Genomic DNA, 72,089 nt, shown 5'->3' with positions numbered 1-72,089 from the left:
TCAGTCTTCTTGTGGCAGCTTCTCTTCTCATGTCCATGTCTTTCTTCAATGCTTCCTCTAGATCTTCTTGGTGTGGATCTTCTTCTTGGAAGGAGATGTTCTTCTTCTTTCATGGCTGGGGCCATGAGCTTGTCCGTCAGGTCTTCTTGCTCCATGTGAGCAACATGTTCAAATGTTTTGCTGACAGTTCCTTTGGGTTTTTGATGTTTATTTTGTATCATTATGCAATGCAAACCCAAATTTATACGGGAGGTCTTACCTCTTGCCTTATTCTGGACAAGGGCAGTGTCTGATCCCATTTTTACACTGATGTAATGTGCCCAATACATAATGCATATAGCATTCATCCTTATGCACATTCCCAAATGCAACTCTGGCTGTGAATAATCTTGAATTTGAGTGAGATTTATAGGCATTAACCAAGGGTTAAATGCAAAATGATGATTATCACAAATTTATCAGCATAATTTTACCAGAAATTACATTAATCCACTTGGCCCAGTATTACGTAAAGTAGTATGATATAATTTCTTAGTTTGATATACAAGAGTTTTGTATAACCTTCTTACTCAAGATAAGAATATATTAAGCTTTCTATGTTTTATTAAAATTAATTTATGGAGAGAGGGAGATTTAATGGCCTCAAATACTTCTAGACTTAGTTGTGCTTATAAACAAAAGATGGTTCAATAGAGCAAAAATAGAGTATTGGAGTCGAGCAATTTTTGCATTGAACACCCGTTGATCGGATAAGACAGTTAAATATAATGCACAAAGCATGACATAATATTGCTAGGCAAAGAATAATATTTCATTTAAAAATAGTCAATTAGAAATATAAAAGCAAGGGTGGAATTTATTACCACATCAATTGGTCATTTGAGGGAGCAATATCGAACACAAAAACATGCTGACCAAGAATTCAATGTGCACAGACATAATTCTAGAGAAAGGAATGTAATAGACAATCCAATTAGAAGTAGAAGGGTTTAGTCAGATGCAACCTGGGCTTCTCACCGTTCAGTTGTAGTAGAATGGAATTTAGGTAGTAGGGTGCGGTGATAAGTAGAGGGGGATACCTCTCTATTCTTTGTTAGTTTCCATTCAGAGAAGATATAGGACACATGGCTATGTACCCATTATTTTTTTGTACTCCTACTCTTCACTCCCTAGGATCTCTTAATAACTTTTGTAGTTTCTAAAATGCTCAATTATGGAAACATGAGACAAAAATAGCTTTACGTTAGGTTGTGGAAGCCATTGTTGTAAAGTGGGGCGTGTGTCATTGCTACCATTAGAGGAGCCACCTGAGTTTCTAAGAATTCTATTGCATGGCAATGATTTTGGAAGCAAATTATTCAGAAAGAACATACGGGCTTACAATAGTACCCTAGCTTTTGTATCATTGGGTGCTCATATTGATGAAATGTTTTTAGGAAATAGAGGTATATATAACTTTCGAGTTCATGGCAATGCATATCATCGTGATAGAACTTTCTTGCCTAATAGAGGATGAGAAGAGCACCCACATTTTGCACAACTATATGTGTATGACACAAAGCATGAACTACAAAAAATGTTTGAATGGCACGCCTGGTTTGGATCTTGGTGTTTTAACATTATTTTCGAGGATGATGCATGCATGCAATCCATATGCCCATGCACTGTGCAAGCTATAAGGAAAGTATTGAGAAGCAATTCACATGCAAATTTGAAGATGATAATTTGCAAGAACCGCTCTACTTCTAGACAATACTTGGTGCCCACAACTAGCGAGTTTGCTGCTATTATACCATAGTAAGGAGATGATGCCAATGTTGGCTATTATGATATCCAATTTTTTTTGTGCAATGGGTTTGTGAGAAGAATATCTAATTCACATAAATATCTAACCTTTACCTAGGCCAAGCAATTCACAGAAATATTAGAAAAGTCCATCGGTATCAAAAATAGAAAATGTTACTAAATGTGAAATAGATGTGGATGTGAATGAGATGTGAGTATATGTGAAAGGATGTGATATAAATGAATGTGGATGCGATAGGATGTGATGTGATGTAAATGGATGTGGATGTGGATGTGGATGTGATAGGATGTGATGTGATGTAATAGATGTGGATGTAAAAGGATGGATGTGATATAAATGAATGTGGATGTGATGTGATGTGATGTAAATGGATGTGGATGTGATGTGATGTAAATAGATGTGGATGTGAAAGGATGTGATGTAAATGGATGTGGATGTGAAAGGATGTGATGTGATGTAAATGAATGTGGATGTGGATGTGATAGGATGTGATGTGATGTAAATGGATGTGGATGTGGATGTGAATGAGATGTGATGTGATGTAAAGGGATGTGGATGTGAATGTGATGATATGTGGATGAAATGAGATGTGATGTGAATATGTGGATGTGAATGTGAATGTATGGATGGATGTGGATAGACGTGCATGTAGATGACTAGATGGATGTGGATGAATGAGATGGAATGTGTATGGATGCGATGAGATATGGATGGATATGGATGTGATATAATGTGGATGGAATGAATGAGATATGATGTGGATAGATGTGGATGTGATGTAATGTGGATAGAATGTATGTGATGGGATGGGAATGCAATGAATGTGATGGATGTGAATAGATGAGATGAGATGAGATGTGATGTGATGTGATGTGAATCGAGATAGATGTGAATGGGTGAGATGTGATGTGATGTGATGTGATGTGAATCGGGGTAGATGTGAATGGATGAGATCCACAATGGTATGAAATATCTGAAGCATTGCTTCAAGGGTAGAGTGTGCATGATCGACCAAATCTGACAACCCGTGTCTTTTCTCAAAAACCTAAGGATATAATGAGGTAAATTACAAAGAATAATTTGTTTGGAAAAGGGGCTGGTTATGCTTGTGTGATTGAGTTCCAAAAAGAGAGGTTTTCCACACACAACACATATTATTGATTTTGATAGATGAATTAAGGCAACAGAGATTAGTTCATTATGATTGATTGGTATGTATAGAGCTCCCTGCTGATAGGGAAATGTTTTTTGAGTTGCATGAGATTATTAGATAGTGAAATGTTCACGGCCCATGTGGTGCACTAAATCCCATTGCTCCTTCAAGTTGCATGATTGATGGAAAATGTAGTCGTTGTTATCTGCATGTCCTCTCAATCTACTATGGTGGATAGTGATGGCTATCCTATTTACATGCATTGAGATGATGGTAGGAACATACAAGTGAAAGGAGTTATGGGTATGCTCCATAATCACAGCAGTTAAATATTTGTATAAATATGTGTGTAAGGGTCATGACAGAGCAACAATTAAAATGCAAATGGTAAATCATGCAGAAAGGCAAGGAGAACTACAACATTCAACTAATGGTGTGGTGGATGAGATCAACAAGTACTTGGATGCACATTATGTGTCAGCATCATCACAAGCATGCTGATATACATGATGAAAAGCCAGATGTCCAAAGATTACAAGTTTATCTAATAATGTCATGTTTCGAGATGATGATTTACGGAGTATAATAGATAGAGAAAGCAACAAAAAAACTACCCTTTTACAGAGTGTTTTGTATGTAATGAGTTGCACAATGATGTAAAAGATTTGCTTTCCAGGCGACTTTCCATGACGATGGGTTTGGAACACAAGTATTAAGAAGTGGATAAGAAGAAAGTTAGGCAATACCATTAGTCGTATGTACAACATTTCTCCATCTACTAGTGAGCAATATTTCTTGTATGTTGCTTATTGTTTGCAAAGGTTATAAGTCTTTTGATGATTTGTGCACTTTTGATGAGCAAGTCTATCCTACTTTTAGGGGAGCATGCATAGCTAGAGGTTTATTAGAAAGTGATGAAGAATGGTACTATGCACACACACACACACACACACACACACACACACGTATATATATGCATGTATATATAAATGAACATATACATACACACACACACACGCATGTATATATACATATACATACACACACACACACGCATGTATATATACATATGTATATATAAATAAACATATACATACATACATACATACATACACACACACACACACACACACACACACACACACACACACACACATATATATATATATATATATATATATATATATTGTGTGTGCATACAGTCTCGAAAGTAAAGCATCTAAAACCTGTTGCCAGTTTGGATTGCAAGTAAAAGTAATAAACAAATCAGGCTTGTCCTTAGAATGGATAATTGCCATTTCATATGATATATTTGCTAGGCCCACTAGTAAAACTCGATAATGTTGTAGGCAACAAATTGCTTAAGGTTGTTCTTGTTGCCAGATGAAAAACTTTCTTATATACAACATTAGTAGTACAAATTATCTCTGGGCTACTCACATTGATCTCACAGGGCTGCATCTTAAAGAAATACATTCGATGATCGCATACATGAGAAAGCAACATAAACTAAACACTAGAGTTAGTTACCAAGTATAATCCTAAAAGAAACATTGTTTGGCTTTGTGATTTATTTATTGTCATGCCAAATGCAAGTCGAACAAGGAATTGCCCCGCCTCATATCAAATGGAAGCTGCAATATGTACTTGGAATGAAAGTTATCCTCGGAAATAAAGACCCTATCTCCAATGTTAGTGCCAGTAATAATTTTCGCCTCTTTAACACCTTTGTGTGGAATTCCTTGCATATTAATCGAGTACGATTGCACAATCCCTCTCAGGGATTTAGATTATACAATAAAATTATTGGAGCATTTCTTTTCAAAATCAACTCGATGAGGTGGATAACCACCACCAAGATTAAGACTATTTAGGTACTTTGTTGCATATAAAAAGAACCTTCACCATTAAATGCAAAATAAATAAGTATTAATAAGGCACCATCCTGCAAAGACCTTCGTGCCCATGATGTCTCTTAATGTCGTGTTTGATGCTTCAAATTCATATCGATGGGTCATGGGTGCCTCATCTCATATTTTTAGCTTAGCTAGCTTCATAACATCTGCAAGCTGACTGTTAAGCTTAGCTAGCTTCATAACATCTGCAAGCTGACTGTTAAGCTTTTCTAATAGGTGCTAACTGTATGTAGGTTCAATCAATGGTATTTTAAACTGTGAACGAGTTGTGCGACCATTGCCTAATGCACACGCCAAAGCAACGTGCCCTCCCCGTGCAATCGAGAAAGTAAACAATTATAGAGGAAGATCTTGCTAGACCCTCTTGGACCATCAAGAAAAAACACTTCACCAACACTTGCATACATGCATCCAAAATCTGATTAAAGGAAGGTAGTTGACAATCATTTAGAGTTTTTTTCATTCAATTAGCAATTTGTTCCTGCTGCTCAATATTAAACATTCTCTCTTCTTGTAATAATCCATTTGTAACTGGACACAATTGATCTGTCCACAAGAGGCATTCCCTCAAACTCAACCAAACCTTTGGCCATACTGTTGAAGAATGTGTTATAAATACAATAGAGCCTCATTCTTTGCAACTACTTGATGATCATTTAATTTCTCTATAATTAATTTTAGTGCATGAAATAAATCGTCCAAAAGTTCCAATGAAAATGTTACCCACAGAAGGCCGGGAGAGGTATGCTCACAAAACACCAAAATTGTGACAAAGAGGTGTCTCAATTGCAATAATCCGATTTGATGAAACACCACCTCCTGCATACACACAAATATTGTAATATGATTCATAGAATTAATTTTTTACATGTGACACTATTAAGAAGCTGACTTCTCCTAAGAACAACAAAGTCATTCCAAATAAAGAAGACGTCATTCCTAATATCTTATTCTCATCCCAAATGAAACACCACCTCTTGCATACACACAAATATTGTAATATGATTCATAGAATTAATTTTTTACATGTGACACTATTAAGAAGCTGACTTCTCCTAAGAACAACAAAGTCATTCCAAATAAAGAAGACGTCATTCCTAATATCTTATTCTCATCCCAATGATAATGCCATAGTCTCCATGCATTTAAAGATCTTCCAAGGGGATGGTTGTAGGGCGTGCCATCAAGTAACCACCTAAGTGGCTCTTACGTTCCAAGCAAAACACTGGTAACATTGCAAAGCATTTGAGGTTGCTTCAAGAGATGTGCAACCACATTGAAGATAAGCATGTCGTTAAACACAACATATTTAAACTATCTATGGAGCCAGATCCATGTAATGAGTTCAGATGGTATAAGAACATTGAGAGAGGACATGGAGATGTCCTCCAAAACTCTCATTGCTAGCACTCCTCAAATAGAACATCATGTAAGGGATGGTACGAGGATGTTGAGAGAGGACATGGAAATGTCCTCCAAAACTCTCATTGCCAACACTACTAAAAAAAGAACATCATGTAAGGGACATGTATGGGTACATATAGCATCTTATGTGGGGAAGCAATGAAGGCTCGATCATGTGTAACAAAGGGTGTAGGCTGCAACAAGTCAACACCTTAAAGGAGCAAGTTACCGTATTGCGCACCAAGGTGTTAACTCTTAAAGTCAATTTAAATAAGATAAATGCTACTATGACCAAAATGAGTCGCAAGTTGGATTGTCCTGCAACGCCTCACACATGATATACTATAAAGACTTCTCCATTTTGGCTTTTTGTACCTCTATGTTCTTCGTCGATTTCTATTAAGAGAGGATATAGGACACCCAGCTATGTACCCATTAGTGTTTTGCACTCCTACTCTTCACTCCCTGTGGGATCTCTTAATCACTTTTGTAGTTTTTGCCATGGTCAATTGTGGCCCATTATCACATAAACTAGTATGATATAATTTCTTACTTTGGTATATGAGTTTTGTATAACCTTCTTGCCAGAGAGAAGAATATATTAAGATGTCTATGTTTTATCAAAATTAGTGTGTGTGTGTGTGTGTGTGTGTGTGTGTGTGTGTGTGTGTGTGTGTGAGAGAGAGAGAGAGAGAGAGAGAGAGAGAGAGAGAGAGAGAGAGAGAGAGAGAGATTTTATGACCTTAAATACTTTCGGACTTAGTTGCGCTTAAAGCAAAAATAGAGAGGGAGAGAGAGAGAGAGAGATTTTATGACCTCAAATACTTTCGGACTTAGTTGTGTTTATAAACAGAAGATGGTTAGACAAAGCAAAAATAGATTCTTGGAGTCGAGCAATGTTTTGCATTTAGCACATGTTGATTAGTTAAGATAGTTGAATATAACGCACAAAGCATGACATATTTCATCAAAAAACAACCAATTAGAAATATTTCATGACATATTTCAACAACCAATTAGAAATATAGAAGCAAGGGTGAAATGTATTAGCACATCATTTGGTCATTTAAGGGAGCAATATCAAACACAAGAACGTGCTGACCAAGAATGTAATGTGCATTGAGATGGTGAAAGCTTGTGCTGGACTTCAACCCTCAAACTAGGTACCACTGCTTCCAACCCGTACACCAATAAGAAAGGAGTCATCCCTGTTGTGACCTTGAAAGCAGTTCTAAAAGCCCACAAAGCTGAATCCATCTTCTTATCCCAATCATCCCTGTTCTCAGCAACTATCTTCTTCAAAATACAGATCAAAATCTTATTTGAACTCTCTACTTGCCCATTAGCCTGAGGATGATATGGAGTTGATTTCTTATGTAAAATTAAATGCTTGGTGGTTAATTCCTCAATCACATCATTTAGAAAATAAGATCCCTGATCACTAACTAAAGGAATGTAATAGACACTCCAATTAGAAGTAGAAGGGTTCAGTTAGATGCAACCATGGCTTCTCACCATTCAGTTGTAGTAGAATGGACTTTCAACAGGGGTGCGGTGATAAGTAGAGGGAGATACCTCTCTTTTCTTTGTTAATTTTTGTTAAGAGAGGATATACCCCCATTAGTGTTTTGTACTCCTACTCTTCACTCCCTGGGATCTCTTGATCACTTTTGTAGAGGGGCGTGGTGATAAGTAGAGGAGGATGGTTGGCATGTATACATCCTCTATGCTAGTGTTCCTGCCCATGCATCACTACATGAGATTCAGAGTACAAAACATGTTACTCAAAGATAGTATTATGCATACCGATTGGCAAATCAGACCCAATACCAATGCTTGCCTTCTACATGAGGGTAGATTATTGTAACTATACATTGTTGATGCATATAGTAGCATGGAGGAATTGAGGCTAGTATGGAGATGTAATAATCACGTGCAGAAGTGTATCAAGGATTATTAGTCATGGTTAATGTAGCTGATGGTGCAAAGACTATACTAGGCAACACTAGGGCATAGAGTTGTGCTACTATCTTCTTTTACAAGAGGCCCATGGTATATGTATCAGTTATACCAGGATGCAATGGTAATTGTAAGGAAGAAACATAAGCCAAATTTGTTCATTACATTCACTTGCAGTCCATAATGGTCTGAAATATCTAAAGAATTGCTTCAAGGGCAGAGTGCACATGATCAACCGGATTTGACAACCCACGTGTTTTATAAAAAGCATAAGGATATAAAAAGGCCAATTACAAAGGATATTTTGTTTAGAAAAATGGGCATGTTTGTGTGATTAAGTTCTAAAAGAGATATTTGGTGCGCTCATGCATATTATTTATCTTGGAAGATGAATTTAAGGCAATTGAGATTAGTCATTACGATTTATTAATATGCACAGAGCTGCCTGATGGGAATTGTTTTTTGAGTTGCATGACCTTATTCAATCTGCTATGGTGGATAATGATGGCTATCCTATTTACATGTGTCGAGATGATAGCAGGAATATACAAGTAAAAAGGGGTTGTGGTAGACAATAGTGCCATTTAATCATTTCATCTCCATGAAATACAAGGCACACATCAATGTTGAAGTATGTGTGAGGGAAAAAGGACGAAAGGACCAGATGTACAAGGTATCATAGCAAAACAACATAGCATGAAATATGTGAGTGAGTCTATGGACATATGTACAAGAGCCCTTTGATGTGAGGTGACTCTGAGTAGAAAGACTAGTGCAGAAGTAGAGATGATGTCAGAGCTAAAGCACGGTCGATGATGAAGGCTCGCGTCAATGTGAGGCAAAGCACTCCGAGAGGTAGTCGGTGTCAAAGGCTTGCATCGTCAGTGAAAACAGAGGCACTCTGAGGTGGTAGTGGCAGTGGAAGATGAGGTGATGCAGGCTCTGGTGACAAGGGTGTGCTGTTATATCTGAGGTGGTAGATGAAGAGCAGAGAGGGTTGGCGTGATGAGTGGTGGTGAGTGGTGGTGAGTGGTGGTGATGCAAGCTCTGATGAGACAAGGGTTCTACGAGACCTAAAGGGTGTAGGCTCTGGTGACAAGGGTGTTTTGTACTCGAGGGGTCCAAGCTCTGGTGACAAGGGTGCTACATACCTAAGGGGTGGTGAGGGGAAAAGAGGGCTGCCGTCCCGAGTGGTGCAAGCTTTGGTGACACGGGTGCTGCATACCTCAAGTGGTGGACATGATGGTGAAGATAAGTGGAGAGTAGGCTACCATCCCAATGGTGTGATGTAGCAGAGAGTGGGCTGCTGTCCCGATGGGGAGAGCTGAGGAAAAATGCTAAAGTGCTCTATGTAGCAGAGGGGGTTGCTGTCCTATGAATTGTGATGAAACGCTAATGATAAGCTAATGTAAGCGCTAATGAATGGTGATGATGTGCTGATGAATGCTGATGTAAACGCTGATGTAAGCACTGAATGTAGAATAGAGGGATGTTGTCCCATGTTGTGGCCTATAGCAGATGGGGGTTGCTGTCCTATGAATTGTGATGAAACGCTAATGATAAGCTAATGTAAGCGCTAATGAATGGTGATGATGTGCTGATGAATGCTGATGTAAATGTTGATGTAAGCACTGAATGTAGAAGAGAGGGATGTTGTCCCATGTTGTGGCCTATAGCAGAGAGTGGGCTGTTGTCTCGTGATGTGGCCAAATGAGAAAACGTTGAGATGCTATCTTCTCATGCGAGGATGAAGAAGCTATGTGATGTAGAGCCCGGCATCAGCAGCAGTAGCATATGAAGTGGTACTGGGTATGATCAATGATATAGTACCCAATGATGAGACTAATAAGGAAACGCTATATATACTATGGGGGACTATTGGGTGGCTGATAGCCTGCAGCAACAGCAAAGACACAAAATCCCCAAAATACAAAAAAAAAAACTCCTTTTAGGGCTAGAAAAATTATTGTTTTCACACTGTATGCTCCACAATCACATCAGCAGTTAAGTATTTGTATTAATTTGTGTACAAGGGTCATGAACAAATCAACAATCAAAATGCAAATAGTAAATCATGCAGAAGGGCAAGGGTCAATGTTGAAGTATGCACCACAATCACAGCAATTAAGTATTTGTATTAATATGTGTACAAGGATCATGATAGATCAACAATCAGAATGCAAATAGTAATCATGTAAAAAGGCGAGGAGAACCACAACATTCAATTGATGGTATGGTGGATGAGATTAGCAGGTACTTGGATGCACATTATGTGTTAACATTAGAAGCATGATGGCAAATTTATGAATATGATATGCATGATGAAAAGCCTGAAGTCCAAAGATTACAAGTTGTATAATAATTTCCTGTATCGAGAGGATGATGATTTATAGAGTATAATAGATAGAGAAAGCCAAAAAAAACCAACCCTTACAGAGGAGTTTGCATGTAATAAGTTGGTGTTGCATGTAATGAGTTGCACAATGATGCAAAAGATTTGCTTTACATCAACTTTCCATGCCGATGGGTTTGGAACACAAGTATTAAGAAGTGGATTAGAAGAAAGGTAGGCAATAGCATTGTTCACATGTACAATGTTTCTCCATCTATTGGTGAGTAATGTTTCTTGCCTATGTTGCTTATTGTTTGCAAAGATTGTAAGTCTTTTGATGACTTGCACACTTTTGATGGGCAAGTCTATCCTACTTTCAAGGGAGCATGCATAGCTAGATGACTATCGGAAAGTGATGAAGAATGGTTTTACATGTATGCAAGAGGCCGCGTTTCATCAAACTGGATCGCAAATTGAGACATTTGTTTGTCACAATTTTGGTGTTTTGTGAGCCTACCACTCTTGGCTTCAGTGGGCAACATTTTCATTGGAACTTTTGGATGATTTATTTCATACATTATAATTGATTATAGAGTAATTAAATGATCATCGAGTAGTGGAAAGTGATGAAGAATGGTTTTACGTGTATGCAAGAGGCCGTGTTTCATCAAACTGGATTGCAATTGAGACATTTGTTTGTCACAATTTTGGTGTTTTGTGAGCCTACCACTCTTGGCTTCAGTGGGCAACATTTTCATTGGAACTTTTGGATGATTTATTTCATACATTATAATTGATTATAGAGTAATTAAATGATCATCGAGTAGTGGAAAGTGATGAAGAATGGTTTTACGTGTATGCAAGAGGCCGCGTTTTCATCAAACTGGATCGCAATTGAGACATTTGTTTGTCACAATTTTGGTGTTTTGTGAGCCTAACACTCTTGGCTTCAGTGGGCAACATTTTCATTTGAACTTTTGGATGATTTATTTCATACATTATAATTGATTAGAGTAATTAAATGATCATCGAGTAGTGGAAAAGAATGAGGCTCTATTGTATTTAAAGCACATTCTTCAACAACATGGCCGACGTTAGTTAAGTTTGAGGGAATGCCTCGTATGGACAGATCAATCATGCCCATAGTTACAAATGGATTATTATAAGAAGAGAGAATGTTTAATGTTGAGCAACATGCACAAATTGCCAATCGAATGAAAAAAACTATAAATGATTGTTAACTAGCTGTCTTTAATCAGATTTTGGAGGTAGTATATGGTGGTGTTTTTTCTTGATCGTCTAGGAGGGTATGGCAAGACCTTTCCCTATAATTGTTTGTTTTCTCGATTGCATGAGGATGCACACATTGCTTTGGCGTGTGCATTAGGCAATTGTTACATAGGTTATTCATGGTTTAAAATACCATTGGACCTACATGAGGCTTGCACTTATTAGATAAAGGTTAATAGTCATCTAGCATAGCTCATTCATGGTTTAAAATACCATTGGACCTACATGCGGCTAGCACCTATTAGATAAAGGTTAATAGTCAGCTTGCAGATGTTGTGAAAGCTAGCTAAGCTAATAATGTGAGATGAGGCACCCATGACCCATCGATATAAATTTGAAGCATTAGACATAACATTAAGAGACATCATGGGCAATGATTGTCTTTTTGGTGAAAAGGTCATATTGTTTGGTCGAGATTTTAAGCAGATCTTATCGGTTGTTCCAAATGGAGGACGAGAGAACATTGTTAATGCCGCATTATGTCACTCACAAATATGGAGGAACACTAAAGTATTGAAGCTTACACGGAACATGCAGGTACTTTAAAATGGTAATAATGCACCCATGACCCATCGATATAAATTTGAAGCATAAGACATAACATTAAGAGACGTCATGGGCAATGATTGTCTTTTTGGTGAAAAGGTCATATTGTTTGGTTGAGATTTTAAGCAGATCTTACCGGTTGTTCCAAATGGAGGACGAGAGAACATTGTTAATGCCGCATTATGTCACTCACAAATATGGAGGAACACTAAAGTATTGAAGCTTACACGGAACATGCAGGTACTTTAAAATGGTAATAACTTAACAGAGGATGAATTCAAGTAATCCAAATTGGCAAGAGGTTTTAGATGCTTTACTTCCGAGACAGTGTGCATGTGATTGACCTGATTTGATAGCTACAGCTTTTTAAAACCAAAACCCCTCAATTATGGTCTCAATCTTGGGGGAGGATATCCACGTCATTACTTGCCTTACAACAAGTAACATTGTTCATAAGAAGATATTAGATACTTCTAGGTAATAATTTCAGGTATCGTATTGAAGTTATGTGTTCTAATTTTCTGTATGTGTCTTTTTTGTGTGTATGTGTATCTTTCCTATTAAGCACATTCCTTTTCCCTTCCACATGACAAGAGGAGGATGCATGCCAAAAGGAGTTTCCATGGCTCTTTGTGCTTTCTTTTATGTCTATATTCTAAAAAGTTTTGTTTTGTTTTAGGGACAAGCATGTATGGCATCATATTCCCTTTCGATATGTTGGAGTCGAGGGTTGAAGGTTAACAATTTTATACCCATTTTTTGCTATTTATTCATGGTTTTTTTAATGCATGACATTATATAACTTACTTTATTTACAAAGCCACCTCTTTGGTGTGCACCCCTTCCTTATCAACATGTTGCTGGGATTATGCTAGACAGTCACAAGGGTGGGTGTGTAAATTACAAGAAATTACTATAAGATTTGCATGTTTCATTATATGGCTTCTTAATTTCTTATATCTTAGGATTCTACCTATGGTGGACTTTTTCATGGTCAAAGTTGTGGATGAGGGCATTGAGAGAGATGGGATTAGTGTTCCCAATGAGGAGTTAGGAGTATACTTATTTACAAAAAAGAGTATGTTTGTGACACTGTCTATGACACAGAGAGATGTGTTACCTCTTTTGAGGGATACTCTATACTAGAGGCTTGGACCTTATTCACTACATATAGAAGTTTCTCCTTTCGATAAGAGTTTTTTTTTTTTTTGGGTGCGGCACCTGGCAAAGCTTTATTTCAATCTTGGTTTGTGTCTAATAAGATTAACTATAACTGTAATAGATTTTTAGTAATTTTTAAATTGATGTTTTATCAATAATTATCTCTTTTATGTGTAGAACCACGAGCGAAGAAGACATCCACACTTGATGGTCAATGTAGTGGAGATGCGTCGGTTGGATACCATGTTAGGCGACGTCATCATGCATTGCCCATGGTTAATGGCTCTAGGAAGTGAAAGCTTCACTTTTCTACTAAATCACTAGATCGATTGACTGATTCTTGCTACACAGAGGAGAGGAGGGACACATGGTAGGACAAGGAAAGAGAGCACTATGTGCAGTCATGTAAGCTAGAGAGAGAGAGAGAGAGAGAGAGAGAGAGAGAGAGAGAGAGAGAGAGAGAGAGAGAGAGAGAGAGAGAGAGAGAGAGAGAGAGAGAGAGAGAGAGAGAGAGGGAGGTAGGCTCTTGTTACTCTAGGATTTGAAAAATATTGGGCTAGGAATCCTACCTTTTAGAAGGTAGGGGGAGAGGTGGTAGAAGGCAAAGAGGTTGAGGTGGAGGTAACTTTAGAAGATAAAATGCTCCAGGAAGCCAAGGCTAGTCTAACCAGTAAGGGGTTGGTTGTCATCGTCAACAAATAGATTTGGGATAGGCTCATAAAATCCACCTTGACATGTGTAACCATGATCTAGGAGACTAAGGCATAGTTAAGGCATGCAAGGAGCTAGTCCACATGGTTAAATGTTCCTCGTTGAATAGTTGGCAATGAGGGCAACAAGTATAGCTTAAGTTTAGTACCCTCATGACTATTGTATGGTCTTAGAGATGATAATGCTACAATATATTGCTACTATTGGTTTGTCTAGACCTGTACCATGTAGGATGGTCTAGCAATGTAGCATACTTCAAAAATGGAAATGGTGGTGGGTCCACATGCTTTCTATTTTTGCTTTCTTTCTATCTATGTTAGCCTCCATTACTTTCTATTTTTAAAGGTTGATGTCCTCCTTAATGTTTCTTTTTTTGGGCTCATGATGTCCTCCATAATCTTTCTTTTTTTGGGCTCATGATTTTCTTTAGAAAGGAGAGAGAGCTCATTCTTTTTCACTTTGAGGGGAAAGGTAGGGTGAGAGGGACACCCTAAGGTATAGGGTATGTGATAATTAAAGATTTGAAAATTTTGTAACCATAAACTTTAAAAGGTTTGTAACCTTATAAAGTATAAGGTTTGAGTGAATATGCACCACCAAAAATTAATTAATTAATAGAAGAAAGCGTGAAATAGAGTGTGACGTGTAGCGCATGCAAGAGAGTAGTGGGTTAGTGGCACTTTTAATCCACACAAACGATTACATGTCCCTCGTACATTGACGGGTGATCGACTACTCGGGCCTTGCATGGCGCAGCCATGTAGTGGATAGCATCAAGGTGAGGAAGAGGGAGTAAATGGATGGGGGGGACTGGGATTCGGAGGCTGAGGTGGAGATGACGCGTCAAGGGGATGACGTTGAGGTGGAGTGTTCCAAGAGGAAGTGCGTGTCGGATTGGTTGAATGAGAGACTCTGTGAACAAGTGAAAAACAAGGTATGTTTGAAGCTTAACCAGGACTTCGTCCTCAGAAGCCAAATAGGTCTATTTTGATGTGCAGTGCATTCATCTTTTGTCCAAGTAAGCCTCCTTTGAAGGGTAAATTAGGAAGATGGCTCCAAGAGAGTATTCTACATGACTATGCAGTTTCTAAGATCTTTTACTTGGGAAAAGGCTTCTTCAATGTTCTGTTTATTAAGGGCCAATCAGTCTCTGAATTATTTGCTAAAGGGCCTTTGTTCTTTGGGCAACGTCTGGTGCATGTCTATCCCTTTGATCCATTATTCGATGTTAATAAAAGCCTGCAGAATGCTTGTCATGTATGGGTAGAAGTAGTTGGTGTCCCCCCTTGGCTTAGGCCTGCGCTGCATGATATAGCTCAAACCCTAGGTTCCGTGTTATATGTCCCTGGTGATGAGGTTGGAGGGAGGCAGGGTAATAGCGTGTGTATTACTTGGAATTCATCCATTGAGACCCCAAAATCAATAGACGTGGACCTAGGTCAATTGGGAACTCTGGAATTAGGCCTTAAATTTGGAGCTTTCCCTGGTGCATGCTTCAGGTGTGGTGCATTTGGTCATATTGCCAAAGACTGTCCTGAATTGGTCGCTATTAGGGAAGATGTAAAGGATGATAATGTGGGAGGAAGTGACAAAGAGAAAACCCCCCGGAAAATCAGAAGAAAGAGGAAAAAGGAAAGGACGTAGTGATGGAAGCAGGGAAAAATATGGTGGAAGGGGGATGTGTTAAGGTAAAAGGAAAACCCAGTGTTCCATTCAGCCCACTGAATGATAGAGATAGCTATCCTTCGTCAAACCAAAATTTTTGATCTATTAGCGGGTGAAACTAGGAAAGGATCTCGAATTGATTAGAGTAACCCGAGGAATGAGAGGAAGTTGAGATGGTTCTGGAAATTGCCTTATCATGAAGAATCCTTTAGAGTTTACAGGGTGCACGTGGAACGTTAAGGGTATTAAGGACGAAAAGAAAAATGCTCTGTTTTGGGGATTAGTTAAATCTTGGGGCTTGTCAGTTTTTGCTGTACAAGAGCATAATCTTTTTGGAAAAAATTCTAGATTAAATAGATTTAGCGATTGGAAAATATTTAATGGTGGAGTAAACTTAGGGTATAGTGGTCATGACTCTAGTTAGGAGAGACCTTAATCCCAATGTTATAGCTAATCACCCTGAGGGAAGAATTTTAGTGGTTGAGATCTTAGTAGATGGGGAGAGAATATGGGTTATTAATGTATATGGGGCACACAATCATAAAGTTAGGAGCGATATGTGGAATTGGATTACCAGTTTAAATGAAGAAGTTCCTTGTATTGTTCTTGGGGATTTCAACATGGTGGAAAAAGTGGTTGATAGATGTGGTGGTAGCTCTGTTCTTATATGGAAGGAAAAAGGGAAATGGGAGGAGCTTAGAAGGGGGTTGGGGCTCAAGGATAGTTGGTATTTGGGTGACTGGAGAGACAAGTCAGGGCATACTTATTTCAACCTTCGATATCTTTCTTCTTCTTCCAAAATTGATCGAATCTTCTTTAGCCAGCAAGCCTCGTGGGTGCCCCACACCTTGAGAGTTTTAGTTGATTGTTTCTCCACACTCTTTGATCACCTTCCTTTGAAGTGGAGCTAGGCCATTAATGATGGGGATGACATAGATCTTTCTCATTTCCCAACAACAAGGAAATTGAGAGTGAATAATTTGCTCTTGAAGGACCCACTCTTTGTGGAATATACAGAAGAAGCAATTAGAAAACTTAAAAAGAGAAAGGGGGCTGATGGTTCTTAGAGGCAGTTTGCTAATGAAATGCAAGGGATTATCAAGGCTATGGGTAAATTGAGGGCTGAGGAAAGAAGAGGAGAGAGAAGGAAGTGGGCTACATTGTTATAGAAACTTATGGTGAAGAGACAAACCATAGGGTTGGATGCTGCTGATACAGCTTTGTATTTTAAGTTCCAGGCTAGTTTAAGGAAGAGGAGGATATATTTTAGAGAACATGAGAATTGGGCCAAATGGAATCAATTTAATAACAAAAGAAAACCAGACAATAGGCTATTTAAACTACTTCCAAAGAAGAAGAGTGATATAGTGAGATTGTGGGAAGCATTCTGGATGAAGATGGTACCCCCTTTGAGTGATATGAACACACTGGTGGGTGAAATTTATGGGATCTACACTTAGTCTGAAGGAGGATTGTTCTTTGAGGAGGTTTCAAGCTGAAGATAGGCTGTTGGGTCTACTGAAACAAATGGTGGACTCAGATAAAGCTAGATGATTAAAAAGAGACATTGAGGTGGATGAATGCTGGTGTGCCTTACTTAAGTTGGGGAGGGAGAAAGCCCTGGGTTGGGATGGCCAATCTACAGAGTTCTTTATAGCCTTTTGCCTTCCTTGAAAGAGGTGGTGGGTGATATTTGTAAGAAAGCCTTCAATTCAGGGCTTTGGGATAAGGTTTTTAAAGAAGGGCTTGTAAAGCTCATCCCAAAACAAACTGCTTGCACGTGTTTGGTCATTGGAGGCCTGTTACCTTGTTAACAGTGATGTACAAAACTATGGCCAAAGTGATTGCTCTTGGAATCACCCCTATGCTGCAAGATGTTGTTTCCAAAAAACAACATGGTTTTATTAAAGGAAGGTCAATTTATGATAACATTTTTGCAACTTTGTTTTGGGAAGGGATGTGGCTATTAAAACTCAGCAGAAATGTATCATGTTGCAATTGGATTTAGAGAAAGCTTATGATAGGATTCATTGGTCATTTGTAACTAGAGTGATGGAAAAACTGGGTTTTGGGACCAAAATGGCAACATGCATTTACACTTTATCCTGGGGAGGATACTCTAAAGTGTTGCTTAATGGAAGAGTGGTAGGGGGGTTTGAGATTAACAGATCAGTCAGACAAGGCTGTCCATTAGCACCCTTGCTGTTTACTATTGCCTCCATAACTTCTCTAGAATTAGCATGCATTGAAGGGAATATTACTGGGTTAAAGCTCAAGTATAGTGAACAATTAGTTATGCAATGTTTTGTTGATGATTCTTTATTATTTCTAAGGGCTGAGAACAATAATGTGAGATTGGCCTTAGAGATAGTGCAGGAGTTTGCCAATGCCTCTGGTTCTAAATGCAGCATTCTGAAATCCGTAATTATAAGCCTGACTGAGGATAATGATTTTGACATGCAAAGGTGGGCCTGCGAGGTGGTGCAGAAGGGCCAAATTGTCAGATTGCTTGGTATACCTTTTGGTGTTGGGATTACTAATAAACAACTGGTAATGTGGGCTATAAATAGGTTTTTGGACAAATTGAAAAAGTGGGAGGGCATCTGAGTCCCCTTTCATAGATATTTGCAACACAATACTGAATGCCTATGTTATGTTTTTGTGCCATGTGTTGAATATTGGGAAGTGCCACTAGAAGAAAATCATAGGCCCTATTAGAGATTTTCTTTGGAGAAATGGTAATGGGGAAAAAAAAGTCTCTGCTTGGCTTGCATGGGACAAACTTTCAGTTCCTAAAAAGGAAGGGGGCATTGGTATTATTCATATGCCCACTCACTGTATTGCGAGAAATACTCTGATGCTCCCTAAATGTTTATCTCATAACATTACTTGGGCACTAGTGATGAGGGAACTGGTGGAGCTCGCGATGTTATGACTAAAGGTAAACGGGGGAATCTAAATTGGAAGGATAAACTCTTTTCATGTGCTCCTTTGAAGATCACCGGCTCAGCTCTTTGCAAAATGCTATGCAAATGTTGGAAGGACAGTTTGGGTATCATGGGCTAGGATGGAGGAGGCAGAGTTACAGGCAATTCTATGCTTAGTTTGGGTATATGGTGGACTCAAATTTAATCCCCTTTTAGCCCTACTTGATATATCTGTTGCAAAGAGTCTCAATAATAAAGGCATTAGGCATCTAGTTAACTGCTGGGATTGGGATTTGAAAGGGTGGAAAGATGTGGATCAGTTATCTTTGGAATATCAGCTAGTTAGGAGGGAAAGAGATTAGATGGCTCAGGTTTTGGAGGTGCTTCAAAGGGAGCTATACTCTACAGCTACTGATACCTCAGTTTGGATTAAAGATTGGACTTGGCTCAATGGTGTCAAACTTAAGGATGGCAAAACCATAGATATATAATCATTAATGAGAAATGGGGATGCCAATGTGTTATATTGCAATAAAATATGGAATGTAAATTGGAGCCCCTCCAATTGGAAAAAGAGATGGAACCTGCTGTGGGATTGCCAGATCCCTAAGAAGTTTCGAGTCTTTTTGTGGAAGGTTTGCATGTGGGCATTACCTATTGGCTCTAAACTCCAAAGGATAAATATTTCTAGTGGCATATGTCCCAAGTGTAGGTCATCACTTGAAGATGGTAAACATGTGTTTTGGGAATGCCTAGCAATCGGGGGTACTTGGTCCAAAATGTCTAAATGGATAGAGGAGAGCTTGGGTATGCAAACATATTGGTGGGACTGGATCTTGGGTAAATGGTCAGTTTTAGTATAATGAATATATTGGTCTGGTTTTTAATATCATCAGAGCTTGCATCTTGTTGGAAATATGGTCTAGCAGGAATGCAATTGTACTTATGAGAGGGCAGTATGTACAGGCTTGTAAGACTCAGATTTGATGCATAAATGTGTTTACATGTGTTGGTCTGTGTGTAATGTGAATAAAATAAGATGCTCTGAGATTGATTTGTTGATTCAGAGTCTGCAAAGGAATATGATCTGAATTCTGCCCTAGTGCTTGTGAGCTTCAAACATACTAGGGATAAACCCCTAGCTCTGGTTTGTATGGTGCAGGTGAGATGTTGGGAAGGGAAGAAAAGGCCTCCCAAGTTTGGTCCAAAAACTCTAAGGTGGTATCGTAAAGAAAAACAAGTTGATCATACATTTGTTGCTTTCATAGAAAACCCGGTTGGAACCAGACCCACTGTTAAAGTCTGGTCCAAGAAAGGGGGAATGCTGGAAAAATAGTCCCCTCGTGGTTGCACTACAGAAGCTACGATGGAGGCTTGCATACTTTTGGGGTATGAGATATCTTGGGAATAGTCTTGCTTTTTGATAGAAGATGAGAGATGGGAATTTTTGTGTAAAATTTTGAATGAGTTTGAGGAGTAGTAGTAAATATGGAAATTGTAACCGTGACTTGGTTGTATTGCAGCTTTTGAACAGCTTCAGTTAATATAAATAATTATTATTGATCTCAAAAAAATAAAATTAATTAATTGGTTTGAGTGAATATGCAGCACCATATATATCGGACACGACACACCGATGACACTACACAAGGTTACTAACTTTTGTGTTTTTGGCCCCCCAAAAAAAAACCACCAAGGCGAACTTAAGCCTATAACCTATGCTTTGACACAAAGCTTGGGTTCTTGAGAATCAATGATGGCCGTCCGATAGCCGAGATCGACGGCGTTAGAGAGGGGAAAGAAAATTGGGCGGGAAACATGCAGTGGTGGAAAAATATATAAACAATTAAAATGTATATGATGCTATGCGGAAACCGCAGAATACAACAAAAATTGAGGGCAAAAATTTTGCCTTCTTCTTTGCCGATCTGCCAGCGCGGGCTGAACTTTGAAGCGATCTGTCCTGTGTTAGCCCAAATTTACAAGCACGGCAAGTGTTACCTTGTGCGCTGCTTGCTCTCTCAGATGTCCACGAGGGTTTTCATAACTCTGATTTTCTGCGCTTTTTATCTGCAGGCTATCCTGTTGTCTTGGCATCACCTGTGCTAAACTGTTAGGGTTTCATCTCTGCAGCAGCAGCAGCCGCTTTTTACCGATCCTTCCCGTTCATAGCGCTCTTGGTTGCTTGCAGCATTTCCATATCTGGAAAGCTTGGTAGGGTTTGCTCTTGTAGAAATCCTTTGCTTCTTCATTTCTGCCCTGTATCAGGGTTTTACTTTTCTAGGGTTTTCCTTTTGTTTGGATTGGTTTTTCGGTCCACACATGCATAGCGTTATCTTTCGTTTGGGCAGGGTTAGGGATTTCCGCTCACATGTATTTTTATCTTTTAGAGCTTGTTTTCTTCCAGGGTTTTCCTTTGCATCCGATCTTCATTTTTTTAAAAGACAGTTCCGCACCTCGAGCTTCCTAGCCATGGCTCGGGGTCGGCGTTCCCCCTCTTACGAAGACGAAGAGCCACTTGCTTCTGATGCTGCCGAGGAGGAAACCAGTGCCGACCAGGAGGAGCAAGAGGAACTGGACGCAGAAGAGTTAGAAGCTATAGAAGCTGCAGGTGCTGAGGAAGAGGAAGCACCTGCTGCAGAATCTCCTGCCAGTGGTGAAGATATGGGTGAAGATGACGATGCCGACACCGATGCCGAGGATGATGCTGAGACTGATGATGAGGTGTTCCTTTCAGAAAGGCTTTTTTATATATGTAATCAGTAGAGTATACGGTCTCACTGGAAGCTTTTGGCTTCTACATTATGCATGCTTAGTCGCATATTGGAAATCAGTCTAAGCTTGAAGTCAGTGAGAGAAGAATGATAAGCTTGTTGTGTGCGTGGATATGGTTTGGGAAAATTGCTAAAGAATGTCCTTGCTCGTTCTAGAAGTTAGGTAATGTATTTACACACACACACACACACACACAACACACACACACACACACACACACACACACACACATGCACGCATGTACGCACAATGACAACAGATAGGCAAGGCAATCAAGGCTTTCATGGCAGGAGTACACTTGGATTATGCCTCAAGATTGGGCAGACATGGTGTGCACCAAGCCAGTTTCTCAAGTGTTTTGATATGTTTTTACAGAATCTCAAGTCTCCTTCCAAACGTGCAATTGCACGAAGAGAGAAACAACGTCTCAAGGAGATAAAAAAGAAGAAGAAAGATGAGCTTGACAAGTTTTACAAGGAACAAAATGCATCTGTGAATGCTGACATGGTAGTCTCTTGCTCTTTTTCACTGTCTTTTCTATTTGGCGAAAGGTTAATTCTTTGACTCTTTGGCATCTCTTTATGGTCAAGGAATGTGTTTAATGTTTGCAGAATAGCAAAGCCAAGGGTCGCTTAAAGTTTCTTTTGAAGCAGACTGAGATATTTGCTCATTTCGCTCAAGGTGCCCAAGCAGCTTCAGGTTCCAAAGCACCAAAGGGCAGGTAGACATTTTATTTCATTGCATTTTTCATTAGAATATTTAATGATTTGGTCACCTTTGACCTTTCTAGCATTTTGGCTATCTTTGTTTGAGCGGGCATTTGATATCATGGAAATCATCTCAATTCCAAAACTTGAATTCAATATTTCACAAAATATAAAGATACAGGCTAGCTTCTCAACCCCAGATCTCTACTCTAATGTTGGCTTTTGAGCCAAGAAGAGTGATGACAATGAGTGCTAAGAAATTGAGCAAAGGTATTTGAAGATTTGAGTTTGATGTAAGATGATTAAGGATATATGTTTGTTTCTAAGTGAGGGAGTTTTCTTTGCGAGAATTTATCAAGTTGGGTGTGCTCTCTCAAGTACATTGCCTAGTCAGTCTATCGTGTAGTTGACACATGGACAAAAAAGTTGATGCCATAGAACCTGTGCGCCAGAGAAAGATTTGTTTTATTTCAAAGCAAGTTTTGATGTAAGAGTGGATTACTAAGAGTCTAATTGCTTGCATTTGCCTTTTGCACGGATTCAAAGTATTATTCTCAAAGTAGTTGCATGTGTATTTGATGACCTTGTAAAGCCATACTCATTGTTAATACTTGTTTTATGCTCCTAGAAAACTTACCATGTCTATTTGAAGTTGTGTTTAGCTTGTCTAAATCAAACCTTTCTACAAATGAGTATTTGGATCCAAGCTACACTCTTATTTGGGCCATGTTAGGTACTCTGCGTAGATAGTTGGTAACACGGTTCAATTTCAAGTTTCTCTCTTTCTTTTAGTTTTGAAGAGTTTCTTTGAAAGGTGATTCAGGAAAGCTAATTTACATTCTCAAGACTTCAATTATTTTACGTGCAGACAACTTAGCCTATTGTTATAGGCTTGTGAGTAAAATGTCCCAATAATAGTATCATCCACTCGCTTATCTAGTAATTGTAGTACCATCCTTTGAAATGGAGAGCTGGAGCCCCACCGAGTGTCCCTAGCCTTGAACAATGGTTGCTTGGATTCTCTTCTCTTCCACACACATGCATCGTGCCCCTTTTGACTAAATCGATGACTTGAAAGAAGTCGCCACCATTTATGTGAAAGCCATGATGTTTGATATTTTTTTAAAAGTGTTTTAACAAAGCATGAAGGCTCAACACTTTAGCCTTATAAAGGGCCTTATACTCACCTCTCAACCATGTATAAGACAAAACAGCCCGTCCAACACAACTACATGGACATGCATTAAACCCAAATAAAAAGGTTCGTCACCTTCACGAGGCAGAAAACGGTTGCATCATTGCGACTCTTCTTATGACAACAATTCACATTTTTTTTTTCTTGAACGATCAGTGTCCTGTGCTTGTACTTAGCTGGTGGCCACTCTGTGTCATGTGTGCCTCAGCTTACATAAGTTGTTTCTCTTGGCACGACCAATGCCCTATTATTGGAGCATAATAATTCAATTGTGTCCTTCTTTTGCAGCACATCTGACGGGCTCTTTGCTACAACACTTAGCAATTGTTAGGTGTGATTGTTTCATCAAAACTTTTATAGTTCACACATGATAAAAAAAGAGGACTATTTATGTAAAGAAAACCCATCAATTTATTTTTCTATTTGCACATCACATTTTCGGAGCCAATCTCACTTTTACAGAGATAAGACCAGCCCCATTATCTCTTGAGTATCACTTGGACCTATCTAACTATGGCTCAGTGAAAAAAAAGAAAAAAAGGAAAAAAGATGGAGTATCACTTCCTAGGTTCCCATACCTTTCTATGGATGAGGCACCCTATGACCCGAGTTATCTTCAAGAAATTGCTCCTTGAGCACTCTTCCCTGCTCTTATACTTGTTTTAGTTTTCCGAACACTTTTTGCATTTAGATAGCCACACCCACTTTTCGTTGATGAGAAATACGTGTGGGTATTTGGGGTTCGGACCTCGGAACAGGATTCACCCCATTCTAGCTTTCTCTTGAAATGTCATCCTTATCTTGATGTTTCTATCCCAAAGGCATCTCTTATATTCCACGAGATCAATATATATTTGAAGCAAGCTCTCCTCGCATTCAATGTTCGACTCTCGTCACCAATCTATACTCTTTGAACACTTACTCTCTCGCCACTTGCAACCTTAGTTCCTTAACCACCTAACTTGATCGCCCTTGGTACATTAGGTGGTGGTTAGTGTCTCCTCCCCTAATAGGCTTGCCACAACCATATTCCAGCATGGCTCAATCTTGCTTTTCCAAAGATGGTTCTTACTAGGGCACAAAGGCGCCTTCGGGAGCTCTAGCAGCAACAGACTAACAATACCAACCCAATCACCATGGAAGAAGAATATATTTTGGAAGATAAACCAGTTCTCTTTCCATGGCAGTAAAACATTCAAACCTAAATGGAGACTATGCCAATTGACATTGGCAATGCTCACAACGCAGATGCAACAGCTTCAATGAGGATTCTTCTAATCAACTAGCTCGTGTGCTTTCGTCAACACACCAGCTCCAGTTCTTGATGACATACTAGCAAAGGTAGATGACATTGAACTTAAAGAGTCCTTTATCGTTTACGTCAAGCAAATCATTCTAAGGAATTTGTCATGTGCACAGTGTGTGTATCGTGTGCTACACGCACGTAAGACTAGCTTCGAGGTTTGGGAAAGCTTGGAGCTAGGCAGACTGATTGACGAGCTGAGTTAGGGATATACTAACGGACGGGCATCCAAGTATGGACGAGCGGGCGCCCAAGTGTGGACGCCCGATGACCGGCCAAGAGTCTATAAAAGGGTGGCTAAGGTTTAGTTATTGGATATAGAGAGTCTCGCGAGTTTGTGAGAGCTCTATGGTCTTGGAGCCTGGATCTAGTGCAGACGTGCATCTGCTTTATGCAGCCAAGGTCGGCAACAATCTCAAGGCCCACGAGGGTAGCTTCGTGGCGGTATGGGACGTCACGAGGAGGAGATTGGTCGGTACGTCATCCTAGTTAGCTCAGCTTGTGGCTCGGTGGAGACAGCCAAGAATGTGGACTTGTCCACGGTTGTCATGGTTGGGAGGTGAGTCAGGCTTGCATCCCCTTGTTGTTTGTTCGTTTGTTTGCAGGATTCGAGTCTCGAACCAAGAACGATCATGAGGAGATTCGTGGGGATTTGACAGTGGTAATTAGAGCATACCTTGTGAACGAGCAAGTCGGTAGGTAGAGAAGATGAGATCGAAGAAAGATGTGTTAAAAAGCTTGCTGTTTTTTTTGTATATACTGTTGTTTTTAGATTCAGTATGTGTTTTTTCTTCATCAAAGAGATCCATGTTGATGGGGATGGTAGATGGTAGGGTTGTTTGCTTTGCAAAGAAGAGAAGAGATTTGTTTGTGCAGTCGCATGAATTGTAGCGAGAAACAGAAAAGAAAAAGCACGTTTGCTTTTCGTTGAACGATTGAGAGAGAGAGCGTTGTGAGAAGGAGGCGCTGGCGGGTTTGTGCGTTGGCGGATTTGTGTGCTGGCGGGTGTTGTAGGCGATGGGCTATCGACGGCTACAGGCGCTCAAGGCTTGAAGGCGCCTAAGGCTTGCCAAGCCAGGCGGCCAGGCAGCCAGGTCTACGTAGGCGCCTAGGCCAGGCGGGCTGGTGCCCAGGCGGGCTGGTGCCCAGGCTAGGCCCACGTAGGCGCCTAGGCTAGGCGGGCAGGTGCCCATGCCAGGCAAGGCAGGTCCACACCGGTCGGCGCTCAGGCCAGGCAAGGCAGGTTCACAGAGACTGGCGCTGTCGTAGGCGCAGGATGGCGAGAAGGCACAAGAAGGTAGCAACTGTCGACAGGCGAGCAAGCGTCGCCAGAAAGCTAGCGCTGGCAGCACTCGACGTCAGCAGACAACACGTCGGCTAATCTAGGAGGGATGAGAAAAAAAGAAAAAACAAGGTAAGCACTCGTTTTTTTTAATGGGCTTTCGTTTTTTATTTTAAAAGGTTAAAAAAAAACCCCTCCAGGGTTCAAAAGTGTTTATTTTTTTAAAGAGTCTAGAATATATATATACATATATGTATGTATATATATACATATATGTATGTATATATATACATATATGTATGTATATATATACATATATGTATACATATATGTACATATGTATACATATGTACATATATGTATACATATATGTATATGTATATGTATATGTATACATGTATACATGTATACATATATGTATACATGTATACATACACATATACATATATGTATACATATATACATATATGTATATATGTATGTATACATGTATACATATATGTATATATGTATGTATACATATATACATATATACATACATATATACATATATGTATATATATGTATGTATACATGTATGTATACATATATGTATATATGTATGTATGTATGTATACATATATACATATATACATACATATATGTATATATGTATGTATGTATACATACATGTATACATACATGTATACATGTATGTATACATGTATACATACATGTATACATGTATGTATACATGTATGTATACATATGTATACATGTATACATATGTATACATACATACATGTATACATGTATGTATACATACATGTATACATACATGTATACAATGTATACATACATGTATACATGTATGTATACATGTATACATGTATGTATACATGTATGTATACATGTATACATGTATACATACATGTATACATACATGTATACATGTATGTATACATTGTATACATACATGTATACATGTATGTATACATTGTATACATGTATGTATACATATATGTATATATGTATGTATACATATATGTATATATGTATACATATATACATATATGTATACATATATACATACATGTATACATATATGTATATATGTATGTATACATATATACATATATGTATACATATATACATACATGTATACATATATGTATATATGTATATACATACATATATACATATATGTATACATGTATTATATGTATACATATATGTATATATGTATATACATACATATATACATATATGTATACATGTATGTATATATGTATATACATACATATATACATATATGTATACATGTATGTATATATGTATATACATACATATATACATATATGTATACATATATACATATATGTATACATGTATACATACATATATATATGTATACATGTATGTATGTACATGTATGTATACATGTATGTATATGTATACATACATGTATGTATGTACATATATGTATGTACATACATATACATACATGTATGTATGTACATATATGTATGTACATATATATACATACATGTATACATATATGTATGTACATATATATACATATATGTATATGTACATACATGTATATATATGTATACGTATATGTATATGTATACATATATGTATGTATGTACATACATACATATATGTATACATATACATATACGTATACATATATGTACATGTATGTACATGTATGTACATATATGTATGTACATACATACATATACATATATGTATGTACATACATACATACATATATGTATACATATACATATACGTATACATATATGTACATATATGTATGTATGTACATACATACATATATGTATACATATACATATACGTATACATATATGTACATGTATGCATACATGTACATATATGTACATGTATGTACATACATATATGTATACATATATGTACATGTACATCATGTATGTACATACATATATGTATACATATATGTATGTACATACATGATGTACATGTACATGTACATCATGTATGTACATACATATATGTACATATATGTACATGTACATACATATATGTACATGTACATCATGTATGTACATACATATATGTATACATATATGTATGTACATACATGATGTACATGTATGTATGTATGTACATACATACATGTACATCATGTATGTACATACATATATGTATACATATATGTATGTACATACATGATGTACATGTACATATATGTATACATATATGTATATGTACATACATGTACACATGTACATATATGTATACATATATGTATATGTACATACATGTACATATATGTATACATACATGTATGTACATATATGTATGTACATATATGTACATGTATGTACATACATATATGTACATGTATGTACATACATATATGTATACATATATGTATGTGTATACATATATGTATATGTATATGTATATATATGTATACTGATATATATATACATATATGTATATATATACATATATATATATATGTATATGTATATATATATATATACAGATACATATACATACATGTATGTATGTATACATATACATATATGTATGTATATACATATGTATGTATATGTATACATACATACATATATGTATATGTATACATACATACATGTATGTATATGTATACATACATATACATATACATATACATACATATGTATATATATGTATACATACATACATATATGTATATGTATACATATATATACATATATGTATACATATACATATACATATACATATACATATACATATATGTATATGTATATGTATACATATACATATATGTATATGTATATGTATACATATATATATATGTATATGTATACATATATATATATGTATATGTATACATATATATAACACAAAAGCAAAAGTCAAAGATAGCTTTTGGGGACTTTTAGTTTTTTATAGAAATCTTTATAAACTTCCTTAAGTGGGTTTCTTATTACACATCTCTTAAGCTTTTAAGCTCTCAAGCTCTCAAGTTTACTCGCACTTTTATTGTGTAAAGATTGAATTTTCTCTTCACGTACTCTCTTTATGATGTCGATTCAAGAATCAGAGTTGGAGTTTCTTGTGGATCGCGGAGGCTTGTCGGCTACGGAAGGTATCGATGTTGATCTTTTTGATGATTTTATGTCAAAATGAGATTTTTGAGAGTTCAAAGTAGCTCTCGAAGCTTCTTCGTCGGAATGTCAAGCACAAATCGCAACCCAGATGTAAGCTTTGTAGAACTCCATCGCTCTATTGATCACTATTCTCTTTACTTTCTCGAATATGGATATCTTGGTTTCAGCTTTAGGTCCCAACATTACTTCAAAACCGTTCGGGGGCGAGCAAAAGCAGCGCACCAAGGAGATCGTAGACATGTGGCTATATAAGTGACAAGTTCACTTTCAGTTTCATCCATATGATGATGGAAAGAAGATACAGTTAGGAGCAGGTTTCTTGTCTGGCAAAGCTTTGCTTTGGTGAAAGGAACTCAATCTTAAGCCAACGACTTGGGCACAATTCGAAGATGTCTTCAAGAAAGAATTCCTCAAGAAGAAGATGATTATGATGTTGTTGTTCGGTTTTCAGCTTTGACCATGACTTCGTAGCACCTCACTTATGAGGTCTACCTTTAGAAGTTTTGTGACTTGTAGATGAAAGTTACAAAGATAGATCCCACTACTCTTTTGGAATTTTTCGTAGTTGGTTTATCAGACTCATGCCGATTATAGATTAAAAATAACAAATATAAAACATTAGACGAGGCCATTCATTCAGCTCGTATCTATGATGATACAATGGTCTCTTTCAAGTCGAAACCCGTTATCGAGCAAGAGAACAAGCATAAAAGAAAGTTCTTCGCACCTATGGCTAATACGACAGAAGGAAAGTCTTTGGATCAATCTTCAAAAAATTCAAGTTCGACACCAGCCAAGAAGAAACGACTCCTTAGGGCTTTAAAGCTTAAGAAGGAAGGATGTTGTTTTATCTGCGAAGAAAAAGAACACATGCGTAACGAGTGTCCAAAGTAAAAGGGTACCAAGACAAACGTAAGACCCAAGCCAAAGACAGCTAACTAGTTGTCTTTGACAGGTACGTCAATTACTATACTTTCTCGTCCCAGTACTTGTTCTGATTGTCTGTTTAATTCTAAAGTATTTGGCTTTTGGCTTGCATGATCTTCTCCGAGTTTATGGAGAAGTGAATGGCCATAAGATTCACATTCTTTTAGACCCTGGCAGTTCACATAACTTTGTTAACTACAAACTTGTGCAGAAATTGAGTCTTGATACGACACTCAGCGATCATACCTATGAGGTACGCCTATCTACAGGAAGGTAAGTTTGGGATCGTAAGGTGGAGATGCTTTCAATTTAGATTCAGGACTACAAAGATACTCTGGAATACTATGCAATGCATCTAGAAAATGTAGACTTGTTATTAGGGATTGATTGGTTTAAGACTCTTCAAGTCCAGATAGATTGGTCTAGTCATATTTTTTCTTTTCAGCATAAGGACACCAAGTATAGTATTTTAGGTGATTGTATTCATCCCTCTGAGGGATCTCTTGTAAATACAAATGATTTTGAAAATATAATGAATTCTTCTTTGTATATCGCTTTCCATTGTGTATTGATTTCACTTTCTTCTTTTCTCATTCTTTTCATGGATATAAATGAATTAAGTGTGTTTGAAAGTAAAGAATTACAGAAGATACTTGATTCGTTTCAAGATGTATTTTCTAAGGAACTGTCATCGAGTTTACCACCTGAACAGGCAGTAGATCATCGTATTGACTTGATTCTTGGTGCTCATCCTGTCAGTATTTCACCTTATAGGATGAGCCAAGCTGAGGAAGATGAGTTGGCTAAACAACTCGAAGTTATTTGAGGATGGACCAGATCCGTCCAAGTAAATCACCTTGGGGTGCATCTATGTTGCTTAGGAGGAAGAAGGACAATACTTGGAGAATGTGTATAGATTACAAGAGATTGAACAAGCTGACCATTAAGAATCGTTATCCTCTCCCTAGATCAGATAACTTGATTGATTGATTAGCAAGAGCGAAATATTTCACGAAGATAGATTTACGTATTGACTATCAGCAAATACGTATTCATGAAAGGCATGTAGAAAGAACTATCTTTCGAACTAGGTATGGCCATTACGAGTTTCTCGTATTACCTTTTGGGTTAACCAATGCTCCAGTCACTTTTTAACAAATGATAAACGATCTTTTTCGTGAATATTTGGGAAAATTTGTGGTGGTATTCTTGGATGATATTTTGATATATAGTCGTACTCTTGAGGATCATGTTAGACATCTCACGATTATCTTATCTATTTTAAGACAGAATCGACTATATACTAAATTAAGTAAATGTGAGTTCTTTATGACAGAAATCATTTACTTGGGACATAAGATCACTCGAGATGAATTGAGCATTGACTATGACCGAGTTCAGAAGGTTCTGGACTGGCCTATACCGCGAACAGTAAAACAACTTCGTTCTTTTCTCGATTTTGTTGTTTTTCTTCGGGAATCTGTACACGAGTACTCTCAGCTCACACTATCGATGTGATCGACTTATTGAAAGGTCGTGGACGTAAGTTAAATCAGCCTATCACTTGGAATAACGATTTGGATATGGCTTTCAGACTTTTGAAAGATAAAGTCAAGGAAGCACCTATCTTAGTATTACCCGATCCTAGTCGGCCTTATATTCTTGAAACTGATGCCAGTGACTATGCTATCGGGACTGCTCTATTTCAAGATGGTAGATCGGTTGCTTTTGAAAGTAAAAAGCTAGATGACACTCAATCTCGTTGGCCAACCCTTGAGAAGGAGCTTTATGTTGTGGTTCATGCTCTCAAGGTTTGGAGATATTATTTATATGGCTCCAAGTTTGTGGTATTGACTAATCATCAGTCAATCAAGTATGTGTGTGATGCGAATGATTGAGTGGAAGGAAAGCTCGTTGGGCAGAGTTAATGCAAGATTTTGATTTTGAGATCCGTTATCAGAAAGGGTCCATGAATAGTGTTGCAGATGCGCTTAGTCGAATTAGAGAGGTGAATACTTTGTCGTTCATCGAGATTTCTATTGACTTATTTCAGTCATTGAGAGGGCTTTGTGGGATTGATAGTTATTTTGGTTCATTTTGGCAAAAGATCCAAGACGGGAGCTCATTGATTGGCCAAGACTCGATGATTAAGCAGTCTACTATTCAAGTTGCAGGAGGCCAGTGGATGATTCGGAATGGTTTACTATTCCGTAATGATAAAATTTGTATACCACAGATCCCGGGCATTAGGTCCAAGATTCTTAAGGAGTGTCACGACGTCCCTTCTGCTGGACACCGTGGGGTACACATGACACTATCATTAGTGAAACACACTTTTTATTGGCCAGAGATGAAAGGATATGTAGAAGATTATGTTATCAAGTGTCAAATTTGTCAGGCAAATAAAGCTGAATGCTTTAGACATGTTGGGTTATTGCATCCTTTGCAAATCCCAAGTAATAAATGAAAAAGTATTTTCATGGATTTTATTATCGGATTGCCAAGAACACATCAAGGCCACGATTCTATTTGGGTTGTGGTAGATCGCTTGATAAAATTGACTAGATTTTTATCGACCCGAAAGACTATTACAGCTACACAATTAGCACGGTAGTTTATCGAGCAATTGTTTAGACTGTAGGGGTTACCCCAGGACATAGTCAGTGATAGGGACTCTAAGTTTACGAGTGATTTTTGGAAACTTGTTTTTGAGAAGTTGGAAACAACTTTGAATTTAAGTTTCTCCGATTATTCTCAATTTGATGGCCAGACTGAAAGAGTGAATCAGATTTTGGAGGATATGCTTCGAGCATGTGTATCCAAAAGACAGAGTTCATGGGAGGATTATCTTCGTATGTTAGAATTTGCATATAACAGTACTAAGCATACGAGTACAGGTTTTAGTCCTTTCATGCTTATGTATGGTTTTCAACCTAGATCACTTGTCACAGTTGGATTCTCACGACTTCAACATGATGCAGCATGTAATTTTTTAGCAAATATGCAGGAAATGTTACAAGTTGCGAAGAAATCTATTAGAAGTGCTCAAGACCGAGACAGGTTTTATTCTAATCAACATCGCTCACCTAGAGAGTTCTCTGACGGAATGATGATGTATTTGCGAGTTCCGAAAGATTTCGAGACTTTACGGACAAGTCGATCTTTGAAATTATTCCCTAGATACTGTGGACCATTTCGTGTTACACGACGGATTGGTTCAGTTGTATATGAATTGGATTTGTCTTCTCATGTGAAAGTTCATCCTGTATTTCATGTCAATAGACTTAAGGAAGTATTGGGTGGAGCAGATCAGTTAGTTACTTCTCAAGAAATTATAGATGTCGAGGACATAACATTTGTTCCGTACGAACCTGAAAGGATTCTTGGATTTCGTGAAAGAAGATTACGTAATACGCTTATCACGAAATACAAGATCAAGTGGAAGGATCGTGTTGAGGACGCTACATGGGAGACATTGATTACTCTTCAGAGAGATTACCTTGGCTTTTTAGTGAGCTCAGGAGTGAGCTCTTAGAGGAAGGGGAGTATGTCATGTGCACAGTGTGTATCTACCGTGTGCTACACGCACGCAAGACTAGCTTCGAGGTTTGGGAAAGCTTGGAGCTAGGCAGGTTGATTGACGAGCTGAGTTAGGGATATACTAACGGGCGGGCATCCAAGTATGGACGGGCGGGCGCCTAAGTGTGGACGCTCGATGACCGGCCAAGAGCCTATAAAAGGGTGGCCAAGGTTAGTTATTGGATATAGAGAGTCTCGCGAGTTTGTGAGAGCTCTATGGTCTTGGAGCTTAGATCTAGTGCAGACGTGCACCTGCTTTATGCAGTCGAGGCTGGCAGCAATCTCGAGGTCCGCGAGGGCAGCTTCGTGGCGGTATGGGACGTCACGAGGAGGAGATTGGTCGGTACGTCATCCTAGTTAGCTCAGCTCGTGGCTCGGTGGGGATAGCCAAGACTGCGAACTTGCCCACGGTTGTCATGGTTGAGAGGTGAGTCAGGCTTGCACCCCTTTGTTGTTTGTTCGTTTGTTTGTAGGATTCGAGTCTCGAACCAAGAACGATCACGAGGAGATCCGTTGGGGACTTGATAAAATTGGACATAAAATCCCTTGAAGCGTTCAAAGATCAACACAATAAATGCATTTTAGATTAGTGACTAAATTAACTTCATCTATATCTTGAGATCTTTAATCTCTTCGACCAAAAGAAAGTGACTTTTGTCGCCTCCTTACTGAAAGATATTGTCTTTTTATGGTGGCTACGGTGGTTGATTGATGACAAGTTCATCATGACTTGGGATAAGTTCGAGTGTGTTGTCTGTAAGCAATTTATACTTGCCAATGTGGATTTCTATGTACGATCTCGTTGATGCCATTTGATCCAATCCGGTTCATTGGCCTCACATCTCAGAGTTCACTAGTTTTGACACTAGAGATCTCTTCAATAATCCTTAAAGACTGGCTACATGTCTTTGTGGAGAGTTTTAATCCCAATCTTCGTGCATACATATAAAAGTATAACCTTGTTAATCTTACCTCGGAAATTGTATATGTGGAACGCTTAGCAAACCTTACTAACCTCTATCGAAGACCACCTTCTCAACTAGGTTGTCCAACCTTTTCAACTACACGAAAAAGTCCTTGCCACAATAGTGGCAATATCTCTTCCTCTAGCGGTATTCCAAATCGATCCAATTCTTTGATAATTTTTTCAAAACCCTCACTGTCAAGATGATTTCTCCTTCGATCGCTCATGGTGACCACAATCCTCTCAACCATGATAATAAGATCGTGGACGTGACCAACCTCACCATTCTAAGTAACTCAAAATTCTTCTCAAGGTCAATTAAAGTTGGAATTATGTACCGTGTGTTTACGAAACCATCGTTGGTTAGAGTGTCCTAAACGTCTCAATGATTGACAAAACCCCAATGTGGAATCTTCCAATATCACGTGCACTTTGTATTGGGGTACACAATGACACACTAGTGCAACATTTGTACAGAAGTAATACCTTTTTCTAGGAATATTTGTCGTACGTCGTGATCCCTTTGTGAGCCCTCAGTCCACGGACAGTCAGGCACGAGCTACGTAGGTCAGTCTCTGAGCCATAGAAGTTAGTCTAGAGTCAATTCTCTTAATCCACGTAGAGAATACATCAAATAAAGTGCATGTAGCAGTCAGCCATAGCTTAGGTCTACATGTAGAAGCATCATTAACATGTGGGCATGTATGGGTTGGAATACAAGGTTGTACTCAAAGCAAGGTATGTGTTGTGAGCAATCCTAGGGCATTAGGTAGCAAGTCAACGGTAGCATATGTGCTAAAGGGATGCAAAGGTTTGTCCGACTTGTTTGGAGGCCTGGCTGATTGGTTAAAGAAGAGGTTTTCCTCTTGCACTTATATTCCAAAGCAAGCCGACCAACACCAAAGTGATTGACTAGCATTTTTGAAATATTTTGCATGTTGTCTAAATAGACCTAGCCGACTGTCCTCTTGGTTGACCAACAGTCTTGAATCATATATAAGTAGTTGCATAACTCGTTCAATACTCAACAAAGCATTCAATCGTAAAGTCAACATTCAATATCCTTTTCTCTCGAGGCTATCAATGAAGCTCCTCTTCAACATTCTTGGCTAGCATATGTGCAGTCCTACAACTATTCGGACTTGCATAAGTGGCTCGAAGAGTCTTCTCCAGTGCCTTGGATTTGTGGATATTAGTCGATGTATGGTCTTTCTCGTCCTTGGGTTGGGGCAGTCATATCGCTTGTTCTCAAGCATTGTACAACATTCTTGAACGAAGTAATGTAAACAAATCCTCTTGCTTGTAGGCATAGTTGCAAAAAAATGCGTTTTTTAGACAGAAAAAAAAACGTGTACGTTTCAAAACGTCCTAATTTTTGGAATGCATTTTTTTATTTAAACAAATTTAATTTAAAAAAAATTATTTTTTTTGGAAACATGTTTTTTTAAAAACGTGTTTTTTTAAAAACAAGAATGCTCAATGTTGGTAAATCAATATTAAAGTTGGCATTGTCGCCACTAGGTCCATGGGGGCTTGGGACCATGTGAATGTATTATCATTATGATTTAATGAATTATGATAGCCATAGGCTTCAAATTGTTCACTCTTGAGTTTTTATGCACAAGTTTAACTTTTATACATGAAATCTGTGGTTCCTAGGGTTAAAAACTATATATATAGGCCATAATTATAGCTTAAAAATTTAATGAAGAAAAAACTTATTTTAAAAACTTTTTCAAAAATAAGTTTTTAAAAGTATTAAACTCGTATAATACTTCCCATTTTAAAAACGTTTGGCAACTATGCTTGTAGGGGAGCCCTTTAGTGGGTAATTGGGACCCAATATTGTGTCGTCTACTTCTCTTCTCTCTCTACTCTGTGAATTGGATGCTAAAGATCTCACCACATAAAGGTATAAAGGTCTTGTTGTGCGTTACTACGATGAACCTTAGTGCTTGTAAAATTGGTATCAAAGCTTCAGGTTGGTGACTCGACTTGGCTACCTAAAGAAGTGAGATCATTTGGTGGATGATAACACTATGGTTTGGAAGAAACACCCAGGCCTGCAAGACTTCACATCAAGAAGAAAGCCAACAAGAAGTTATGAAGGCACTAGATAATGCAATCATATAACAAGGGAGACCGGTCCTATTGAAATGTCATTTAAATTTCAGCAATGCTCTCTCATTTGGTTTTGTGCTATTTCATCTCGTTTAATAGTGTTAATAGTTTTAAGTTTCAATAGTGCTCTCTCATTTGGTTTTGTGCTATTTTATCTTGTTTAATAGTGTTAATAGTTAAAGTGTATCAAGATCGTGCTTAACTCTTTTTTGGACAAATTACAGTTTGAATTTACACTTTGAGTTTCATCCTTTATCGGACGTTATAGATGGTGAGGGGTCTCCTAAAGGGGAAGGCTCTTACTTGGTAGAGAGTAATTAGGTACTACTTGGTGGATTTTGAGGTGCACTTTCAAGATGAGATTCTCCAGGCGGAGGATGAGTTTGATGTGGTGTTCGAGTTTGTAGACTTGAATATATAGAGATTTAGAGAGCTGCAATCTCGAGCAGGGCACTTTATTAGGATTCCTTATTCGTGAACTTGTTCGAGATCACAAACTTGAGGTGAGGAACAATCATAACATCATGCTTGAGAATGCCATCTAGTATGCTTGGATTTATGAAGAGACCATGGCTAGCCAAACTCAAAAACAAGTCTCTCTGAAATTTCAAACTCAAAGTAGTTTCGAACATGGTTCCCAATGTAAATGGAAGTTTATGTTGGGGAAGGCTTTTCATAATAAAATTAAACCCAAGCTTCGAATGATTTCAATCTAAAGAAAGAGAAGAAAACCCACTAAGGTCTTTGGACTTTTTGAGACGGTGGATGTTTCATTTGTGCTTTGGAAGTTTTCCAATGGAATTGGATGTATGGGTCAGTATTAGAAAAGATAGTCTCAAGAAGCTTTGGAGTAGTTCGATTGTGCGTTTGAACTCTTTGCGATTAAACTTTTTTGATGATTGGATTGGACAAAGATTGGACTCTAGCATTTGTTTCCCTTGGTGCGCTATGATGCGCATAAATTCTTGGAACATGGAATTTGTATCACCTTTGGCAACTTGGCTTCTTGATGCAGTTGTTGTAAAAAGAAAGTTTCTTGAGGGGTCGGGTGTGCTCTCTCATCGCCAAATTTTGCCATAGTGGAAGTGGTCAAGTTTTTCCGTGACCACAATAAAACCATCCACTATGTGTGGGGGAGATGTTTTCGGTTGCTTTCAGAGGCTATATATAAATCAACCGTCCTTCGAGGGACATGAGTCACACCGGAAAGGGAGTGCTACTGGCGTCTGAAAACCAACCACACAATGAGTATTATTATTATTTTTGCTTGGTTGAATCTCTTCACCAAAAGACAAAGCTTTGATACCACTGTAACATGTGAAAGCTTACAAACATAATTATACTTTCTATAAGGAATATTTAACACCTTGGTTCTTGATGATTGTTTGTTGAGAGAATTAAGACAGATTTTGTCGATGTCTTCCTTGTTGAATTGCCTTATGATTTGCTGCTCAGTAGGTCGGTAGATCATAAGATTGATTTGCTTCTGGGGTCCCCACCTGTGAGCATCGCACCTTACAAGATGAGCTAGTTGGAAGAGGACGAGATTGTCCGTTGACAGTTGTCTGAATATCTCAAGATTCGATAGAGATACGGAGAAGTAAATCTCCTTGGGGAGTGTTGGGATTATTTGAGTCTCAGTGGAATAGGTTGTTTTGGTGTGAACATCCTTAGTTGTGAACATCCCTTATTAAGGGTTAGGTCAAAGATAAAGGCCTTAGTGCCTACAATAACTTTGTACAAAGTGTGAGTATTATCATTCATAATACAATCATTGTATTCGTGTGCAATCTCTCACTCGAGCTCTATCTTATCCCTCTCTCTCTCTCTCTCTCTCTCTCTCTCTCTCTCTCTCTCTATCCCTAGTCACCATCACCATGGCTTGAGCTTCCATCTCTATCTCCACCATAGTAACATGAAACGTTTCGTTCGTTTCGTCGTTTCGAAGCTTTCGCTTCGTTTTGTCTGTTTTGGACGAAACGCAAAGGTTTTGAAATGACGCTTCTTATATACACATACCAAATTTATTATATAGCCAACAGAAAGATGAGGATACATTTTTTGGGAGTAGTGGGTATGAAATTCATGATTTTGGGAGTACGTTTTTTGGTATTTCAAAATTTGGGCAAGAAAAAAAGAGAAAGAGAAGAGAAAAGAAAAAAGTTGGAAGGGAAGAGGGAGGTGAGAAGAAAAGGAGAGAAAGTTGGAAGACAAGAAAAGGAGAGAAAGGAGGAGGAGGGAAGAGGAGGGGTGGACCGTGGAGGAGAAGAGAGAAAGAGGAAAAGGGAAGAGGAAGAGGAGGCGTGGAGGAGGAGAAGTGAAGGAGCGAAAAGGAGGAGTGGATGAGGAGAACAGGCAGAGTAACAGGTTGCGGCCGAGAAGGAACGTCGGTTGCGTGAAGTGGCAAATGGGCAACAAACAAGGACTGAAACGATGGCAAAAATCGCATTTGCAAAACAAACCTTTCGCCCTTTTCTTTTACCTCATTTACATTTGGGCGAAACACCGTTTCGACGGGCAGGTTTCGTTTCGTTTCGAAACGTTTCAAGACGGCAAAACAGGTTTTCATGTTACTATGATCTCCACTCACCTCATGTGATCGTGGCACCATGATATCCAACATGGTATCAGAGTTGGATTAACTCTTCTTCCAAAATCCTTCCTCTTTCACAACCATCATGTGTTTCCATGTTAAGCTTGGGTGAACACTTACTCTATGTTTTTATCTCGAGCTGTGGCCATCATCTTGTGTTTTTAAGCCATGTGAGCCACTATCATCATCATCAATAAACCTATTGTGATGTGTTGCACAGCCCACCTTCTGACGTTGTGGTTCTGGTTCCTTTTGCGTGCTTGCGTTCATCTCTATTGCAAGGCACATCTCCAATTTGCCACCTCTACATCTAAGGTTTGCACAAATGTCATTGTTGCTTTGAAGTGCCGTTGTTTGTTGTCTGTGCCACCAACTATAGGCGGTCCCACGTTCTTTGGAACACCCCAACGTCTATAGCTTGGCTCTCCGAACGTTGCCTGTTGGCTGCCTCGTCCCTTGTGTCCCAACTCTCTGGACTCCACTAGAGGTTGCATTTTTGAGCCCCTCTTGTCTGTGTTGTGATTGTTGCCCTTGTGTCTACTCCGGCTATTGCCCTTTGCAAATAGCCTTGGTTGGGTGGCCGCTCCACCTTCTAGCCTCGACATTCTTAAGGTTTCAAATCTTGGGAGTCTTCTAAGGTTTCAAATCTTCATGTTTAAGCATTATAAGGAGTGTCAAATTCATATTATATATTTTAAGGTCTCTTTGTTGTGCTTGTTTGCTCTCCAATTGATTTCTACAACAATTAGCACATGTGCACCAAGCTAAAAATTTATCATATCATTATCTTTTTGAGATAAAGCATCATGGATGACTACATCCATTCACATCGGTCTTCTGCACTGGCCACCGTTGTGCCAAAAATGACTTCAATCATCAGCATCATTAGGAAGCAATTGCTCATTGCAAGTACAGGTTTCACACTTGACATTCAAGTGTCGGAATCTTGGAAACAACGTCAAAAGGGATCTTCATCGGCATCGAGGGGGGATTCTTCCTCAACTTCTAGATCTTATCTATGTATGAATCAAGGGTTCTTTGCTCGGGTTGTCTCCCAAAATCTAAAAAATTTGGATGTTTTTTTGGAGTTGTTCTAATGCCTTGATGCTATAAAAGGCAAAGATGTATTCTTATCCGAGTTAGGAGTTGGGGGATGACTTAGCAATAATCTCAGCTTCGGTCATAAGCTGATTTAGGGAAAGTTATGGCACGAGAGGTCCACATGGCTAGGTCGCCTCTTTGCAGTGATGTGATGGGGTAGGAGGTTGGTTTCTTTTGCGTTCGGATCTCACCACCTTTGCTCCTAGGGGGGGGTTTTGGAATTATCCGAGCCTCCGTGGTGTAGGCTATGTCTAGGTTGTTTTGGTGTGAAAGTCCTCTTAGGTATGAATGCCTCTTATTAAAGATTAGGTCAAAAGATAAAAGGCCATAGTGCCTATAAATACATTGCGCATGGTGTGAGTATTATCATTCATAATACAATCATTGTGTTCACATGTGCAGACTCTCTCACTTGAGCTTTGTTGCATCTCTCTCTCTCTCTCTCTCTCTCTAGTCCTAGTCACCATCACCATGGCTTGAGCGTCCATCTCCATCTCCACTCTCACCTCATGTGATCGTGGCACCATGATATCCAACAGGGAGCTCCAGTGCTTTTAAAGCACAAGGACGTTACTTGGCGGATGTGTGTAAGCTAATAAAGTTACGGTTAAGAATAGGTATCCTCTTTCCAAAGCAGATGATTCGATAGGTAGGTTGCAGGGTCTTGCCTATTTTATGAAGATAGATTTTCGTACCAGTTATCACCAAATACGTATATCCAAGGCCTTTCATTGTCCCATCGTTGTGCAAAACATGTATCTACAGTATTTCACATACAAACTCTCTTTGGGGCTCCAAAACCTTGCAAAGAACCAACGTAGTTGAACAAGAACAGACTAGGGAAAATTTGTCCATCAACGCAACATAACTAGATGAATTGGGCTTATTGGAAAGAATTGAGGGCAGTATGGTCTCAACAACTGAGTAGATGGGGCATGCTTGTGTCGGATCACACTATATTGTGGGTCTCAGGTCAAGTGTATATCAAAGAAGATTTTTATGAATAGATTGCTTTGATTTGAGTAATTATGATCTTGCTAAGTTGATCTTAGTTGATAGTTAATTATTTCAATAATTCAATCAAGGTTTTGTGCATTTGCTTTGATTTATCCTAGATAAGCTAGATTTTCAAGTGGCTACAAGATCGACTATCGACGTTCTTACGTGTAAATGTTGCATGCTTTTGAAATGCCTCTGTAGAAATCTTCATGGTCCAAAGACATTGGTTTTTGGTAAAGATTATCATAATCCTTTTCTTGCAAGACATACTGTCTAGGTTCTCACAAGGCTTGTATAACTGTTGCTTTCTTGCACACACAATTCCTCAACAACTAGCCATACATTTTCAAGCAACACCTGAACGGTTTGCACATCTCCATCTTATGCATGGTATGTTTTCATCTTTTCATGTCTTTGCAATTCTTTAGTTTAATTATTTCAGTAATATTTTAACATTAGTTATCAAACTTATATGCTTCAAAGGTACACATTATATGACTAGTTACTTGCACAGCTAAACCTTTTGCTAATGTCATGAGCTTTCTAGTCCCAAATCATTGTGTTTATATGTTTTGGAGTTTAGCTATTGTAACTTACACAATGTGTAGTTAGTGATTTGCCTTTTGGGCATTTTTTTCTCTTGATTGATTTCTTAAATTTAAATGATACAACTACTATAAAGTGTGGATTATCAATCTTCTTTCTTATTCTCTCTCTTTTCAAGCTCTAGATGTAGTGTTATCGGGTGTAATTTTCTCTTTTTCCTATTTCTTCTCATCAATTGGTGAAGGCTATGCTTTTACAATATACATTCTTATTGTCTTTTTTGTTAGGGATCCATGGGACAAAATTAGGGCCCAAGGATTCTCATCAGACAAAATTCTTTCAAGATCACCTAAACACAAGACAAGCACAAGATTACTCTAGATGTAGTGTTGTCGGGTGTAATTTTCCCTTTTTCCTATTTCTTCTCATCAATTGGTGAAGGCTATGCTTTTACAATATACATTCTTATTGTCTTTTTGTTAGGGATCCATGGGACAAAATTAGGGCCAGGGATTCTCACGAGACAATTCTTTCAAGATAACCTAAACACAAGACAAGCACAAGATTACTCGAGATCAAGGTTCCTCGGGCTAGCGCGCCACCCAACCATAGATCCCACCGCCCAACCATAAATCCCATACAATGCAAGATCTCCCTTGAGCATATGGGCTAAGACTCTGTCCATACAGTCTACACTAGTCAGCCTTGGCGTACCATACTGCCAGGACTTGCTTGAAGAGACCATCGGTGGATCGTGTGCCTTGAGGATGGACAATTGGGAGTGGATTGCATCCATGATCTAGGCACATATCATCTTGTCACATGACGATACAAATTAAGACAATCTACTCATCATATAACACTCACTTATATAGCTTTTTGTAAATAAAAGCTATACTAATGAGTTTTTAAACTTATAAGTCTCAATATTAACTTGTAAGCCTTAGCTCATATAACAAGTCCCCAGATTGTCACCGTTTGGCCGCCTAGGTAGTGGTACTAGAATGACCTCTGTTCTAGCAGTCTTTGAGCTCTGTATTTGGGCACTTGGGCTTTGGACTAGCCACCTCTAGTGACTAGAACTTATGTTTTGAGCTTGGACCATGGAAACCACATTTTCGACTGGCTAGAATGGTTATTGGATACAAGCTATGTGAATGGGAGATTGTCTACTGCATCACATGTTTTGTGTGCTTGGCAAATGTTTTCGCGTGATTGTTTAGTTTGTTGCTTAGCTTGTGTCTAGTTAACGCTTGCTCGTGAACTGTGCGTGTGAAAGTGTCTGCTATAAAGTGACTTTGTAGGTTCACATCCACTTATAAGTGGATGGATTCTTCATACAAGAGGTTGGACTTATATTAATGTTTGGTCGGCCAAAGGACAAGGAAGAATCCATCCACTTATAAGTGGATGGATTCTTCATACAAGAGGTTGGACTTTATTAATGTTTGGTCGGCCAAAGGACAAGGAAGGGTGTCTCTCTCTCTGCTATTTGGGCATGATGTGGTGCCCACACATTTTCGGCAAGTAAGTGCCTAGCTCGCCATGTTGCAAAGGTTAGGTGCATGGCCAACCAAAGGGGACTCTCTCTCTCTCTCTCTCTCTCTCTCTCTCTCTCTCTCTCTTCCATGATGAGTTTCCATGGACAGTTTTGTATCACCCCAGTGAGATAGCTATGTTTATGTTTTCTTTTTGTTTTATTTTCCATTCCATGATGAGATATGCCATGGACATTATTGTATCACTTTGGTCTCATAGGCCCATTGGGTCTTTAGTAGACGCTCTCTCTCTCTCTCTCTCTCTCTCCATTGCAAAAAGAAAAACACATGTGTAAGTACCAAGAGGAGGGGTAGTAGCATTCGAGACATGGCTCCATGTGCAGAGTCCTTGGCGTCCCATGCCACCAATACACACCGATCAGATGTAAGCACAAAGTAGCCTAACACCCTAGTCTCTGCACGATCTCAATTTTAAGGAAAAGTTCCTCTCAAATTTTGTACATTGAAACCTAACCTTTTTCAGTAAGGTTTAAGGCTCTATGTTAGAAGGTTACTCATTGCCCAAGGTTTAAGGCTCTAAACTTTGTGAGCTACCATGGTGATATACAAGAAGTATCACTTTTTTCATCAACTTGTCGCAATGTTAACTCTCTCCATGTCTTGTCAAGGATTTGGTTCAATGATTCTAGATTCAACATTATGATCTGTAAGGGTTTAGTATGACACATACTGAAATAATGTGCTTATGAACTACACAAATATCGTGTATTTGTGAAGCCATCTTTTTTGGGTTTTTTTTTTGTTGGGGGAGTGGAAATTAGTTTTTTGCAGTTTATGTTTGGATAATGTCAGCCTCATTTGTTTTTATGCAGGGGAAGGCACAGCTCAAAGCACACAGAGGAGGAAGAGGATGAGGAGTATTTGAAGGAGGAAGAAGATGCTCTTCGCAGCAATGTAGGAGGTGGTGGTACACGACTATTAGTGCAACCATCTTGTGAGTAATGGAGTTACTTAAGCTCAGCTCTAGCTTTCTTTTTGTACTGGCTTTCACTTCCCAGCAAGATATTAGTGTACTATATTCTGTAAGCTGCCTCACCAGTTACGTCGGTGTAGTGTATCAAGATGAAGATTTCCTGAATTGTATTTCGCTTATTAGGCTAATGGAAGATTTATAATTGATAAGTTGGAACCAGCACTTGAGGATATTTCAATTCAGTTGCTTTGAGACAATGTATGAAGAATATTGATGTGGATCTTTCTATTTGTGTTTCTTGTCCGTGGTCTAAGTGCAAGGTTAGTCTGTATTATGCTTTGGGAATTTCATGAGAGGATTCTTATTAGAGATAACACAATCAATATTTGTCGTGAAGCCCGTGATTAATCCTTCCCTTTTCAAAAGTGTTGATTAGAATGACAAGTCTTCATCTGTAAACATTGCTGAGTGTTAGAATTCAATGCTTCATCTTTGGGGTGGTAAAGTGTGTATCGGATGGTTGTGTCAGAAATGCTCACATAGTCCCCCAGTGTTACACAACGGTATTTGTGCTTAGGGCTTCACTCAGGTGCAAGAGCAGGAAGAAGAATTTGTGTTTGGTGTCTGCTAATATAGCTAATTGTTTTGAATTGACTGCTAGAGTTTTTCGACAACTGACTGATGTGTATCTAAGTATTGTGTGGCTTTTGGATCATTATATCTTTGGTCTCCATGCTTGCATGACACCCTTCAGACTTGCTTTACGTTAGCATTTGAAGCCTCGGGCAATTGATATTGCTCCACTTGCATGGGGCTCCTTGGTGGCACTTCTCTTGAGTTGATTGCTTCTGTGCATGCGCTTTTTTCATGAGAAACTCTGGACACACAGTGTTCCTAAATTTCTTTTCAAGAAATTCACGTCCTATATGTAGTAATATTCTTTGCTGTACCTTGGGCATGTCAATTAGCCTCTTATGAATGTGCGCGCGTGGGTGCCGGGGGGCGGGGGGGGGTGTATGTGTGGGAGCATATATTGATACCAAGTTCTACACCCACTATAGGCACTGATGATGTTAGTGGGGATGTCGTAGTATCTAGTCCATACTATGCATGATGGAGTTGATGGTTTATTGGCTTGTGGATGACTACCATGAGGTTATAAATTGCACTTTCTTATAAGATGAATTTGGGCATGTTCTTGGATTCATCTAGGTATATATGTCGATTAGCCTTCATTATCTCATTTATTTTGCTAGGTCTTGCTTTTTCTGTAACCTTGAAGAACTAGCGTCCACACTATTATTATTATTTTTTTGTAATGACTTGCCCTTGGTGTTGAGGTTCTTGGCTTCTGTGATATCTTCACTTTGGCTTTGCTCATCAAGTTCTTTGGGGCCTCCAACCAAAACTATATTAATTGATGGATTATCCTACAGTGGGTGATCTGCTTGCACTTGCACTTGCACTTGCTCGCAATGGCTTTCACCTCATCTCTATGAGGATTGTTGTGGGTGTTAATGCTTGCCATGTTCGCAACTATGTGCCATGTTGAGTACATGTATTATTTTCTTCATCATTAAAAATTTATCAAACTTATTCGTCGCCAAGTGGCAATTTGTGGGAACAATTGTATGCATTTGATTTTCTCCTTATAACCTTTTATTTGGATGAGTGGTCCTGATGCGAGTTTTCACTACCCCTCACATTGTGGAACCTGGGTTGCACACCATGCTGGTATCCTGGACGTGAATGCTGAATGCAGTGCATGCTAAACGGGATGATAATGCACAGGCATGGGTTGTATACTTACGAATTAATGCTTGTGCATTTCACTTCTATCATGCTGGCGGCAACAGGGCATGCTAAACGGGATGATAATTCACAGGCATGGGTTGTATACTTACGAATTAATGCTTGTGCACTTCACTTCTATCATGCTGATTATTGAGCGGCAACAGGACATCACATGTTTCAACCTCTTGATTGTGAGAAAAACTGGCCATATTAAAGATGGTTAGGGCTTGATCTTTTGAAAATTCCGGCTGCTCTTTTGGAACTGATGTTATTTTCTATTCACAGGTATCCAAGGAAAGATGAGGGACTATCAGCTTGCTGGTTTGAACTGGATGATCAAGCTTTACGAGAATGGCATCAATGGTATTCTTGCTGATGAAATGGTATAGGAAGAGCTTTCAGCATGCTTCTCCCCCCCGCCCCCTGTTTTCTTTTGAAAATGGAGGCTCACTTTGATTTGATAAGTCAACATGCAGCCTAACATTGTGGGCCATTGAGTTTGTAGGGTCTTGGCAAAACATTACAAACTATCTCTTTGCTGGGCTATTTGAATGAGTTTCGTGGGATTAAGGGCCCGCACATGGTGGTTACACCGAAGTCAACATTGGGCAATTGGATGAATGAGATTCGCAGATTCTGTCCGATTCTTAGAGCTGTAAAATTTCATGGAAATCAACAGGAACGGGTAAGATGTTTCCTAAGCTTTGGGAGAAGTTGAGTTGTGGCCTTCTGTTAATCTTTCTGACAGACTGTTGCATTTAATTTTGACCTCTCAATGCAACTCTCTGGTGAAAATGATTGTTGTCTTATTTTTAATCTAGTCTCTGAGTGACAGGCCATTTGAATACATTTTGGCCTTAGTTTTGAAAATGTTGTGTACAAGAGTTTTATTTTGAGTTAGCTTGAAGTTATTTTGGGGTTGTAAGTAGTAGCAGCTTAAGTGGGTGGTCCCTCCTCTATTTGTCTCTTTCTCTTCTTATGGAAACAAAATATCATGTCTGGGCTGATGGGAAATTTTTCTCTTGTTTTTTAAATTTGAGTAACTATTGTGGATTGTGTAGAAGTACCTCAACTTTCTAATCTCACGTGCTGTGCACTTTTGAAGCAAGTGGTGCTGCTTCTATTTTGATGTGAAAGATTTTCATTTACCTTTCATGGATTTTATTCCCTTTCGAAAACCCTCCTTAGCCCATAGGGAGTTTGTGTGCTCTATAGCTAAGGTTGGTGTTCAAATGGTCTGCTTTATGAGACGGTCAAAAGTAGAGATTGAAGGCCTAACAACACTGCTGGATGAGCCAGACAAGGCTATCTTATTAGATACCCAAAGGGTAATTAAGGCAGCACAAGCTATGTAGAGTCTCAGGGCTTTGCCAATAAGCAACCATGAAAGTGGCCTGTGATATCAATGGATCTTCTTGTTTGATGGGTGGATTTCCCCCTTGGATCATATCAGATTCTCAGTTATGATAGGTTTCATCATTGTTGTAGCCTTTGTAAATATTTATGGTAGAAGATCTCAATGTTTTGCACTCAACTGGATTTGCTGGACACGGGTTTGTGAATAGACTTCAACACTCGCCATTACTTCTGCAATTTGTGAAAATTTGATAAATTGTTTTCGGCCTCTCTATGGGTGCAGACTTTTCAAAAAGACAATCTTTTAGTACCCGGGAAATTTGATATCTGTGTTACAAGTTATGAAATGGCCATCAAAGAGAAGGGAGCTCTGAAGAAGTTCAGCTGGAGGTACATCATTATTGATGAGGCACATCGGATAAAGAACGAAAACTCATTGCTTTCCAAAACAATGCGGATCTTCTCTACAAATTATCGGATGCTCATCACTGGAACTCCTTTACAGGTTTTCTATGGCTATTCTACATGTTTGTAGTTACATTGGCGTGGTGATATGCTCATTAAATTATCATTATGCTGTTTTCCAACTTTTCACTCTTTTTTCAGAATAATCTGCATGAACTCTGGGCACTTTTGAACTTCTTACTGCCAGAGATCTTTAGCTCTGCAGAAACCTTTGATGAATGGTTTCAAATAACAGGTGAAAACGACCAACATGAAGTTGTCCAACAGCTTCACAAGGTTACAGTCCTACTAACTTGCCCTCAATCCTGTTTGTTGTTTGTTTCTTTATCAGCAATCAATTCTTCATCTGTGCTTTCCATTGGCTTTTCTTAGGTTTTACAGCCAGCAAATCTTTCACCTGCCCTGCTTATTGGTTTGTCTCAGGTTCTGCGGCCATTTCTTCTACGAAGGTTGAAGTCCGATGTTGAAAGGGGGCTACCTCCCAAGAAGGAAACAATTCTAAAGGTGGGGATGTCACAAATGCAAAAACATTACTATCGGGCTTTGCTTCAGAAAGACTTAGATGCTATTAATACTGGTGGAGAACGAAAAAGACTGCTGAACATAGCCATGCAATTACGCAAGTGCTGTAATCATCCTTACCTGTTTCAAGGTGCTGAGCCTGGCCCCCCCTACACGACTGGGGATCATCTCATTGAAAATGCAGGTTTGAAGGATTCTTGCTAATTTGTGTTCAAAGACTGTTTGGTAGGCCCTCACATGAAGGATAGAGTGCTTGAGATATTTTACAGGATTGTCCTTTTTCCTGTACTAAGAGGTGGAGTGGAGCTCATTTGCAGGGAAGATGGTTCTACTAGATAAGCTCTTACCCAAGTTGAAAGAACGGGATTCACGCGTTCTAATCTTCTCACAGGTATTCTTGGGACACTATCTGCACTAGCACACTTTCGAGGTTGGCTTTTGTCCAGTGTATTCTAAGATGTGCTTTCCTTTGAAATAGATGACAAGGCTGCTGGATATTTTGGAGGATTATTGTGTCTATCGTGGATACCAATATTGCCGTATTGATGGGGACACTGGTGGTGACGAAAGGGAGAGTTTTATTGAGGCTTTCAATAAGCCAGGAAGTGACAAGTTTATCTTCCTGCTCTCCACAAGAGCTGGAGGTTTGGGAATCAATTTGGCGACTGCAGATATTGTCATTCTTTATGACAGTGATTGGTGAGGACAGGCTTCGTAAGCTCTGTAAAAAATGCATCTTTCCAAGATTTGATTGTATCTCTCAAGCTGAGCGTTTCTTTATATGATGTTACCTGCATTCCCTTTTCTTCCACAGGAATCCTCAGGTGGATTTGCAGGCGCAAGATCGGGCTCATCGTATTGGACAGAAAAAAGAAGTTCAAGTGTTCCGTTTTTGTACAGAGGTATGTATATGTGGATGCAAAAACTAAAGTAATTTGGTGTAGATTTGACATTGGCATCATTCTGATGAAAATTTTGGCCACAGTTGACAATTGAGGAGAAAGTAATTGAGCGTGCATACAAGAAACTTGCCTTAGATGCACTAGTGATTCAGCAAGGTCGGCTTGCCGAACAGAAAGGTATGTTTCTCTTATGATCCAGCCATGGTTGTGTCACCAAAATTTTAAGCAGTTAATTCGGTGTTGATGCACAGGTATATGGATATAAGATCATAGAAAGCCGTAGGTATTAATGTCCAAGAGTCCATAAAACCAGCAGAGGTGCTGTTTATTAGATCAGTGTAGCTGGAAGATGGTGCAAATTCTCTGCATTTCCACATACCACTTCAACATGTCAAATGTGCAGCTTACCCTGGCACAAACCATGGCTTGCAAGTTTCAAGTGTACGCTAGCCCACTGTGATATGCACCATGCCTTCGCAGAACTAAAACTTTAGCCAGGTTTGCATCATCTGTAGGAAGCATTCTGGGTGAGAAATTCTCTGGTTCTTACCTATCGTGTGCCTCACCACTGCCTCTGATCTGGTCTGTCTAAATATGCCTCTATAGCCGCATAGATCTCAGGGTTAAGGGCATCACAATACCTTACCGGATAATTGGTAGTACATTTTGGATTCTCAATTTAACTTGTGCACTATCTGGATGTGCAGCTGTGAACAAAGATGAGTTGCTACAAATGGTGCGGTTTGGAGCTGAAATGGTTTTCAGCTCCAAAGACAGCACTATTACCGATGAGGATATTGACCGCATTATTGCAAAAGGGGAGGAGGCAACAGCCGAGCTTGATGCAAAGATGAAGAAGTTTACAGAGGATGCAATCAAATTCAAGATGGATGACAGTCAGTACTTTTATGTCTTATTTCAAGTGTAACCTTTAAGTTAATCGAAGCCATGAGCGTAGTAGAATTCACTTGTTTATAGATCCACAGTGGTCTTAGCTTTTGTCACTTCAAATGGGCCTTTTTAAAAGTGCTTGTGACATCTCACAATGGGCCTTTCTTTTTGTACCAGCTGCTGGGCTCTATGATTTTGATAATGAAGAAAAGGTATCTGCATTTTAAGCTTCATTGCATGCTCTCGTCTAGCCCCTCTTCGTATCCCCTGTAGTTTTTGAAGCAACTTTTTGACACTGGATTATGCTCTTCGATACTATGCTAGGATGAGGGAAAGCTTGATTTGAAGAAAGTAATTACAGAGAATTGGATTGAGCCACCTAAGCGGGAGCGTAAGCGGAAGTAAGTTGATCCATACGCTTTGTCGTTATTTATTATCAACATTATGCCTTATGGTTATGCTAATACTAGTAAGATTGACTAATGCTAGTTTTGATGAATTATGGATGGATCAGTTATTCTGACTCGGATTATTTCAAGCAAGCTCTCCGACAAGGAGGCCCTACAAAGCCAAGGGAACCTCGCATTCCAAGAATGCCACAGCTGTATACACCTTAACATTTGGCACTTAGAGTCTTCAAGACTTTACAGAGGATTATGTCGGTCAATGCATTTTTAATGTGAATTTGTTGTAGGCACGATTTTCAATTTTTCAACACACAGCGGCTAACGGAGCTTTATGAGAAAGAAGTCCGGTTTCGCCTGGTAAGGTTTACTATTTTTTCCCATATTAAGGTCCAGTATTAAAGTATAGGCACGTGCCTGTCAGATCTAATTGCTACCTAGATTTGTTCTGTAAGTGCTTGGTTGATTTCTTTTTAGGCAGTTTGAGTGTCTTATTGTGATCTAAACACTGTTATTAGCGAAGGAGACTCCATGCTAGAGCCTTTCTCTTGCTAATATTAGACCTGGGATTGTGGAAGTATGTCGAACAGACTATCTAGTGATGTAGTACAGGCAACCATCTCTTTTGACAATCTTCCTTTGAAAGCTACACATTACTCGAAGCCTTGTCCTTCAGTATCTATAAGGTGATGGTGTTTCCAGAAAGAAGCCAACCCTTATATGGGCGTGCCTCTGGAGATGACTTTCTAAGGTATTTAGTACTTGAGTAGGGAACTGGTCCAGCATGCATGATTTGGTTGGACCTTGGAGGCTTTGTGAGAAGACCCTTGTGGTGGCTTCCTTTTTTGAGCAAGGGATCATGAAATCTAATGAAGAAAATAACTGTATGGATGTAGAAATGTGAAGTTTTATAGCTCTGCCTTGGTTCAATTGCATGTTTGCTGACATTTCTATGTGGTTTGTTGCAGTCTCAGAAGAATCAGGCCAAAGATGCTTTTGGAGAAGGTGATGATGTGGAAGGTAGGCTTGGATGCTTACTAGTGATAAGGACCTTTAAAATCTCAGCTCATCTAACCCAGATTTTGTGTGTGTGTATGAAGAGGTTGGAGAAGCATTTACACCAGAAGAGCAGGAAGAAAAAGAACAGCTGCTGGAAGAGGTGAGAATGTGCAATTTAGAACAGCTGCTGGAAGATATTGTTCAAGGCAAAAGGTGTTTTAAATTTCTATATTTTTGGATTTGGCAGGGATTTGCTAATTGGACTAGGCGGGATTTCAATACCTTTGTAAGAGCTTGTGAGAAGTATGGGAGGAATGACATTCGGAGCATTGCAAGTGAAATGGAAGGAAAAACGGAAGAGGAGGTTGAGAGATATGCGGAAGTGTTCCGGGAGCGATACAAGGAATTGAATGGTATCTAAAAAGCTTGCATGTTTATAGCAATATGGGGCGGCGAGGGGGGCTGTGTCGGGTGGATGGGGGCATTTTTCATTTACAAACTATGATTTAGACTTGTTCCTTCATTATAGATTTTGGAGCAATCGAGTGGCTTGAGAAATTCCCTTTGCTTTGGCAGATTATGATAGAATAATTAAAAATATTGAAAGAGGGGAAGCCAGAATTTCACGCAAGGATGAGATCATGAGGGCAATTGGAAAGAAGCTGGAGCGATACAAGAACCCTTGGCTAGACTTGAAGATTCAGTATGGCCAGAACAAGGGCAAACTGTACAATGAAGAATGCGACAGGTTTATGGTATGCTTTTTCACAGAAGCATAAGTTTGTCCACATAATCATAAAGAAATCACATCATCCAGTCCATGTATGTTTGGGGTGTGCAGAGTTGTAGCTGCATGACAGGATACCTGATTTCATTGATCTGCAATTTTGCTCTGCTATTTGTTGCAGATCTGCATGGTGAATAAACTTGGGTACGGTAACTGGGATGAACTGAAGGCAGCGTTTCGAATGTCTCCTCAGTTTCGATTTGATTGGTTTGTCAAGTCACGAACTGCAGCTGAACTTGCAAGACGCTGTGATGCTCTTATCCGGCTGATAGAGAAGGAGATGCAGGAGTTGGATGAGAGGGAACGGCAAGCTCGGAAGGATCAGAGTAAAATGAACAAGGTAAAGTTCAACATTCTGCTTGATTATGGCTGTAGATAATATTTCTCTTAAAGGAGGCCTCGCAGGAATCTGTAGCCCATCCTCCTTTCACTAACCTGCCCACTCCCCCTTTTCCTCTTTGCAACCTGCATTGCCCAGCCCATTGCCCACTGTCTGCTACATAGAGGTGGAGACGGGGGAGCATTACATATGCCGTTGCCCAGTATACCATGCGATCCGCGGGAGGTTTCACTGTCTGTTTTGTGAGGGATTCGGTCCACTCCAGAATCATTGGCTTCCTGGACCAGTGTTGCCTAGGCCTCTTCTTGCTTGAGGTCCGCAGACACAGGGACACTTTCTTGAGAGAGCTTCGGCCCTGGCCACCTCGCTCCCTCCCTCACCAACCAACCATCACCAGTTTCTTCTAGACCTAGGAGGTGGAAACGGATACAGTGGATCTTGTGGACCCACCTCGAGCTGCTCCGGATCCACCTCGCCCGAGAGGAGTTACCTCGATCCGGGACTCCGCACTCCAGCGTGCCTGACGCCCCCAGCCCCCCGGTCGTCGGCCACGATCCCCTCATCAGCTTCAGATCGAGGACATGCTCCACTGCCATGGAACTACCTTTCCATGTGACATCGTTGAGGGAGACCTCTCGGCCATACTCGTTAGCCCCATGCTTGATATTTTGGAGAGTGGTATACCATCTATTGGGGGCTGATGATGCTCTCCTGTTTCTATGTTCCTAGCATTCCATGATGAGTTTCCATGGACAGTTTTGTATCACCCTAGTGAGATAGATATGTTTATGTTTTGTTTTTGTTTTATTTTCCATTCCATGATGAGATGCCATGGGCACTATTGTATCACTTTGGTCTCATAGGCCCATTGATCAATCTCTCTCTCTTGCATAGCTTGCTTGCCCGCCATGGCCTAGTGCCGTTGCCTAGCCCCCGTTGTGCGCCCAGGTGGCTGTTGCATTGTACCTGTTGCCTAGCCCCCAATTGTGTGCCCCTTCCTCCCGCTCGATTGTGTGCAGGTGGCCGCTTCCGCCTCTCCCGTGTCTCTGTTCGATCTGTCCCCCGCCCTACTGTGCCCTACTCCACGCAGGTGGCCCAGCTTTTGGCCTCTCCCTTCTGGTCAAGCTGAGCCTCTGATCACAATCAGTGGCCCATCTACAACACACCGTCCATGGGCTGACCTGTTTACACAAAAGGGGGAAATACATCAATCACAGTAGAGCAGCAAAATTGACAAACACCATGATTGTCAAATCACTTTTGACGGCTCTCAGCAATGCATTAAAAGGAATGGAGCTACTCCTAGTACTCGGGAAGGAGACCAATGCACTAGGAGCTCATGCAAAGGAAGGCCTCCGGTGCATACGTGACATTGGTGATACAAGAAGAAAGCCATGCCAAAGAATACGAAGCTGAGCATCAACATAATGAAGAGATGATCAACAAGCTCATCTCAATGGAAAAGGAGATGGAGGGAAAGGACGCCATGATCCAACAACTTCAAGCCTAAGTGGAGACTCTCAAGAATGACATGTCATCACCATGGAGGATCTCAAGAATGTCATGCCGGAGGAAGGAGAATTGCCCTGTCTAGAGGAGTTAGCTCGGGATATGGAAGCCAAGATTGAAGCGACCAAGCACACTTTCTCCATGGAATGGAAGGACGTGGTCAAGAAAAGCATCAAAGAGGAGGCCGAGAAGGAATGGAAGGTGGACACAAGCAAGTCCAAGGGACTTAACGGGGTGGAGATTGTAAATGCAACCATCCAAGAAGAGAAGATGAGATAGGCAAGAAGACTTAATGTGAGAGTAACCGGCATAGTGGAGAAAGAGGGTACCACACCCCAAGAGGACGGAAACAACTATGCCACAAATTGGGATATAAGGATGAAGACCCAACTCCCTTTCTCAAGGCATGGCGAGCAAGGATGACCTTTCAAGCCCACAGGGACATATCCTCCAGTTTGAGAACGAAGTGAAGAGGATTGATTTCTTCAAGAAGAAGGTCATTCTCTGAGGTTTGGAGGACAACCCCATCTACCTAGATGAGGACCTCACACATGCCCATGTGGAATATCGAAAACAACTCATGTCAAAAGTATGGGCAGCTTGAGCGAAAGGGAAGAAAGCCATCTATAGAGATGGCCATGTCATCATTGATGGCAAGGTGATCGCATAGGGATACATGGCTTGTGAGATAGGGATATAGCCTGCAATCTGGAACTGTAATGGAGCACTATGGTCTGACCCAAGTCGGATGGATGATGTGATCAAGAACAGGGACATTATTTTCTTTACAAAGACACACCAAAGCCCTCATAGAGGTCTGCCACATGTAACAGGATTCAAGTGGGAATCAGCTTTTCGAGGGAGCACACGGAGAGTAGGCAGAGCAAGAGGATCAAGAGGAGTGGCTATTCTATTCAGAACAGAGCTTCAGTCGAGGATCAACATTATCAACAGAGACCCACATGCACATTTTATGTGGTTGAGATTTCAACTAACAGAGGCCAAGAGTATGTACATCACTAAGCGTTACTTTCCACCACACACCTCATGTTATGCCACGGATACGAAGGAGATAGGGGAGGAGATAGAGTACGTGGAGGAGAGGGAGGAGACCGGAGGAGCTACATCACCATACAATGTGCTCTCAGATGAGATTATAGAGTACCTCAGACTAGGAGAGGTCTTACTAGTGGGAGACTTCAATGCCAAGACGAGGAGCAGACAATGCACTGCATATGATTTTGAGGGAGATCCCATACAACTACCTACTCTAGAGGACGAGGACTCTGGATCATGGAGAGTGTCTGTAGATACTAAGCCAATCACATACTATGGACGGGAGCTTTTGGAGCTAGGATCATGCCACCGTCTCCTCATCTATAACGGGATGGAGAGATGGGCACAGTCAGGAGGACTTACATGCTTTCACATGGAGGTGGAAGTAGCACAGTGGATTACATCCTAGGCTCTTGGGAGACAGCTTAGCTCATACATGATTTCTTAGTATCCCCCATACCCATTGGAGCTGATCACACATACTTATCTTTCACCATGATAGCCACCCCCCCTTCCTCGCCTCAGCACCCACCTCCATCCATCACACCACTGTCCACTTCAATCATGACTGTGATCACATATATCAGGATACCCTTGACCGTGGTCTACTTGCCATGGATCCCACGCCACCTTTAGAGATACTCACATCACGGTTTACTGATCTACTCCACTCCTTTGCCATTGCTAGCTCCCTCATACCACCCATATCTCGTCTAAAGCTATAATGGTTGGTACGACGACGAGTGTCGTGAGACTCATGCTCGTCTCAAACGATAGAAAGAACTAGGGGAGATCTCTGAGCATGAAGCTCAAAGATTAAATCGAGCTTTGACTCGTCGGAAGAGGAGGAAGCACGGAATCGAACAATATTGAGAGTTGTATCAACTATTCTTGAGCATTAACTCGAAAGAGGCTTGGAGGTAGTTTCGTGAGCCACGACCACCCACACCCAACCACCTGGCATGATTATACAAAGTCTCTCTACCATGTACTAGATCAGCCCCCGGTACCTTCTCCACTCGATCCTCGACCCATCACCTCTACTTTTTTCACTTCGAGTATGGTAGAGAAAGCTCTTAGAATGCTACATCATGGGAGATCTGCAGATCATACAAGGATACGAGGTGAGCACTTCTCTTATGTCTCTACCACCATGGCTCCTTTCTTTGCACATCTCTTCCACAGGACACTTGTAGAGGGCTCCCCACACATGGAACTGCTACGAGCATGAATATCATTATCCCCATTTACAAATCAGGTGACCCGATGGACCTTGGGAACTACAGGACTCTCATGGTCGGCCATATTATGGCCAAGATATATGGATCAGTACTTGAGACAGAGCTTAGCTCTCTAGTCGAATGGGAGGGTCTTCGTGCTCTAGGACAGGCTGGGTTCTGTAGTAACTTCTGCACACTGGATCATATCTTCATCTTGAGGAGCCTGATTGAGCAAGCCAAGTCACGGAAGCAAAGACTATTGTTGCTATGTGGATTTAAGCAAAGCATTCGACACAGTGCCACGAGACCGGCTCCTACAGAAATTGCACTCTTGGGTCATTGCTTTATATGAGAGGATGAGGGGACAAGCTAGATGCCCAAGTGGTATGTCAGAGGAGATACATAGTACTTGGGGGTGAAGCAGGGTTGCCCACTCTTCCCGACACTCTTTGGCTTGTACATAGATGAGGTCACGGACTTCATAGACAGAGGAGGGAGTGGTGCATCACTCTCAAGGGTTTTGGTCACTTTACTACTAAGAAGAAGAAAAAGGAAAGTGACATGGCTATATATTCTTCTTCATCACTTGCAAAGAAAGATGATGTATCAATAAATCTTGTGCAGGATGAGTGGACTTTTCTTACTTGCAATTATGATGCATCATTGGAGCATATGTCTCTCAATGTCAATGAAAGACATAACACATGGTGCTTTGACAGTGGTGCTTCAAACACATTACCTCACAGAGATTTGTTTTTGAAGCTTATGGCTTTCCTTGTAGGCAAACGGGTAATATGTGCAAACAATTCTTCTTATTCGGTTCAAGGTGTTGGTGAGGTGATCCTCACAACAACAGATGGTGCAGACTTGTGTCTTTTAGATGTATTGTATGTGCCAGGGATTAAGAACTTGGTGTCCGTCTTCTCTTTTGCTAAAAGTCTAAAGAGGATATGCAGTGAACTTTGAGGGCGATAGATGCACAATGAAAGACCTTCAAACTGACAGACCGTGAAGGTGGCTATGCATTGGTCACTTTTGGCACATTGTACCATGGGTTATATCAGCTTGACAGGAGAGAGCATGATGCTCATGTGGTTACCACTCGTATACTTGCCATACAATAGGCATAATTGTGGCATGCCAGGTTTGGGCATGTGAATTATGGCAGTTTGATGCTATTGCAAAGACATAAAATGGTACAGGATATGCCTCATGTAGAGCTGTCACCAAAACATGTATGTGAAGGGTGCATATTAGGTAAGATGCACATAAATGCATTCCCAAAAGATGGATCAACAAGGGCTGTCCGGAAAGTACAGCTTGTGTCCAGTGATGTGTGATCCTATGTGGACACCATCTATTGGAAAGCATCTATACTTTGTAACCTTTATCGATGACTACAATGGAGAGATCAAGGGGAGGGGGGATACATGTCCATTGCTTTCAAAGCTTTTATGGCAGAAAAATGCATAAAGCATCAATGCACAATGTTATGTTTTCCTTCGCAAAATGGTGTTGTTGAGAGAAAGAACAAGTCTTTGATGAAAATGGCTAGATGCATGGTTAAAGGCAAAGGCTTGTCTCACAAATTTTGGATGGAGGCAATAATGTGTGCTACACATGTGTTGAATGGATGTCCTACCAAAGCTTTGCAATGGACAGATCAAGGAGGGGGGGGGGATACATGTCCATTGCTTTCAAAGCTTTTATGGCAGAAAAATGCATAAAGCATCAATGCACAATGCCATATTTTCCTTCGCAAAATGGTGTTGTTGAGAGAAAGAACAAGTCTTTGATGAAAATGGCTAGATGCATGGTTAAAGGCAAAGGCTTGCCTCATAAATTTTGGATGGAGGCAATAATGTGTGCTACACGTGTGTTGAATAGATGTCCTACCAAAGCATTGAAAACCATAATGCCATATGAGGCTTGGTACGAAAGGAAACCTAAAGCAGATCACTTCAGAGTTTTTGGATGTATAGCTTATGCACATGTATCTCAGCAATTGAGAGGTAAAGCTTGATGACAAAGCAATTAAGTGTATATTTGTGGGTTCTAGCAGTGGCAGTAAAGGCTACCGTCTCTTTAATTCTTCCACACAAAGGATTTTCGATAGCAGAGGAGATGTGTTTGTTGAAAATTCAGACCAGTCATTGGTTGAATTTTTTGGATAGCCATCTTTAGGTCCACTTAACATGTTTGAAGGACTTCTCCCGTTGGGAATTAATGGCTCAACAAATCAGCTATCAACTTGGCCTAATGGACAACATTTAGGTGCTCAAAATCAGTCCATGAATGAGCTCATGACACCTCAAAATGTGGAGGAAGCAGTAGAGCAAGAGCAGATAGCAACGGAAGAGGCTAGAGTTGTGTCTCGTTGGTTGCTCCGTACTTTACAAATTACAAGAGAGCAAACTTTCAGCTCCACTCGGTAGCAGGACATGGGCTGGTTCACGTAATGCAAGAGAACAGGCAGATGCTGCTTGCATGAGTACACTTTGTGATGTATTTGAGCGAGATTCATTTGAAGAGGCTTATGAGGATGAGCATTGGGTAAAAGCCATGCAAAATGAGATGGATTCTATCCATAAAAACAGCACATAGGATTTGGTAGACTTGCTTGTTGGCAAGAAGTCCATTGGCACAAAGTGGGTATACAAGTTGAAAAGAAAGTCTGATGGTACCATTGACAAGTAATAGGTTAGGCTAGTGGCCAAAGGATATGCCAAGAAAAAGGGCATTTATTATGATGAGACTTTTGTACCATACTTCTCGTATGGCCACAATTAGATATGTTGTTGCATTGATCATCCATCATGGATGGGAAGGGCATTAGTTGGACATAAAATCACCTTTTCTCAATGGGGATTTGCAAGAAGAAGTTTATGTAAATCAACCCATTGGTTTTGTAATGCATGGTCATGAAAACAAAGTATGCAAGCTTTGAAAATCACGTTATGGTCTCAAACAAGCTCCCAGAGCTTGGTATGAGAAGATACATACTTATTTGACCACGTAGGGTTTTCGTAATAGTCCAATAGAGAGCACCCTCTATGTGAAAGAGGATCATGGTACTTTGATGACGTTGTTAACTAGAAATGATATGGAGAAAATTTTAGCATTTAAAGCAAGGTTGCATCCAAACGTAGTTTGGATAGGATCCAAACGTTTACTAACGTTTCCAAATGTTAGTGAATGTGGGAGTTTGATTAATGTAGGTTAAAAATTGAAGGGCGAACGCACGTCAACATCACTTTTTTTTTCTCCTGTTTCTTATGTGCGTGTGGCGCTCTCTCCTCGGCGGCGGGTGCTCATGGGTTGGTCGTGTTGGGCTTCGCCGCTTCTTTGGTCGTGCTCGCTCATCGTAAGTCAATCTCTTACTCTCTCTCTCTCTCTCTCTCTCCCCCACACAGGCCAACCTCTCTCTTTCTCCCTCGGCACTCACTCAACACTCTCTCTCTCTCTCTCTCTCTCCCCGTCACTCTCTCTCTTTGTCTCTCCCTCTCCCCGCCACTCTCTCTCTCTCTCTCTCTCTCTCTCTCCCGCAAGGCTCACTCTCTCTCTCTTCTCTCTCCTCCACAAGGCTCTCTCTGCTGCACCTCCTTGGATCCTTACACAGGCTGAAATTTTATTCTTATTGTGCTTGAATTTTAAAGTATATTTTAAAACTCTCGAGTCGTGACTTGTCCCTATCTTCAGGTTCCTTGGATCTTGCGTTGGTATATCCGAGGGGAGGCAGCTTGCAATTACATACTTATAGTGATTCCGTTTGGATTGGTGACTATGATACACGGCAATCCACTAGTGGGAATTGTTTCTTTTTGGGACATTCATGCATATCATAGTTGAGCAAAAAGTAGCTCTTGTTGCCACATTTACTTGGGAGGTTGAGTACAGGGCAACTTACAACCACAATAGATTGTGTATGGTTGAGGAGATTGATGACTGGTCTTCGTGAGTGTTAGTAGACACCCACTACCATACTCACTGAGAGTTAGAGTGCTATAGTTGTGGCACGAAACCCAATGTTTCATGCATGTACTTAACACATAGAAATTCATTATCACTATGTTAGGGAAAGGATTCATGCAAGGGAGATCTCATTATCTTACTGCTCTATTATTGTATTTTGATATTATGGAGTCAACTCTTGAGCTCTCCATACATTCTATGCTATCCCTTTGTGTGTGAGCATCAATCACCATCACTCTAGTGTTCTTGCTGTTCATTCTGTGTGTGTCTCTGTTTGTGGAACCCTAACCCTAGCAAGAACCAATTATAGTTTCCATTCTCGCCTCGTTCCCTTTCGCTTTCAGTATGTAGTTTGCTTTCAGTTCTTGGGCATATTTCTCCTTCGGCAAGCTTTGGCCTCTTTTGGTCTTCACCCCTCAAGAGGCAGTCGCTCTGTCATCATCGCCAATCAAGGCCACTGTCCCTTGTCGATCCTTTTCGGAAGCAAACCTCTAGCTCCTCGCTTCAACAGTCGCATCCCTACTGGCCTCCACTTTGGTGTGCAAGATTGTTGGTAGCCGCCCAACGCACGGACAACTCAGGGATCTTTTATAGGCTAGCCTACTTGCAACGCCTGTGAAGTGATATTCATTCTTTGGGGTGTGGCTACTATCAGGTTGAGTTTGACTCGCTAGTGGTGCCAGATAGAGTCATGCAGTTGATCCCCGTTGCACTGTGTACGGCCCACACCTTCTTTGTGAGGTGGCAGCACGGTTTCGACCCAGCATCCTATTCGTTTCTCTTGTTACAGTCTGCTTCCCAGGCCTCAGAAAGAAATACCTTCCTCTTCTCCCGGTGATTGGTGGATCCATTGGGAGAGTGATGGAATCTCCCCACACTGTCGCTTCAGCCCTCGCTCAGGCGGTCGAGATTCCATCCCTTCGCATATGTGTTGTCTCTCCAGAGATAGTGCTGCATGTCATATGTCTTCCTTGCCTCCAGGGAGATCCCATTTTTCAGAGATAAGAGTGTACTTTGGCCTCCCAGGCCAATGCTTCATATGCAGGCAGATGGGACATCTCGCTAGGAGACTGCCTCCGGTGTCCCCCCTTGTTCCGGGCTCAAATTCCTCCTGAGGGGGTTGGGAGGGACACAGGCCCTCAGGCATTAGAGCACCAGGAGTTGGCCACCAGCCGACTTCGAGAGCTGAGCGGCGCTGCCATGCGCACCAGGCTTGTAGATCACAGGAGGATTCAGTTCTGCAGAGAACTATTTTGAGCAGTTATTGCAGCATCCATCTGAGGGTGATGGGCTCCTCCCAGTAACTTCGAGGATCCCACCTGCGGCTCCTCCGGTTTGGAGGCCGTTACCCCGTCGAGATACCTCTTCAGATTCCAGGGAGGCCAGTTGGTCCCACCGAGCCTTCGGCAAGCCCATCCCCGCACCCTCCCTCTTTGGAAGGCTCCTCCCTGCCGCTTCCATCTTCCACTTCCCAGCTGTCCCATATCCCTCGCCCCCCGCCCCCCATTCCGAACCCTCGCCTACGACTCTCCCTGTAGCAGCCTCCCTTGCCCCGTCCTCTTCTGAGCCCGCACTCCCTCCTTCCTCTTCTTAAATAGAAGGGAAAAAAATAGGCCCAGAAATTTCTCATGGTTGAAGTATGAAAGTACGATTGCAATTATGCTGCTCCTTGTTATGAGAGAGAGAGAGAGAGTATTTTGAAATACTTGGTTGTGGCTGTTACTGCAGGGCAGAAAAAGAAAACTCACTGAGTGAGGTGATATGGAGCATCAGTAACTTTTTTTGTTGTGTATGCGAGTGTATGTGAGGACGACATTACAATTCTCCTCATGTTTCGACGCAATGTGCCTGCTGGTTAGCAGCCACTTTTTGTCTGCAATGGATGGTGGCAATCACCTTGTATTTTTACCCAGGCTTACATGGGTAGTTCTTATATTTAAGGTGTTCCTTTTGGTCTCTGTAGACCAATTGTCTCAGGGACTACTGTATAATACATAACTAAAAGCTACTGTTGCTTACTGTTGTCTTTATTTATCTGCAAGTGGAGATCTAATTAGGTGCATGCTATTGCCTCCTCTTTATCTTCAGGAAAAAAAATGAGTTCTAAATACAAAGTATCGATGACTTAGTGTTTACTGGAAGGATTTGTTTAGCGTATGTGAGCAAAACACTCAGTTTTCAAGCACTTGATTCATAAACTCCATCAAGTAAACAATTGTTGTCTATACTACACCTGTGAACAGGTTTAAATAAAAGTGAGCCATTTTGACCCATTCACCAATGTATACAGCTATGTCTATATATTAGACAAATCCATAGGTGTGCATGAGAGAGTAATTCATCTTTTGTATGTGCCAAGCTATTTTGTATCCATTGTGCCATGGACTTAGCAAAGGTTTTTGTACCGAGGCAAGTCCACCGTAGATGGATTGACATTTCTTTTGTGATTTGCACCTAAGAAACCAAAAACCACTTTCTGCAAGCTTCCTTGCATCCTCTCAACGCCTTGCTTAAGAAAACTGTGCCTCAAGGTGTAACTTGCTTTGCCATACCCTTCGAAATCTTGCGATCCATGTGAATTTCCTTTGTCTTAGTCTTCATAACTTGTTGAGGTCTTGTGTGGAGAAATCAAAGAATGTACTTGCACTTGCATTGATGTCCTCTCAACTTGATCACCACATTGCACAACATGATCATCTTTGATACATCATCTAATCATGACCAAACTTTGGGTTCTACTAGCAAAGCTCTCAAAACAACGGGTTCTATTATCGATTCTTGCAGGGAAAATGTCTTGTTCACAATTTGGTGGGCTTTGATTAAAGATGACCAGCTTGAATTATATCTCAAATTCATTGTCACAAAAAATATGATATCTTTTTCTCAAATCATTCAAACAATATAGTCACATTGATTCTCATCCAAGATTTGTATCCAATACAAGCACACACATTGATTCTCAAAGCATCTTCATATAATAAAATGAGCAATTCATCCATCCATTAGTCATATGCCATTTACATTAAGACACCAAGCAATCTATCAAATCACCAATCAAATATCCTTAAGATAGAGAAATCATGCCAAGTAATCCATTCATCACAAGCTTTTTTAAAAAAAAAACTCTTTACAAAGTAAGAGAACCCTCTTCTAATATGAGTATCCAAATCAAGCTCGTCTCCCATGGTACACATGTCATTGCTTCCATGGTTCACTTTATCATTCCTAAAGAATTTATGTAAGCGATTATCCAAAGTTAGATCCCTTTCTTAGGTCATAAGTACTAAGTACAAGACTAAATCTTAGTTGTAAAGATCTTAAGAGACTTTACAAACTATATTCACTTATGTATTATTATAATTTATTGTTCATTGTTGTGAGCTATGGAAGATTGTAGACATTGAGAGCTCTTCCTTCCTCTTTGGCAAGGAGCATTTTGGTGTGACAAAAGAAGTGAGAACAAGTTAGTTCATCCTCAATGGAAAGTTGCATTTGCGGCTCGAAGGCAAGACCCAATGACTTATGCTTCGGCAAAGTTAAGCTAAGCTCTTGACTTGAATATATTCGATGTTGCTATTGGGGATTATCTTACAGCTTAGCTTCGGTTTTTCGTCCATTCTAAGCTATTAAAAGCACCCAATGCTTCTTGGTATTGATAAGGAGGTCATACTCTAAAACACTTATCATTTTATTTTGAAGCATTATTCAATGAAGGGGACCTAGGGGTTGCACTCATTAGCATAGAGTACACACATGTTCCACTCATCCTAGGGGGTAGCACCTAGACATGGAAAGACTGCCATGGAAGCTTGGACATAAGCTCCAAGAAGACAAGATGTCATATCATCATAAAAGGGTAAAATGGTACAATATCTTAGGGTTGGTACCTTTTATAGTCCCAAGGCTCTCATATGCTCTACACAACATATGTGGAAATTTCTCTAAGCCACATGTGCCTAGGCCCATCCTTCGTATGTATGTGCTCACTAAAATCCCTTCATTACAAACCGTCTCCTTCTATAATGATTTTGATCTCAAAATCTAAGGGTGGTCGTGCACACATATACAAAGACTATACATCATGACATAAGTCATTGTCATGGAAGACCTGAATACCATGAGTAGTATGATCCCTAGGGTCAGATTGAAAGGCTGAGGAAATTCCGTCGACGATGATGAAGCTAAGCAATCTCCCACCTAGATCAAAGGGAAAGTGTGAGAGACCACTGTCAATGTGATGAAGGTAGCCGAATATCCCCTAGGGTCAAATGGGAGATATAGGAAGCCAATATCGATGATGAGGCTAGGTATGAGTCCTCCTGGGTCAAATGGATAAATTTAGTATACATCACGGATCCTTGAATCCAATGTAACAATAGCTTTCTGATTCAAAAGAAAAGCTTAAGTCCAAGGGATAGCTCATAATAATGGAGCTGACATCCAGGATATCCGTCAAATGGAAGCAAAACTCCTAGCTAGAATGTCGAATGGTTCGTGTAGATCAAGACCAAGAGACGTCACAAGTGTATCAGAATGGTAAGCCATGTAATCATCTACCATACATCCCAAGTGGTATATGATGCACCCAAAGATGAATATCTCGGCTCCAAAGAAACCAGGATCGTGTAGATAATCATGGAAGGCGAAGAAACGCATCTCAAAATCAATATCGTGTAGGAACCCATGTGAACCAATGCACCAATGCCGTCATCCAGTATAGCATAACTCGAATCATTTGAGGCATGATCTACTGCATCAATGTGTGCGCTCTGCCCTTCAGGGTAATCCCGGGAGGGACTCATTTGCCCTTCGGGACTCAACCAACTATCGATGTCTATAGCATATGTATAGGCATGATCCAAAATATGTAACATGCCCTCATGTGTGAAACCCTCCTCATATGTGGTCCTCCTAAACAAAAGCATGATCAATAGGATCATCATAAGCATCATCATCACTAAATACTGATAGTGTATTCACATAAGATCATTCACAAAATCACTGACCATGTCATCCTCACAATCACTAAAGTCATCATCATGAGCATGGTCTGTGTCCATCAATGATGTCCATGTATAATCTATATCCCAAGATAGGTCAACCTCTCTAATCACTAGATCTAGAAAAATGTCTAAATCAAATACAAAGCTCTCTAGATCCATATGCACAATCCTACCTCTCCTACGAGGCCTAACGTCAGAAAAAATCATCACTATCCTCGTAAACAACGCCTGGCTGCTCGCATATATAAACAACGTTTGTAGTACGAATTCTGCTAGTAGATCTATGAGAACTAGGAGTAGTGGTAGTAGCCACCTCATGAATACCTTTACATGAAGAAAACCTAGAAGAGTAGTCGACATGTCTAAAACAAGAAACTCAATACTATGCTCCTCATGGTGACTCCTATCAAATGCCTACTCATAAGTTTTCTCCGAGGTATCACTAATCGAATGCTCATAAACCACTAATCGTCCCTCTCGCTTAGCTACTACATCACTATGATCTCTAGATCTAGGGGAATAAATGGACATTGGTGTATTAATAGGTGAATCAACCCTTGTCATGCTCGCTGCTATCATTGCCCTCGAGATCATGCCCACATGATCCGACACACGCATCACTTCTATCACATACATCATCATCACATACATGTGTAGTAACATCATCATGTGCATGTGCATGTACACGTGTATCAATATAATCATGATCCTCATCAACCCCATCGTAATACAATGAATGAATCAGTCTAAGTAAATGAGGACCAATGAGACGATGGCTAGAAGCTATCGAGTCCCATGTGAACACAATTGTGATTAAACATCTGATAATCATGATATGCATATAGCTCGCTTGCATGGCATACATACACAATGTTGCTCCTCGGTGCCATATGAATATCCAAATACTCAAATTGTGAGGTGCATGTGAACAACCACCAAATAAGACATAAAGTGTGTAAAAAAATCACAAAATCCCCAAATGTGCCCACAATACACTAGGTGTGTAACTAGAAATGCACAAAACTCACACCGCATGTGAACAAGTCCCCAATGTACTCAAATCAAATACAAATGTAGGGTGTAGGTGAACAAGTGCTAACAATGTGCTAATGCATGTGACACACCTCACAAGACACCACTATGTGTAAACAAGATGCGTAGTCAATGTAGATCTCTCTGAGCATGCCTCTACGCGTCGTGAACTACCCCTAACAATCAAAAGTGTGAGTAAAAAATGTGTAGGTGTGAGGGAGTGTGAATGGACCAAGTGTAGAAAAGGAAGTGTTAAAAGGCTTTATAAAAAACCCCTAAACATTCAAAACTCCTTTTTTTTTTCACACTACTAGTGGCCTTCTTTCTCTACCTCACAGCTCCTTTGTGTGCTTCACACAAAGAGACGGTTGAATGAGATGGGCTGAGAGCTTAAGCTTGGTGAAGGAAAATACTATTTGATGAGCCTCTGTTAGTAGGCGATGATCCATGGAGATTTTCTAAGGTGCGCTCTGTTAAAAAAACGAAAAACTGTGCTTTGTTAAACGATGCAGTTGCACTTAAAACGTTGAAGTTGTGCTGAGCTGAAGCGAATGAACGCTGTGCTGCTGCCGATTTTAGCTTCGATCGCTATTGGTTGAGCTTTTTAGCGATGAAGCCTACGCTTACTGCATGCCACAAGACCACGGTGTTAAGCGATGAAGCCTGCGCTTACTGCAGTCAACAAGACCACGTCTTGCGCTGAGTCTCAGAGGGTCGATGATACTAGAACTGGGTTGCCTAAGTTTCTTGTCACATGCTCCGCCTGAACCTGAAGAAGGCGATGATGGCGAACTGCTAGAACTGTGCTACCAACAAGCTCCTCTTCTTTCTTGACACTATGTCTATATAGCTGCTTGTTAACAATTTGCTTCTTACTCATGCAATTTCTACTTTCTTTTCAAATTGTTTGAAACCTTGTGGTGTATAGTGCACACAGGCCTATGCTTGTAGACTAGGTTCGATTCCCAACAAGGTTGTCAACTGTGTTTGTACCATTATCTGTTAATTTTTGCACACTTACACCAATATTCCATTGAATACACTCTGCACAATGTTTGCACAAATCTACACTAAAGCTACATATTGTGCACCTTTTCTTGATAAAGATCATGCACCAAAACACTGATGTCTAGATCTGTAATAGAAAAGCATGCTATACATTTTCTTGACGAAAAGTGTACCAAAACACTGATGTCTAGATCTATAATAGAAAGGCATGCTATACATTTTCTTGATGAAAAGTGTACCAAAATAATTCTGTACCTTTTCTTGATAAAGATCATACACCAAAACACTGATGTCTAGATCTAATAGAACGGCATGCTATACATTTTCTTGAAAAGTGTACCAAAATATTGTAGTGCACAATGTGTGCTTTTTGCAAACAGTGTTTTCTCAACACTTTTTCTTGCTGTCTTTACGTACAGTATATCAAGATTTATTGTCACGTAGGCTGTAATGCCTGTGACCGACGGCAGACCGGATGGCCATATCCGGGGTTCAGTGGGAGAGGACGCCCATGCGGAGTCATGGGCGGCCAGGCTAGTGTGGACGGCAGGCCACACACTATATAGCCTGGGGGATGAGGGGCAATCCTCATTCTTCCTCTATGGCTGGGTGGTGAGCCAGAGGCCGTCCCCTCTCGTGGTAACGCCCGTAGCGGCGTTACGGTTATCTAACACTGGTATCAGAGCATGGTTCGAAGGGATCGTGAGAGTCCGCGCGCGAACAGGGGACCGGAGCCCACTCGGTGGTTTTCATCCACAAGCTCCTCACCCTTATCTCCACAAGGGAATGTGTGGAGGAAGGAGGACCAAGACTCTTGAAGGGAAGAACTCTTTCTCTCTCTCTCTCATTCTCTCTCCCCGACACACACAATCGCAGGTAAGCGAAACAACTTTGTTTTTCATTTGTTTTTCTGCGTTGAATTTCGTCGAAATACTCTCTCTGCGTTGAAGGTTTTGAAAAGAAAAACCTTGTGTGTCGAGCTGGGCTAGGGGGGGCGCAGACCAACCCCCCACGAAATACACCGTATGGGAAAGGGGGGGCGCAGACCACCCCCACTACCACCCGTGTGTGTGTGAGAGGCGGCAAAACCCAGCAGCTTAGGCTGCGTGGGGGGCTTGCCTAGCAAACGGCCTGTGTGTCGAGGTGGGGGAAGGCGCAGACCAGCCCCACGAAAGCCTTGCAAACACACGCTGTGTGTTGAATGAGCAGACCACCCCCACGACCAGCAGCCCGTGTGCGTGGCGTTGTTTTGCGAAGGGGGGAAGGCTTGCCTGGCAACGAAGAAGTCAGCCACAGGACGTGTGCAGAGGGGGAGGCGAAGAATCTGTGTGAAACGGCCGAGCCCGACTTGCGTTGAAGAGCTGCTGTGGCTGGCCGAACACAGATTGCGTTAAGCAAAAAAGAAATTGTGGTGATTACTGTTTGAAAGAAAACAAACGCCACCAGCAAGGCCAGGCGGCGGGCGTGTGGAGTTGAATGCATACTGCAGTAGCTTCGCATTGGCTGCAGACCCCCCCTCCACACAATGGCCTACGGCCAACCGGCGGCCAGCCAAGTCAGAGCCACGGCCAGCCAGCCAGCCAGCCAGGCCGGCCAGTGGCGGCAGCGGCCAGCCAGAGAGGCCAGCCATGGGCGGCCACAGGCGGCGGTGCCGGCCAAGGACCACAACGACCAAAACGCTAGCCAACCCCAGCGCCAAAAACAAAAGAGAAAAAAAAGAAAAACCATTTCTTTTTATATATTATATATATTTTTCATTATTCAATTTGAAAAAATTAAAAATGAAAAATTCAAGGAACCCTCTCTCTCGGCTGGGGAGGAGAATCCCGGCAAGGGATAAGTATTTCCGAACATTAATTTTTGTTATGAGTTGTAGGCACATTTTCTCGCGGATCGGAGCATCCCGGAAACGTCCTTGTAGAGGCTCGCAACGCAGATTCGACAGGCGACTGTAAAGGGGGGTGACTATTATTCTCTCTCCACCATTGCTCATTTTTATTAGCGTTTTTTTTAGTAATTTCCGAGTTCTCGCATTATTTTTTGCAAGAATTTAAAATGTCTGCTAGGCGTAGTGTGTCCCCACCGCCTTCTACTTCTCTAGGTTTTTCTAGTCTCTTGTCCTCGGTCGCGGGTTTGACCCCGACCGAATTGTCAGGCCGTACACGCCCGACCGTTGTTCGGTCCGGAGCGCGCTTATCGATCACTCGTGATCCGCCAGCGCCCTCCTCGTTTATCGACCCTGCCTTAGGACCCAGCGAGCCCGCAGCGGCCGCATTGGCTGATGACCCCTTTCTGGCCGATGAGCCAGAGGATATGAACACTGACGTCGCCGAGGGGACCGAGGAGGACCTCTTGGATTATGACGACGATGACTATGACCTACTAGACCCTGCTGATGTCCTGACAGAGACGGAGCTCTCTAGTGGACTGTTTAAATATCTTAATGCCAAATTGAACACTATGAATAAAGTCCAGGCTGATTTAGTCACGATGTTACAGAGCATCTCCACACGGTTAGATGCACTGACAGCCGCCTCGGCTAGTACTCCGACTCCTCGTAGTAGCCGAGCTCCTACAGCACGGGTGAGCGTAGCCTCGCCAGTGGTTGTAGGAGTACAGGCCGATGCGCCTGCGGGGCCGTCCGTAGCGACAGCTTCGTCGTTGTTAAAAGACTTAAAGCCGCCTAGTTTTGGTGGCGAGGAAAAGGAGAGAAATAAGGACTCAGTCAATATGTTTCTAGCGAAGTGGTCAGATTTGCACGCGCTGCGACAGCAGCCTAGCCGTATACAGCCCGTAGAGGCTAGCCTCTCTTTAACCGGCAAAGCGTACAAGTGGTGGATGAGTCTGACAACTCGCCCTGCCACTTGGACGGAATTTGAAACGATGTTTCGAAAAGAATTTTTGCCTGTTAATGAAGCAGAGAGAAGCTGGGAGTTATGGGACAAGTGCTCGATGGAGAACAAATCCCTAACTCAGTACATCTCAAACTACAGGGAGATAGTACTCAAGTTAAAAGGAATCGATGCATTCCAAACATTGCGGGGCTTTAAGAGAGGCCTCAAAGATGATTACCTTGAGTACGTAGAACCCCTACAGCCTAAAGACTTAGCAGAGGCAATTCAATATGCACAGATATTCGATGACATCAAGCGCCGTAGTGCGCGTGGTGGTTCTAGCAGGGCCGAGGGTAGTGAAAAGAGGAGGTCAGGCCTCAAAAGAAAAGGGTTCCGCAGTGAGAAACAAGGGGATAAGACGGACCAAGAAGGACAGGGTGGTCATTGGTCTAAAAAACCGCGACCATCCAGAAAAAAAAGAGACACCGAAAACCAAAAGAAAGAACAATATATTAAAGCGCGAAAAGAAAATCGCTGCTTTAATTGCAATGAAGTAGGACACACGAAGGCTGAGTGTCCAAAGCCTAAAGCCAGCACGAGTGGCAACGAGCCCAAGAAAGATGGTAAATCTTCTAGGCAGTTGCATACAGTGCAAAGACTCCCTCTCAGTTCCGCAGAGTTCAGAGAGGTGACAGTGTGTCATAGTGATGAGCATCACGCTTGTTCAGTGACACCAGCGATGTGGCAGCCTACTGTAGGTCCGCATGACATGGTGCGCATGTATGGCACCATAAGTGGCCGTAGAGTCACAGTTTTTATTGATGATGGAGCTAGCCACAACTTCTTGAACTATTCGTTAGTCAAGAAGTTGGGGTTGACTGAGACCTGGAGTGATCATGAATATACTGTTGGCCTAGCCAACGGATATGACAAAACGGTATGGAATACCGTAGTATTGGGGGTCCCATTATCTATGCAGGACTACAAGGCTCCGCTTGACTTTCAGGTCATGCACTTAGCCAGAGCAGACGTATATCTAGGCAGGGAGTGGCTGTATAGCTTGGGCCCTAGTCTAGTTCGGAATTACTTACATAACACGCTATGTTTTGAGCATGGAGGTAGAGTCATCACCCTGCAGGGCGACCGTACTGTCCCTGCCACACCACTTATTTCCTCCATGGAATTGTGTACAGCGGTCCGCAGAGACCAGATAGCGGAGGTATATGCTTGTTACCCTCTTTTGAATTCTGTTTCCGTAGATGAAACGATAAATGATGTTTGCGCAGACAAACAAGAAAAACAAAATAACCTTGGACGAGACCCACTGTTTGAAAACCCTGTTTGGCATGCATGTGATTCAAACAAGAAAAAATCCAAGGTGAATGAGACATTAAAGAAAAAGTACGTAGAT

The 72,089-nt window shown here is 40.5% G+C and overlaps 1 protein-coding gene across 1 annotated transcript; it reads left to right on the top strand.

The window, feature by feature from the left end:
* The first annotated feature begins 20,724 nt into the window (after positions 1 to 20,724).
* LOC147603376 (putative chromatin-remodeling complex ATPase chain) lies at positions 20,725 to 62,863 on the top strand. The gene is made up of 26 exons (XM_086796984.1): positions 20,725 to 20,861; positions 20,948 to 21,085; positions 21,279 to 21,595; positions 22,022 to 22,153; positions 22,258 to 22,367; positions 44,484 to 44,605; positions 46,664 to 46,761; positions 46,884 to 47,063; positions 48,018 to 48,239; positions 48,341 to 48,475; positions 48,623 to 48,905; positions 49,039 to 49,112; positions 49,200 to 49,420; positions 49,536 to 49,623; positions 49,707 to 49,800; positions 50,331 to 50,519; positions 50,692 to 50,726; positions 50,839 to 50,915; positions 51,029 to 51,118; positions 51,209 to 51,278; positions 51,887 to 51,938; positions 52,019 to 52,077; positions 52,165 to 52,330; positions 52,494 to 52,672; positions 52,826 to 53,044; positions 62,530 to 62,863. The coding sequence occupies exons 3-26, from the start codon at positions 21,344 to 21,346 to the stop codon at positions 62,554 to 62,556; spliced, it is 3,174 nt and encodes a 1,057-aa protein (XP_086653110.1). The 5' UTR covers positions 20,725 to 20,861; positions 20,948 to 21,085; positions 21,279 to 21,343; the 3' UTR covers positions 62,557 to 62,863.
* The last annotated feature ends 9,226 nt before the right edge of the window (positions 62,864 to 72,089 follow it).

Source organism: Cibotium barometz, chromosome 64, assembly GCF_041138505.1.
Source record: "Cibotium barometz isolate CiBa-2024 chromosome 64, ASM4113850v1, whole genome shotgun sequence".
Lineage (NCBI taxonomy): Eukaryota > Viridiplantae > Streptophyta > Polypodiopsida > Cyatheales > Cibotiaceae > Cibotium > Cibotium barometz.
Note: the sequence above shows the minus strand (reverse complement) of the source record. Positions and strands in the feature narration are given on the sequence as shown.

Excerpts from the sequence above, each read along its gene's own strand:
- LOC147603376 (XM_086796984.1), top strand. The coding sequence starts at position 21,344 with ATGGCTCGGGGTCGGCGTTCCCCCTCTTACGAAGACGAAGAGCCACTT. Across the intron at positions 48,476-48,622 it reads TTGTCCAACAGCTTCACAAG|GTTCTGCGGCCATTTCTTCT; the intron begins GTTACAGTCCTA and ends GGTTTGTCTCAG. Across the intron at positions 52,673-52,825 it reads AAGAATGCGACAGGTTTATG|ATCTGCATGGTGAATAAACT; the intron begins GTATGCTTTTTC and ends TATTTGTTGCAG.